Genomic DNA, 64,962 nt, shown 5'->3' with positions numbered 1-64,962 from the left:
ATACTTTATTTTAGATTTTAGTAATAATTAGCATAAAATTTACTTTTAAGAGTCAATCGAGTTAGGCTTTTTATCTATTTCGGCTGTTTATGAATTTCATATGTAAATAAATGAAACAATTAAAAATACATAAATAAAACCGGTTCCGTGGAGTTTTATAAATCTCCTTGTGTTTATTCCTTGTGTTTATTATCGTGGTAAAATATTTTTTCTTCATTTGAAAATACTAATCTTTTCATTAAAAAATACTAATCTTATAACTCCGTACGTCACTTTTATAATAGTTGCTTATAAAAATATTCACTTCATTAATTATTCATCTTTATAGTGGATAGCAATCGCATATGCCTTAGAATATTTGCAAAAACAAGTTGATCAGCGACAAACAAAGTAATTTGCTTATCTACTAATCAAAGTGAATTTAATCACTGGCAAATAAACTAATTTGCTTATTTATGAATTAAAGTGAATTTAAATACCCTTATCACTTGTGAACATGCACTCATCTACACGCAAATAAAAGTGCAACAAGGTAGTGTAGTATACGCGTGCATAAAATATGATCGAAAATGTAAGTAGAAAAACTGCACAATATTCATCCAGAAAGGATTAATAAGAATGAACATACACGTGCGATCAGTTAGATAGCTTTAGCAGTTAAAATCAAGAGATGAAGTTTTCTTTGAGCTCATCTATTTGTTGTTTTGGATTTTATAAATGTGCATCCAGTGCGAAAGTCGGTCGAAGTGACTTTAAATTTGATTGTAGTGGTCTTCATGAACATATGCGGTTTTGAGACGCAAGCAGGTTGAAAAACGATGCATCAACAAAATGGGTTCAGACGGTGCAATTGGTACACTCTCCTCACCTGCAAACTTTTCTTTATCTTATTTTGCTCATTGTTTTCTGATTATCCAAATCGTATTTTTAGCTAACATTAATATATTGATATGAAAGCATGCGGAGCCAATTGGATACGGGTGCTGCATACACATTTTGTTACTGTCCAGACATATTTGTTATTTTTATATCAATTCATCCATTCTTGTTTATAACAATGGAAATTATTTTAATTGATTCGATTTCTTCAGTTTACTGTTTAGATCGAACAATATGGCAAACCATTTCGTGTCTTCTGCTTTTAAAACCCATAATTACTTATATCATGCCACCCAATGAATAGGTGCTCTCTGTGTAGAAAGATGGAAATTTTTATTTAGTTTTTTTGACGAGAACGTTATAACTGATGAAGTTATGAGAAAAAAAAATAAGAACCTTATAATCAGACAAGTCAGACGACTTTGGCTGATTTTATTCTTTCTCTAAATACCAACATATAAGACAAAAAACTAAAAATTACGTCTATTTGCCAAGTAAAATATCGAGTACATTTATATATATATACACAAAGCATATATAGATTCGTTATCCAAACGTTGCTTACACCTTGTTGGCGGATAAAGGATAAACACGTCCATATGGATTTAGTCAAAAATTATTTCACCATACTAAAATTTTTTGCATTCGTTTTATAAATAGAAATACTGCCGCGCAATACTTTCTGTTTAGAAATATAAAATATATCAATTATTTTCATATTGAAACTTGGGACTTGCAGTAATTTACAATTACACTTTGCCAGATATTACGCAAGCAGATAAACGGCCAGACTTAAAAGGATTTAGGGAATGTTTCTAAATCGATTGATACTATCACATGAACACTTTCATGCCATCTTACCCATTACAAACACTTGCACCGACCATAGCTGTTGGGTATAAAGAAAGGAATTATTGAAGACGCTTTTCGTTTTCAAACTTGGGACTTACAGAGATTTACAACTACACTGTTTAGTTTAAGTATATACTTTTATTAAATATTGTATCTGTTCAGTTAAAATATATATTTTTATTCAATTTTGTAACATAACGATGTTCGATTGTCCGTGCACTTACATTTGCATAATCATGTGTTTGTCTGTGTTTGTCTGTTTTGATATAACTGACCATATACAACAATACCGCTGATTATATAATCGAGACCTTGAACTGTGTCGCTGTTGTTTATATTAATTTGCTTATGTTGCATTTGTGTGACACACTTCATGCTGTTCATATTTCTGGATAAACAAATGCAAAAATGCAAGTGCATAATTTTATATATTTGTTTATTATAGTATATAGGAGAATAATTCTGTGTTAGTTTATAACAATTGTAATTTATATTCCATGTTTGTACCAATAAAACTTTGTCATTGTCATTGCCCACATTGATCGCTTGTTATCTTTCTTGTCCCTTCCAGTTCAAGTGCTGGAAGAAACAACTCAAATCAGTTGGTACGACCTGACGAAACGTTTGGTCGAATCATGCCAACCAATTAGGTATTGTCATCGTTGGTCAAGACTCCAAAACGCCATTGACCATGTGGTGACCCCGTCAAGTCAATTGGACACATGCACGCAATCATTTATCCGTTTGCGTTGTGTCACAACATACAGTTTGACAGTTATTACGCAAGTAGTTGTACGGAGAGTCTTAAAACGATTTGGAAAATGTTTCTAAATCGATTGATACTATCAAATGAAGACTTCCATGCCATCCTACCCATTACAAACATTTGCACCGATAATCGCAATTGGGTATAAGAGAAAAAAAGTTATTGAAGTACGCTTCTGGCCGCGATTTTAGTTTGTGTAGAAATATCTGCCACTGCTTTGTATTATTGTTTATATAACGTCTCCTTATAGAATAAAACGTATAGCAGGTATCATAAACAATGATAGACGGATAGACAGATTTAAATAATACAAAGGTGTGGCCACAAATTTAACGCTTATATATACCATACTCCGCTCACCTTTACATTTCTATGCCTAATTACAAAATGACAGATGAAGCAACACATTCTCGAATATCTAAATTCATAAGGCTTAGAAACTGCCTCATAACATACAAAATGAAATTATAGAATTGCTTTACGCGTTTTTCCGAGAAAAATTGTTAATTAAATTGTAAATAAACTATATTCAGTCAATTGAAATTACATGGTGTGTTTATACATGAGCTCACCTTCACGCTTAGCAGGTAGTGTGGTCTTTTGTTCACTACTGTTTTTTAAAATTTGCATAAAAAAAGAAGAATATTCGGAACCGCTCCATCACAAATGCATTGCTAGGAGTAAATCATTTGTCCAAATTTGTCAATTGTCCAAGTATGACATAATCAACAATGTTAAATATATTTGCAAATGGTACAATAGCAATTTTTGAAATAAAAGTGGGTAAAATTACTGCTGCTGGCAAGCAATATAAAAAGAATTATAGATGCATGCGATACTCATTAAATACTGACAGTTCTACGATTAAACCTAAAATTTTAACGTATACTGCTACATAGCGATCTATTTCGCTCACGATACGTATATTCACCCCAGATAAAGTTGAAAATGATAAAGGAGCAAACAGTTGCTGAAACTCTAATTTTCTATTGTTATTCTTTCTCTCGACATCGTTTAAATCGAAAAATTTGACAAAAGATTGCAGCAAGCGATCTAATACCACTAGCGATGCTTTTTCTATTCATTCTATTACTCTTCCCAATTGACCGTTAAAGTTTAAGATATATTGGTGGCGACAGGTTCATTGTAATTAACGTCCAAAAGACAAAGTTTTCCAGCGTACACCTAAGCAACTTATGGAGCCAATAATTATAAAACAACAACTTAGACTTATAAGTATCCGGAATTAACTTCTTAAAGAGCATTTGCAAATGAGAAGGACTATTCCAAATATTATGGTAGTCGGAGATAAAAAAATTTATAGCCATTTAATCAGAATAGATTTGCAATTAGAAAGGGCTCACTCGGTGTTATTTCTTAAAACGCATGCACTTAATAAATCTTTTCTTTCCTAATTTCTCAGGCTCTCTCACACTTGCAAGCTCAATTAATAAACATGACTTTATTTAGAAAATATTTCGAGAAGTCGAGTAAAAGTAAACAGTTACAGCGGAACCTTAATTTAACAGAATTAAAATTCCTATTAAAAAAGTCCGATCACCTTAACTTCATATTTTTTATTCATTTTACGTTTTTTCAATTGTCCAATTGATATTTCGGGCACTTTAAAATGACTGACTTTTCTTGCATTTTTACGCGTACCTTCATTTACGATGAAAATGAAAAAGAAAATTTTCGCTTGTATTGAAATTGGCGACTGCCACAATGAAAATCTGATCGGAACTTGTTGATTGATATTTCGAGCACTTCTAACGCTAGGTCATGTTGGCATGTATGTGCCTTTGTTTAGCGATGATAACGAAGCAAAATAGTGGAGTCAAATTTGCTGAGTATTCATAATAGCGGCCGCTACATGGTGGCGAATCTTTTTCTTTTCCTTTAGTCTAAGTATTAAATCAACGTGTTTTTCAACAATGCCGCCGAAATGGGTGTCAAATTAGAGGGCTTGGGGAGCAGAGTATAATCATATTAGCATGTTAATTCTAAATAACTTGTGGCGGACTTCACAAGTTGATGAATTAATTTTTTCTTAACAATCCCGTCGATATCAAATAAGCGAGCTTGGGGAGTAGAATCCAATAAGCTAAATGCTAAATTCTAAATTAATTCTAAATTAAATAAGCCGGTCGTCGAGGCATTATGAATTTGTTTTTTCATAATCCCGTCGATACGGGTATCAAAGAATAAAAAGAGAGGAGAGTAGCAAATATCCTTTTTTACTTTCCAGACGGCGCAATATTTCAGTGCATTTGTTGGAAAACTGATTGAAATTGGTTATTAAAGAAACACGCTGGTGCAAGTTTTTTTATTTCTGTAAGTTTTCTTGACCCTGGAATTTCTGGAAAGTCCTGGGTTATGCCTCGGAAAAAAGAAAAAATGTTGTTCAATTTCTTTAGACCAAAGGGGAGGCATGCAACCCTGCGTAAAAGAAGTATTCTTTTGTATTTGACCTCTCTACCGTACCACACCAGGTTACAAAGTTCTACTTAGAGCGAGAAATCACTAATTTTCTGAAAATGCGAGAAGGGCGTTTGAATTTTCAAGTCCGAATTTCGATTCAAAAAAAAGTTTTTATTTTATATCTAATATGTGATGTTTGCAACATACAGTTAGTTTCGTGACTTTAGAGTTCTCTGAAAGAAGTGGGATTGTGCGTAACATCTTTTACCTACAAAGCAATTTTTGTGAAGTTGTTTAACGGGCACAAAATATTTACGTTCCCGCTTACCTTGCAAAATTGACGTTTCGTCTTCCTAATCTCCCTACCCCTTTTTGTAAAGTTTTTGATATTTTCGCAAATGTTTAAGGAGGTTTGGAAGTATACAAGTTAAATTAAAATAAGTTTCTTGACACGTATACATAGGTGCCGGTGGTCTCTCCATGTAAATCAGACGTCCAAGTTATGTTCCTTGTGAAATAAAAACTTTATTAGGTCATACGACACAAAATATAGCGAAAATCTTCTAAGGACCCACTAGATGTTATTTGGTTAGTAATAATCTATTTTATTATATTTCTTTAACAGCTTATCAGTTTGTTGGATGTTTTTCTTCATGCCTTTATACTTTATCCATGGACGACAATAAATTGTAACCTTTGGTAAACTTGTGTTGTGTTTTATTCGATTCCTCAGAGGTCGTAGATCTGTTATGGTAAACTGGAAATTAGTTAATGAAGGAATTTATCAAAGAAACATGCGTTGTGAGTAAAGGTTTCCAAGTGCTTAACATAGCTAAATAAATGAAATACCAGAGTAAAATAGGGTTAAATCTATGCATTATGTAATGAAATAAAATTACCTTAGGAGAATCGTGCAAAATCGATCGAAAAAACAATGGGTGTTGTCTGTATTCAAGCAGTCTGCGTTTGAAGACCTTATCAGCGTAGAGTTCTTCACGCCAATACACTAAGTACCACATTAAATGTTTGAATACGCATTGTGAGGAGCCAAAGTCATACCTCGTTTTGACCTCACGGATTCTCCGTCTCTGGTGAGGGGAAGGGAGTGTTAGAATAAGGTAGCTTAAGAATAGCATAAAAATAGAATAGGAATAGCTTAAGAATAGCATAAGAATAGAATAGGAATAGATTAAGAATAGAGTGCAAGAATAGAATAAGAATGGGACAGGAATAGAATTAGAATGGGTTAAGACTACGGTAGAGTAGAATAAGTTAGAATAATTTAGAGTTAGTCTGGGTTCAGAGCCTTTGAGAGTCAGTCTTAGTTTGACGGTCGTTGAGAGTTAGTCTTCGAATAAATATAAAATTTAAGAGTGAATAATAAAAGTCCCTGTAAATATAAATTTTTCTTATGTTTTCCTGGGCCGTTGAGCTGCCTCAACGCCAGAGAATGGGCCGAAAGGCCCTCCCAGCATATATCCATGAGAAGCCTTTCCATTACTTCGATTGTTATGTTTTTATCTTGCATTTAAAATTTAGGACCACCAACGTTACGGCCGCTAAAAATGTAAACAAACAAGTTACCCTTTCTTAGCAGAAGCATAAAAACCCTGACTGTGGGAACGTCTTTCCCGACGGTTTGAATAAAATGTATGTCGATCGGAAGGTAACCAAGAAGCAATGTAATCAGCACGTCTTGAAGCTAATCACTCACTATTCCTCTTTACGGCATTGTGATGTTTCCTAGGACGTGGATGGCGAAATTATTAAAGTTCGTAAGATAGCGCTTACTATTTGTTCGCCATACTTTACAACGATTATTGAGCCCAACTAGTTTAAGCAATAGTGAGCAATAGTAAGCCAAACAACACTTCAGTAAAGTTCGTTGTCTATACATATTTCAGAAACTAAATTTTGTCAATTCGAACAGGAAATTAGCTGACTTCCCAAACGTCTTGTTACCCCACAATATCGAATGGGGAGCAGTGTGATCTCTGCTATGTTTACACAATTCTTCCAACAAAACACATATGCACGTGTCCAAAGTATTGTTATGTTGCGGAAAACATTGTTCAGGAGTCTAGGCTAAGCTTGCTTCAACCGCTTGGTCGCTTAATTATAAAAAGCATCTAGACTTAATTTTGTCAGTTTAAAAACAATCCTTACTAATCGCGCTACCTAAGCTGGGCTGGGCTCCACGGGTTCCCTACCACATTATATACACTCAGACTCAGTTATTTACTCTCAGTAGAGAAGGGTAGATTTGTTTTAGGTTCTATATTTTTGTGTGATCTGCTGAACAAAAAGTAAACTTTTCGGCCTTATGAAGTAAAACTGACATCAATATACCCTGCTGCATAACCCGGCAATTTCATTACATTACAACCTTATCAACCTTACAACAACAACATCATTTGGATTTAATGTCCGAACCGAAGAATAGAATCAAAGATTGCCTGCTTACACGTTTCATGCTTATGCACAACAAGCACAGTTAAATGCTAAATTAGAGGAAGTAGACATAATCATGGTATAGGCACTGTTTGAATACGCCTATAGTAGGGTTGCGCAAGGTAATGTTAAAATATTGCTATCCACCTCAGATCGATTTCAGATCGATAGGATGAAGGAATTTCTCAAAAGAACCCTTTAATTCAGCAAATTCAGCAAATTGTTTTCGAATACACAAATTTGCTAGTAAGATGCGATTTCTTTAATCGGTGCTTTCGCTTTGATCCGAGAGAGGGACATTATTATACTTTTAAGGATTTGCGAGAAACATCTTCAGGACATGAACTCGTCTCATATAGGTTTATATCGCAAAGGAACGCTGCAAGCGCCTCAATGCACGACCGATCACATTTCCATGTGGTCAGAACGCTATGGTTTTTCGGCGGTGACAGTTACAGATAATATTTATACTTTGGGCCATGGAGTGCTGCTGAATGAGTAGGCAGTAGTTAATTGACTACGAATTGGACACTATGATATGAACTAAAAATTATAAACAATTCATATTAACTAAGTAATGCTTCTGCAATAGTTTAAATATCTGAAATCTTGTGAGGAAAGATTAAAATATTAATGTCTAAGTAAATGCCTAACTTAAATGCTTGATGTAAAAAATCCAAAGAGTAGTTAGTAGGAAACTTTTATTCGTGACACTAAATACCCACCAAAGAGCGTTGAACAAAATTTTTATTTATATTACATGACGGCAAACAGGGTCAATTACTTTCCAAATCAATAACAAGACTCTATCTGGTGAAGCCATGCTATACAATACTTAATCTATGATCGATACAAAATATTGAAATGTTCACTAATGATATACTTCTGGAATAATTCTTTATATTATCAGCGCTAATTAATTTTTAAACTGCGAAACTAGAATTCGAACAAATGGAAGGAGAGAAAATACGATGAATAGACCCCCAACCACGTGTAATTGCAGATAACAGTGCAGATACGCTTGCTAAATACAAAATATAAATGTATTATCAACTTTATACGAATCGACATCGCGCTATATGTGCACCAGACCAGAAAAATCCAACCTTTTCCATCGATAAAAACATAAATTCAACTACAATTCTTAGAATTCTATACAAAAAGTAAATGAAGCATGAATTCTATACAAAAGTAAAAAAATTTACACTGCATTCATTAAAAGCGTGTTTCAAGGCTCTGTAAAAGTTAATAAGTAGAAGTCGGAGCTGTAAGGAATCAAAATCATTCCTTATTTTGTAGGCAGAGAGCTGTCAGCCGTAAAAATATATTTTCAGTTGAAAGCATGCACATACAAAACTTAAAAGAAGTCAGAAGGCCGCCTTCTTTTTTATTGTGCCGTGTTACTGTGCTAAACATTCAGCACCATCTTTTTTTCTCTCTCTTGGCAAAGCGGCCGGCACAATCAGACATGTCATGTGTTTTCTTCTTGTTGTGCGCGTAGAAAACTGTGATTTACCGCGATAATAACGCTAAGTTCTAAGAAGAATTTCTTCAAAAATTAAGTAAAATTTCGATAGATCTTACTATTTTTTTAAAGTTTATAAATTGTTGGTATTTGTGTTAAATATCTGTTTTGTTTTATTACGTGCTTGTGTAAAAGCTTCCCGAGGATGCTTCACTCAGTTCAGTGGTTTGTGCAGTAGATTTACTACTGTTATTATTATTATTATTATTATAATTTTAGACTAATGAAATAAATTCTTAGACTGAAAAGAAGACATTGAGCACCAGCAACACAGGCTAATTTATAAAAGTAGATAATGAGCTTAGTAGTTTTGATAAAGTAATATATTGTATTGATATTCTGTTCTGTAGCTGATTGCAGAATGTCCATTAGTTTAATCGTTTCAAATGCAATACTTCTACCCAAGGAAAAGTTAAAGCAGTCGCAGAGAATGTGCTTTACAGTGAGAATTTGTCCACAATTGCCGATTGGGGAGGAAGACTTCTTCAAGATCCATTGGTAAGTTGCAATTGAATGACGAAGGCGAATTCTCGAAAATGTTTGGATCTTGATTTTCTCAACGCTTGTTGGATATAAAGGCGGAGTTAATTGAGGGTTAATGGAAGAGTAGTGTTGATGATGGTATTGTAAATTTCCTTCTGCAATTTTCACTTTAACTTTTCTCCCAATGTAGCTTTGAAGATCCAACTTTTCGATGACATTATCCATGATTAGAGGTGCAGAAGCAGCATACTTCGCCTCTCGATCGGCCTGCTCATTTCCCAATAAACCGATATGACTTGGTATCCAAAGCATTTTAATTTTCTCGCCGGGTGTTGTAATGATATTCCTTAATTTGTTGATGATGCTTCACCTCGAAGTCGAAAGATTCCGTATAGCTTTTAATACAGACAAACTGTCAGTAACAATGACGGTTTTGAGTTTACTTTTATGGGAAAGGTTCGCAGCGTGAAGAATAGCTCTCGCTTCTGTTGTGAAATTTGAAGTGCTTTTGTGATATAGGTGATTGAGAAGAACCAGTCCTGAAACATCTACCACAGCACAAGCAGACCAGAAGATTTTGAGACGTCTGTGTATAAAAGGTTCCAGCCGTTATTCTCCAGTACTTGAGTTTTGTCAGCTATTAGATTCCTGAAGAGGTGATTTGGTGTATCTTCTATCTTGTGCGTAGACAGCGAAATGTCAAAAGAGCACTCTTTCAAAATCCATGAAAGTTTAACACCAAAATAGCGGAAAATTTTTAAGGGAATGTTTAATCCCTTTGCGAAGAAGAATAGTCAATTGTAGATGGTGACTTTCGCATTTTCTTGGCAATAATAATCTTTCTCACGTCTTCACCGAAAATAGATTTGCTTGAATTAAGAAGCTTGGGCAATATTGTAACTTTTAATTCATAAAGTCTATTTTCCAAAACTGGGAGACCAGTTTCAATTATAATATTATTTATAGGCTTCGTCCGAAAACCATAACAACTTGCTTTGAGGGCTTGGCGATAAACCGGTTTAAGAATGTTGACATTAGATTTGCAGCTATTGCCACAAATTATCAAAGCGTAGTCAACCTTGCTTAAAACAAGCATTTTGGTAAGTTAAGCAATAGTGTTAATGTGCGCATGGCTTCTCCAAGCAACGTACTGTATGAAATTCGCCCTTGATAGAATTGTTACATGATTTCGTTCGCAAATTGTTTTGCTTTTAAAATAATCAATATGGAACAGCGCGTCGATGCACCCTCTACACCGCTTGAAACCAACTTGTTGCTTTGTTATCAGGTTCTTGGACTCAAGAAACCAAGATAATCTAAATGCCATAATCTTTTCTAATACATTTGAGAGGCAAGATAAAATAGAGATTGGGTGATAACACGATGCGATGAAGACATTTTTTGACTTTGGAATTGGAACAACTGCTGCCAGTTTCCACATGTAGGGCATATTGCCAGTCAAACATACCGTGTTATGTAGGTCCAGTACAGAGAATAAATTGGATAGTTCTTGTTGAGAAAACGATTGCGAAGGTGGGATATAGAGCGAAAGCACTGTAAATTTTATGTTTAAGATTATTTGTATCGCTACGGCTTGTATGTTTGAGCTTAAATTTACGCTTTTGTGAAGTATACTTGATTTTATAAAAACACCAACTCCTTGGTTGGAATATGAATTTTGAACAGCATTCGTGAAGTATCCAGTATGTGATTTGGGTGGGAAAAGCTTTTATAAAGGTTGGATTAAAATCACTTATGAATGCACGGATTTCATCAAAACTATTAATAAGTCTTTTAATGTTCCATAATAGAATTTTAAAATTTTATTTAATTGTTGTGACACAGAAGCGGTATGGTAGGTGGATTAAGTTGATATGTAAGAGTCTCCGTCGAAAAGGTCGCTATAGGAATTTTTCGTAAATAATTTGTTCTTAGCAGCAGAATAAATGGTTGCGTACATTTGAAGTGCAAGGAGTGGATGCACATGAGTAATTTGACATTGAAGGTTGATTAAGAGATGAAAGGTTGCATTCATTACAACTTGTAATTTGTTGACTAGAGCTAAGAGCTGTTGATTCCGGCGAATTTAGTTAATTAGATTTTAGGAAACGTGTTGTGGTTTCAATTTTTTCAATATTCGATGTTGTTTTGATTTTTTCAATGTTATCTTTGGCGGGTAATGGAACTGGTCCGGCAATGTAATTTTTGGTTAATGGTGGAACAGGTTTCTCATTGGAAAGAGTTAAAGGTTTATTAGGCCCGATTTGCGAGGCGACAGCAGCGTAGGTATTGCTTATGTTAATTCTTTGGGTACCAGATGAATTTATTTCCGAGTACTTGCTTCGCGCCTCGCCTATGCTACAGTAATTTTCTGTTTTGATTTTTAGAGTTTCACGGATTTGTCTAAAACGTGGGCATTGTTTGTCTAACGCCGAGCGTTGGTGATTGCAATTTATGCAGAACCTACGCGTACAGCTTTCAGCATGTGGATGAAGACCACAATTAGCGCAAGATAGAGCACTGGTGCACCTTCTTGCCGTATGACCCAGGCGTTGGCAGTTTTTGCACCCCATAGGATTTGGACTGTAGAGTTCCACTTTACATTTAAACCAAGATACACCAACAGTTTCCTTCCTGTAAGAGAGCGAGTTTTTTTTCCGTCATTTAATTTGGTGAATTTATAGACTTCAGTGACTCCATGATTGCCCAGTTCGCGAAATATTTCATTTTCCGACACAAGCTTTAAGCACGGAGCATAATTTACGCCTCTAACTAAGTTCAGTTTGTCATGTAATTTAGCGTAAATAGCACATAAATTAGCTAATGATTTCGACTTTATGAGATTTTCGGTTGCGCGCGGGTTCCCAGCGAGGACAAGTAAATTCCCATCGCGTATAATCGAGTCTGTATATGTTGTAATGAGATCTAGTGCTTTTTTTATAGCAAAAGGATTGATTTGTGATATTGTTACGTTGTTGTAGAAATAACAACATATTTTTTGTCAATAGGAGTAATGTTACTGATTGGCAACACCGGAAACTCGAGGTGTTTGATATATTTTCTTTGGGGGATATGTTCGCTAAAAGATAAAATCTATTTGAGTTTTTAGTGACGGCCCCGGGGCCATTATGCCTTATGATTGTCTATTATTTAGTAATTTGGGGGAAAACAACTCACTGGAAAAAGATTGGGAACTACTAAAGGAAAATGTCAATTGTTTTCAATTTTGTTATTTTTATTTTCTTGTTTTGTTTTTTGTTTATTTTATTTTTTATAATATATATAGAAGAACCAAAATCACATACCGTATCCACGATATCCGCGATAACCATTTTTAGTAAAAACACTGAAAAAACACGAGCGAAATACACAAAAACACCGAAACAATTAAAAAATCGCAGACGAAAAGAAAACACGCCCTAATTAGCACACGAGTCGCTTACGAATATGAGTAGTAAATATAAAGAGAATTGAAGATATACAATATAAAAACAATGTTTCATATTTTTTCGAAAAAAAAACAAATATTTCGACATAAATACAATCTAATATTGAAAAACCATTGCTTTTTGAAAGCGAATATTATAAGTTAAGAAATGAATAAAAATGTACTTTACTGATTTTGTAGACATTTTGCTATCGTCCAAGCGCCGATAGACAATTTTACGCTTGAAAAAGAATATTGATATAAATAAACAGATTTTAATTCATTGTGAGGAACCAAAGTCGTCCCTCGTTTTGGCCTCACAGATTCTCCTATCTTTAGGGGGGATGCTAGAATATGTTAGACTAAGAGTAAGTTAGAGTTAAGCAAAAAGAACTTATAGGAGAGAGAGAGGATAGTTAGTTACGAAGAATTAGTTTTTAAGCTGAGGTTTAGACAAGTTAGGTTGGTAAGTTAGAGAAGTTGGTCGAGAGGTGCGTTAACGAGAGGACGTCTCGGTTCGGTTGGTGCGGTTAAAATGATGGTAGTGCTAGGTCTTAAATTAAGAAAATGAATTGATGTTTGAAACATTAGAACAGAGAAAACTCATCGTGAGAAATAAATTATAAGGTAGAAAGAAACTCCTTTCAATAAATTTCTTGTGAAATTTAGCTCTAACATCATATGAAAATCTCGGCTAAATATTAAAAAAATTCTGAATGTCATATGGAGTCAACAATAACAAGCTATTCTAAATGAAACAATTTTTAACAAATCGACCTATATATTTGTGTGCGAATGCGTATAGGAATCGATCACGACAATAATAAAATATATATTGCTTTCCACAAAGTTAAGTGGCGAATTTACGTCATCAATTTTATCGAATTTATTTTATGTATATACATACAGTAAAAGTTCCTTATTCGCGGGAGATACGTTCCATAAAAATGCCGCGAATAACCGTGAATACGGTATGGTAATTTATATGGGATTATAGGGGATACATTCCTAGATGACAAACTAAAAAAAAATCAAATATGTAAAAAAATCAATTTAATTGAATGCGAATGTGCATTTAGTTTTTCCCTCTTTAGGCAATTTGTTATTTGGAGAAATCACATAGCTGAAATGAACTAGATTTGGGATTTTCGCAACAATACTTGTGATATTGTGCTTTTTGTTGAAAGTGATAAGAAATAAAAGGAAAGGAAATATATATATACACGTATATATATATATATATATATACTTTAGTATATATATGCACGTATATATACTAAAGGTTTTTTTTGCAATGTGAGAGAAAAGCGGATTAGACGATCATCGGCCGAAGGAGACCATGGTAGAGTAGGGTACAGGATGACCCACTCTGTAAGTAGGTGTTGTCCGTCCTTTTGTTCTTAAAACACATGTATTTCTTTTAGCTTTAACCGTCTGTGGAGTGTCCGTGGGATGAAAATTTAAAACCCACTCATATCTCCCGAATTAGCTGGGTCAGCAATGATACGTACTTCCGTCTTTACAGACTCCGATCCTCTCCAAGTCGCACTTAACTCCGTTTCAAAAATAATACAGTCCGAAGTTCTATGTTCAGACAGACAGTGAGAAAGAATATCAAGGCATATTTTTGAACAATTCGCTTATAACATTTATTCAGTAGAAGCTAGGATTACTGTGGATAACTTTAAGATTCCATGATCCTGTTAATTATTTAACGAATTGGGTTACAACTATCTATTGAATCTACATTACTTGAATCAAACCTCAATCATTTATAAAATGCGGAATTATGTCAATGAAAGAAATGTACATTATAATGCCATCCATAAACTTATTATTTGGCATATAGTGAAATGACACGCACAGTAAATATATAGGGATACATTACACATTGAAAATTTGTGAAGAAAACTCCAATTTTAATTTTTTGTTTAGACAAACATTTCAATGTTATAATTTACAAAAAATCAAAAACTAACTACTCAAAAAATTATTTTCAACAACAAAATTATAAAACTGAGTACGGTACACTAATCTCATCTCAACGCATTTGAAATATACTTAAATGCCGGGAATCCTTAGATTCGGCACGAATTCAACATAAAGGTAAAGTCGATTTTCTTTGGCTGTGAATTACAACATAGCGTAACCTATCAGTTAGAGAGAGGTTACTTTGGATTACAAGGGAGAGTGTTCAATCAATCAGTGAGTGACAAAACAGTGCAAATAAAAATCGTAGTCATGTCGAAATCCATAACGGTCACTTCAAAATTGTAGAAGTCGAGGCTCTCCTATTCAGTGATTTTTTTCGTTCATTTCTATGCATCCATTCAAGTCGTTTTTATGTGTGCTGATATCTGAGACTCGGTAACGATCAGCGTATTCAAAATTTTTCGGACTACCAACTACGCAGTTCTCGATTTTTTTTATTATGTAAAGCGCGAACTTTAGATTGAAAGTGAAGGTATTCTGTATTCAGATTTCCTAGTATGTATTCTGAAGAAAAATCGTAAATCCAAAACTACTTGCGGTCAGTAGTTAAAGGAAGTTTCAATTTTAATTGAACGAAAACTACAAATTATGAAGAAGTATTTTTTAAATTGATAGCTGAAATTATTAAATTAAATTATTTTTTATTAAATTGTTAAGTTAATATAGAAAAGAAAATATTCTAGTGTTTGACAGTTTGAACATAACATGTGCATAACATGAATTTACTTCAATCATTTAACTATCATTTCACCTCTAAGAGCGAGCATTTTATTCCACATCCAGAGAGAACAGCCACTCAACTTTATCTAAAATGTTTGATCGAAATGTTTCACTGACTCATGAAAATCCGTAAATACCCCGAAAAAACCAAGCTCTCAACAACAAAAGACTGCAACTTACAATCTGATGTACATATTGATCTACAGGAAATATTTAGCCTTTAAAAGAGAAGCTTTAAGAAAAACACTCGCAATTACTAAGAACTACCCCCCCCCCCCTCCCACACGCTTCTTCTACTGCGCTCCCCCGCGGGACCACCGTTAGGTATTCCTTCGCGGAGGCTATTTGAAATTATTGCGCATCGTATGGCGAAACCTTAGGAGAATCCTTCATGGGACTGCACTGCCTCTTCTCTCCGCCCGTTGTCCCTCCAGTCGTCGTAACTTCATGAGGGTATTGCTAGCGAACGCGTCTAGGGTGTTCCAAGCTACTGCACAGCCGCTCATTACGTTCGTAATCTCGTTCGGTGGCATTTGAGGTCGCCCGTTCTCAAATCTGCAGCAGTAGAACATTACGTGGTCTGCGTCTTCTTCCATATCCACGCAAACCGGGCAGTTAGGCGAGCTGTTGAGGTAATAATTTACATCACCGAGGCGTCTTTCAACCCATCCTCTTACGGTAGGGAGAAAAGCGAACGTCCATCTTCCTGTGGATTCTTTCCCACCTGGACTGCCATATTCAAATCGAGGTCATCCGTTCCTCGCTTCTTATAACACGTGAGGACAGCTCGCTGCCGCGACGTCGTTCATAGATGCGGCATATCTCGTCGCCCAGAATGTCAACTGGCCTGCTAGCACCAGCGCTGCCTCTTCCGATAGGGTACGGAATGCGCAAATATGTCTCATGGCGCTAAGGCGAGATGTCGCCGCCGTGTGTGTGTGTGTTTATGCCATTGTATGTATATGTACGGAATAATACCAAACAGCAGGATACTGATTACATATGATGTTAACTAGGCTTTATTTTCGACATTGGACTTTCTTAGCTATATGTATGCGCACGAATAAATCTATCGCTATTTATCGAGGCTACTTTTACACAAGTACAACGAAAAAAACCCAGAACATAGGGACATGTAAATGAAGATAATAACGCGATATGTATGTTACTGCCTTAAGTAATGCGAAGCAGAATGTTACTCATATGAAATATGGAAACGACGTAAAATATATGGTTTTTTTCTAATATATAAATAAATAAACTATAAATGATGTAACCTGCAGAATTCGCCAAAAGTACTTACGGAAAAAGGAAAATAAAAGTGTCCTTAAAAATGCGCCTGCAGTGCATCAAAGAAATAAAAAACAAGAGATTAACAGGAAAAATATTTTGTTTAGTGTTTCCAACTACAAATAAAGAAAAAAAAGGTCAGTTGTATTTGAATATAATCACGAAAAAATAATAAGAAGAACTTATGGATGTTGTTATCAAAAATTCCTACAATTCAATGTCAATGCTGTGAAATCTTATTAATACATATTGTAAAATATGCAATGACATTAATGACACCAGAAAAATTGTAGTTTCACCGAAGTTTATTTTGTTAACTAATATTATTCAAAACATACTTTATAACATTCATCATCATATCATCAAAAATATATATGTAGAACATCACCAAACAGTGAAACCAACCAACAATGTGGATACAGCTTCAAAACCAAATATAACCAACATCAGTATTAACAAGTTAAACATTCGGTTGTATTATAAATATAATAAAGAACTTCTCAAAATTGTTTCGATTATTAGTACATAATTTAGTATATAATATTTCGATTATAAGTATATTTATTTATTTATTTATTTATTCCACTTATACGAGACACTCAACTAAAACAAATTGGCAGTCGAGTTCAATTGACTCTTAAAGTAAATCCTAAATTAATTAATATTAAAACTTAGTATAAGTACAATAAAACAAATAAGAAGGAAAAAAAAGAAACAAAGCATGTACACAACTAGCATAGAGCCACACCCACAACCGGTACAGGACCAAATTACAAGTGAACCCCTAAGCCATCATAAACATGCATAAGCTTGGCAACCGATAATAGTTAACAACAATTAATTTTCGACTCATAAAGACTTTTTAAGGTTAAAAGTTAGTTCAAGTACGACATAGGTAAATCGCACGTATTAAACAATGTTATTTTAATGGACTTTAAAAAGTTCGTTAATGAGAATAAGTGATAGACGTCATTTAGGTTTTTGCAAACAACTCTGAGTGGGTTAAACAGTTCGTAATTATATTTGCATTGACTAAGCTTTATCAAGATAAAGTGCCTAGAGAAGCGGTTAATTACATTAAAGCCTATCTCACGAAGTAATGCGGGCGAGTTAATTGTACCATTTATTAATTTGATTACGAAGGAAACCCCAAGAACAAATTTACGTTTCTCCAGTGACGGTAAGGGTAACAGAAGCAACCTATTTTCATAGGGTGGAAGAGGGGCAATCGGGTCCAAACCCAAATTCCTAATGATTCCTTTTGAAATTCCTTTTGAACAGATTCAATTGAATCTACGTAGCACCTATGTGAAAGAGGCCACACAACAGAGGCATACTCAAGTATAGGTCTAACCAAACACATCATCAAGCTCTTTCGACCACCTCTTTATAAAACCACGCGCGGACTTAGCTTTGCTTAACGAGAGCTCAATAGGCAAATTGAAACGTAACCTATAATCAAATAGAACGCCTAAATCTGTAAACGAATCGACGTCTTCCAACGTATGCGAATCGATGAAATACTTAGTAATGAACGACTTCCTTCTTGAGGGAGAAAACTTTTTATATTTATTTAGATTTAGTTTCAGAAGATTCAAAGAGCACCATGCAACCAAATTATTCAAATCACTTTGTAGATGATGTGGATCAATTGTACGGAAAAGGAAGAAAACAGTTTCACATCATCAGCATACATTAGGATCTCGCTGAATTTAATCACGAAGGGCAAATCATTGATGTATAAATTAAATAAAATGGGTCCCAAGCTGCTACCTTGAGGTACACCAGACGTCACAGCGAATTCGTCCGAGGTAATGAGGTTAAACGAAACCCTGAATGATCTATCATGCAGATAAGAGCGTAACCATTCCACTAAGAAGAAAGGTAAGCCAGAGGCTAGGAGTTTAAAGATAAGTAGTCTATGGACATCAGTGCGAGAGCCAGTAGAAAAGGCCTTGAAAACATGAGAAGTAAACTCTAACAGATTGGTGACCGTAGATCTTCCCTTTCGAAAACCATGTTGGAGAGGAGAAATATACGATTTCATGGAAAAGGCTATAGGCGGAGCCACAATTCGCTCGAATAGTTTAGGCAGGACACTCAACTTGCCAATGCCTCTGTAGTTCTCTACACGTTGCCTACTACCACTTTTGTGAATAGGAATAAGGAAACAAGTCTTCCAACACAAAGGGAAAACACCTAAATTCAAGGACTTGTTAAAAATCTTTAGGATAACACCACATAGCTCGCCAGCACAAGATATAAGTACACATGAGGGGATTCCATCAGGTCCAAGCGAACAATTATATTTTAGAGAGCTCAATCCTTCAAAAACGTAATTTTCTGATATAACAAAGTTAGAAATTGAAATCAAATTAGAAATCGGATATGGATATTTTGCTGATAAATTAAAATCGGCTGTTGAAAAGTTCTGTCGGAAGTATTCCGTAAAGAAATTTGAGGTTTCAAAATCATCCGAGAACTCGGAGCCATTAAAAGACACATGCGAGGGATTTATGGAGAATTTTCTTAACGAACTTAAAAAAGTTTTTAGGATTAGCAAACAAGGAGGATTTAACAAACTGAAGGTATCTGCAATAGTATTGGCGGTTGAGGAAATTAAATTTATGCCTTGCCACTGAGTAAGGGAAATAGTCGAAAAAAGAACCACTTTTCAAAAGTTTTTTGAAAAGCTTGTTGAAAAGTTGTTCCTATTCTTGTAATATTTAATTGTTTTATTAAACCACGGGGGACACTTGCTTCGAGGACGGGACTGCTTGATCGGAGCGGATGCAGAAATAGCTTGATTTAATATATGGTAGAACGACGATAGTTAGCTATCAATACTTCCCACTAAGAAATCAAGCACAATATGAGAAAGATGTGATTTTAGCATGGAAACATTGATTTTATGGAAATCATAAAATTTATATGAAACATTTGAATTTGGAACATTATAGAAGTTCAACGAACCAACATGCTTGTAACGAAAGGAAATACCCAATGCTGGATGATATGGATCCTCAGGTAAACTAAACGGAAGACAACGATTAACGCAAATCTCAAGAAAATTGGTAAAGCGAAGATCAGGCAATCTACCATTGCAATTAGGGGTAACATTGTATTGAAATATATTATGATGAAATAATTCATTAAAGAACACAACAGCTCTACCAGATGTTGAGGTAGTAATCAAACAGCCAGAACTATCACTGTAATACCCAGTGACTTGAGGCAAATTGAAGTCACTCAACGCAATGACCATATCGGTAGGTTTAGATTGCTTGGCCACTTCACAATTGAGGGCGCCCTGTTTCTTATATACAGAGATATCCGAGTTTTAGGGAATATAGGAGCAGGTCGGAAGTAGTTGGAAATTCAAATGAATAGGGGTGGACTGCCGAAGAAATAGCAATTAAAGCACTACCACCATTGCGATATAATCGATCGTTTCTGAAGACTTGAAACGAATTATGGAAAAGTTCCGACGAATGTAGATCCAGCTTTAACCAAAATTCAGTGCAGACGAAACAGCAAAACTTCGTGCTCACTGAATTTAGGAAGGTAGAACGAATTTTTGAATTTAGGCCCCTAACATTTTGATAAATTAGAGAAAATGAGCTTGAAGAAAAATTTAGTTTCTTGAAGGGGAAAGAGCTACTGCATTAGCATTACGGGGTCGATCTCGAGGCATAAATTCCTTAAGTAAATGGTTTATTTAACATCAAATCCATATTTTCAGACGGAACTAGAATTTTAAAAGATGAGATAGCTCTAGATTGAGAAGGGGCCAATTTGAAAGTACTAATGCGCTTTAAATTGGCAGAAGAGGCTTTCGCTGCCAGATAACTTTTTATGTTATCAACAGATGTATCTGGTGCCAGTCTTGACACAAATATTGCCTTTCTGGGAGTAACTGCCTTCAAGCATATGTTATCTGTACTAGGAGCAGCAGGGTTCACGGATGGGGAGTTATGAGTTTGAGAAAATATAGAAGGTGTAACCATACTTGCACGAGCAGCTTGTGCCCGGTTTGGCGACCGGCGTTCACACTCGAACAGCCGGGAGGAGAGGACGATTTACCACTATCATTATTAGTTTTAGGCGATGACGCCTGAGAAGATTGAGTGACATCAATGGGAGGAGATACCCTTGCCACTTCAGCATAGCTCAAGCCAGAAGAATTTTGCGACTTTTTTTTAACTTTTATGTTATCGACCGACTCAGCAGTAGAAACGCTAACATTCTTTGTAGACTTTAAGGAATCGCTAACCTGCACCTACGAAACAGACGTAGAAGAACTCAGAGGTGACGAACCACACCCTACCCTACGAGTTGAAACTTTATTAGTCGGAAAGGAAGATGACTGCGCAATATAACGAGACTCATCAAACCTAGTCTTGATTATTTCAAATTTCTCCCACAAGGAGCGGAGATTTTTGCTCAAATCTGAGAAACAATTTCTCGTCTCCGTGAAAAATTTGTAGAAATCAATGTTCCGCTTTCTGCAATCAGGACATGACCATCGTAAACCTTTAGAAGGGCCAAGGACTGCATTCAGCAGCACGGCACACTTTGCATGTCCAAACCGATCACACAGCCAACAAGAAATGAATCGTTCAGATTCAGGGCCTGTTTTCACACGACATGATGTAAATAAGTAATCCATGTCCATTGAAAACCACAAAAGTAGCTTATGAAGGAAAAGAAGAAAAACTAAAAAACTCCACGGCACAAATTTTCAGCAAATTAAAGCAAATTTCTCACTTCCCTGCCCACTGTAAACATAGAGCGAAAGCTAAAAAAACTGCAAACGAAGATTAACAGGCAAAAAGAGAGACTTTTACTAAGAGCTCAATTGTTGATTACACTAAACCAAAATGATTTTTTCACATAAATGATTAATAAATTCATATACGTTAAATTCACACTTTATTCTTTTAAAGAATTTTTAAAATTAAATACGAATAAAGCAAAAAGGCTAAGAAATACACTACAAAAATTAATATATTTTTTGCACAGAATAAAAACGCATGATGATTACTACTTCTTTTGTTATTATAAAGTAAAAAAAAAGAAAACAAAAATAAACAAACATCTCTAATTAATAAAGTAATTAAGGCGAATGAGTGAAATATTAAAAAAAAATGTGGTCAATTCTGTTTAATCATGAGAGAAAAGTAGGCTTTAAGCTGTCTTCGAACTTAAACTTCGCGGTCTCCCCAATACAAATTCTTGGAGCCGAAGAGGGAGCAACAGTGTCAGTGTTTCGTTCGTCTGCTAAAGAGGAAATTAGGTGCAACTTCTTTGCTTTAACCGTCCTACCGCTCCCACAATAATATTTCACTTCAGTTTATTATATCAAAAATTGTACATAGTTTTTTTACACCCATCACTGAAGGACGAGGGGTGTATTCATTTTGTCAAACCGTTTGCAACGCCCACAAGGATGTTTGAAAAAAAATTTTGTATATTCTTGACCAGCACCAATTTTAATCGATATAAGCATATCCGTCTGTCCGTCTATCTAATGTGTGTTGTAAACATTGTATCTGTCGACTTCAAATTCGGCAGCAACATACGAAGTTCTTCCACATAGTTTGGTGGTAAAAATAGGCCAAATCGGTGGCAGGGCACGCCTATAGTAACATGTAAACTGAGAACACATCTATTTTTCAAGGAGAATGAAAAAATGGTTTTTTGATCCTTACTTATGAAAAAACCGCTTACTCAACATTATCAAGTGTATCAAAATTTAATTTTTTTTAACACCGTTATAACGCACAGAAGCTGTAACAAGTGGTTGCATAAAATGATTTATTAGAAATACATTTCTGCGTGGGAGGGACTGTTTATTTCACGAACGACCAAAAGAAGCGAGTTTTCTCTGGAGAAATAGGACGAAAGAAAAAGCAGAAAGGGATTCGAATTTCTAGCATGAAGAGGAAAAGTTACGAAAATTTACAATGAATTAAGAACAATATTCTTAAAATGGAAATTTTGTGTTAAATAAGTAAGAAATAAGTAAAGTTTAAATATTACTAAGAGAAAGAAAAAAGAAAAATTTAAAATAACAAGCCGAAAGAAAAGAAAATTTTGATTCTTGAAAAAGTTATTATAGAGGTGAAATGAACGAAAAAGAAAAGGAATATGGCGGACATTTTTAATGTGCCTAAAAACAATAAAAGCTCGTGATTTATTATTATTATTATTATTTTAATTTTAGACTAATGAATTGAATTCTTAGACTAAAAAAAGAGACATTGAGCACTAGCAACACAGGCTATCGGCAGTGTTGTTGCACCTTAGTGAATAGATTTAAATGTTTTAGGAAATAGTGTAAATATATAACGTCTTTATTAGAGTGCATTGTAAACTCATTCAACTAGACCATAGATTATGTATTTCAGGTATTTTGAACTTAAGAAATATTGCTCGTGATTTAAAATAAAATGGTTGCATTACTTAAGAGCATTTAATACATGTTTTGCGTTAAGTTTTTGTTAAAAATAAATTTTAGAAAAATCAAAAACATTTAGCAAATATTTTTTTGAAGAAGCGCCCATTTTGTTAACTACATAATGATGGTATGCGTGAATAACGGAAAAATTAAGACGCCTGAAATATTATCTAAAGAAAAAGCACGTAGTAATTAATTTGTAAAATAAGACAGAAACGAGAAAACTTGATAAATTATCAATAGGAAAAGTTATCAGTATTTTTAACAAAAGCAAGCTTAGAATTTTTGCTTGCAACGAAAAATAATCTGAAACTTTCATCCAATTTTATCCGAAAGGTGTTATATTTTAAGAAGCAAACAACAGCGATGTTCTCTCTTGCCTGGTCTTATTAAACCAGAAAGTGAACACATGATTAATCGACAGATGAAATGAAATAGAAATATGAAAAAAGGTCTTTTACCTAAATTTTGTCTCATAAGAGAAAGGTAGGCTTAAAAGAGTCTTTAGACCCAGCTCCAGGGTCTCCCATAGACATTATAGGCTAAAGGAGACCATTAGTTAGGCCGGATAGTGAAAGTGCTTAGTGTATGCCCGTTCGGTAAGTTATGCTTTGTCCATTCCTATGTTCGTGAGAGGGTGTGTATGTGCAATTTTTTAACGAGTAATAGTCTGAGAAATGTCCGAAAGACAGGATTTACAACCAATGCCCCTCTCCCGAACCAGTTAGCTCAGAAAAGGCACGTACATCGGTCTCATCAGCCTCCAAATCTCCAATACCGGTATAATTTTTTTCTTTTAATTACATTGATAGAAAATATATGCATAATAGAAATGAGGAAGAATAATTATAACGAAAATTTTTTGACAATAAATAGACAGATATGTAGAAAAATAGTGATAATCATTCAAAAAACGGCAAATTTACTTATAAAAAAAATGTTGGCATGAAAAAAAAGAAAACCGGCCAAGCACAGAAAAATTAAAAGTTGATAGTTGAATACGCCTTATACGCCTACATATAACTGCTCAAGCAAATGCATCCATAACCGCTCACGAATATTTCTACCATAGTGCGAATATACTCACACACAGGTCTATTCAAAACGTCGTAGCATATAGCATGCACATATTCATAGTCTAGTCTTACGCATACTCGTCGTACAAATTTCAGTAATTGCTCTAATTTCAGTTTATTATTTTACTCTCTCTCTCTCTCTCTCTCTCTCTCTCTCTAGCGATCTTTGATATCATTTAGTATCTAAAAATGTTGCTACGCAAATGTTACTAGCGAAATGCTCCATCTTATATATATAATGTTTTTGACGTTACTTACGCCACTTATAAACAAAGCTGTTGCAGGACATACGAACTTAACCTCCGCGTTCTTTAAGTTGTTATTCAAATTTCGTGCAAAATTTTTTTGATTCGCTGCAAAAATTGTTCCGATTCAAAGATAACTTTTGAAAATGTATGTTCTTTATATATTATATCATTTTCATATGAGAAGCGATTTCAGAAAAATAAAATCAGCATTGTAATTATCTAACATACTCGAAAATCTCTTATATCTCATAAAACACTTCAATAGAGAGGAGCAATGGCGATGGCATAAAGTAAATGTTTTCTATAGAAAGGTCTGTGGTGGTCGACCAATTAAGTTCAGTCCATATATAAATTTTTATATTACGTTGCTAGTCCCAAACGACTTTACCATGGTGCTACGTTTGTCACGTTTGTTGGCAAGCAATACTAGAAAAGTTCATTCAATTTTTATTTTATCTGATTTGTAGCTTTTCAAATATTTTCGTTTACAAAGAAAAATATTTGTTTTTTCATTTATTCAACTATTTCCATTTCTCGTACATCCGCTCGATCATTATGCATTACAATCAGTTCATTTATTCGCGCGAAAGGCGTCGATTTGGACGGCAATGTTTATTCAGCGATCGCACGCAACTAATGTTTAGCATTAATCCCAATATGAAACTGCGTCGTAATTACATATTACGTAATCCCGTCAACACAGGCACACAACTAAGCGATCAGAAAGCGTTCAGCATGATAGAAACTGAAAATGTTACATATGCAGAGCACGGCATGTATCATTATGAGGGCGGCTGGCCGAAAGAAGTTAATATTAACGACGAGGAGTCAACATTGAGATATCGGAAGAAGATTGAACGTGAAGATGCTTGGGGACAACAGGTGATAACTATGATCGCTGATACTACGGCAGTCATAGAGCAAAACAATGCCGTAAACATCTATCAAGAATTTTTTATAGACCTACCGGCTGAAATATGCGAACAGATCCGGTTTGACTTTGAGTCTAGACAAAAAAATATTTTCCATGATCCTTACACACCACATCGTCCGATTTCAGTGATCGATTGGGCCCCAAACGACGTGAAGCGGTTTTTGGTCCTGCATACCAACATACCTTTGAACAGATTAGAAGCAATTGAACGCCTTAAAACTCCCAAAGCTAGGACTGTAAAATTTGAAGGTCGTTTGGAATCTACAGAAGGCAATAATTTTTACATATGGGATTTGGAAAATCCTTTAAAACCTATGGTGGACTTTACGAGCACCGAAATTGTACGTAAGACGTTCTACTGCCCTAAAGATGAAAACTGGATAGCTGGAGGATTACATTCAGGCAAAGTTTGCCTATGGGATGCGCGTACTGGAGGAGCTCGTGTTTGTGCTTGTCCGCTGGAGGCAGCTCATCGCGAGGCAACGTCGGCTGTATGTTGGGTTCATTCCAAGACTAACACCGAGTTTTATACGGGTTCTTTAGATGGCTCTGTAAAATATTGGGATGGTCGCGATATGGAAACCCCTATACAGGAGATATTGCTAGATCCTGTTTTAACCGATTCCCAGTCGCGATCTAGATCCCACGGTGTGACCGTGTTGGAATTTGAGTACACAATTCCAGTACGCTTTATCATTGGCAGTGACATGGGCAGTATATTTGTGGGCAACCGTAAGGGTATGACGCCTTCGGAAACCCTAGCTGCGGGCAATTATCGAATATTTAGTGGTCCCATACGCACAATCGAGCGTAACCCTTTCTTTGTGAAGAATTTTCTAATAACGGGTGATTGGTGTGCTAAAGTTTGGGCCGAGGAATGTAAAGGCTCGCCCACTACTTTACTTATAAAAAAGAAACATGAAATATTTTGCGGAACGTGGAGTACTATGCGCTGCTCACTCTTTGTAACAGGTGATGCCAAGGGCGAATTGGATTTTTGGGATCTTTTGCTGCACCAGCGCAAACCCATTTTCACCTTCAAATTTTCGCACGCCATCCTTTGTGCCAAATTTCGTCCAGATGGCGAATACTTGGCGGTGGCTCTAAGCAATGGTGACATACAAATTTTGGAAATGGATCCTGCTTTAAAACACAGTACTAGCAAAGACAAAGCTTTAATTGCAGCAGTAATATTTACAATAATAATAATAACCTTTAGTTAGACTTTACACTTTGTTTTCTTACAGATGTTCGAACGTGAGCAATTGCGCTGTAAGCTGCTGGACGGACGTGTGGAAGAAATAAAACTGAGGCGAAAAACCGAAGCAGTTGACGGAAAAAAATCAGCTTTCGCTAAAAGAGAGGAGGATATTATGAATCCCGATGATCCGGAGGAATTTCTACGAATTATAACAAGAGATACTGAATTCAAAGAAGTACTCAACACATTCCAAGATCAAGTGTATAAAGTCGATAAAAAACGTCAGGAACGTGAATATGTCATGGAGCGGACTGATTTCGAAGCAGACTTCGACCCTTCTGAGACAGAACCCAAATCGTAGAATGGCAAATGAAATCCTAACTGAAAATAGAAATAGTTTATCCGTTTTCTTTTGTATATTATTAATGACGCTTTATTTTTTTTTTTTTTTTTTCAATATACCGTAATAATTTTTGATAACTCATCTAACTCAATAGTTCTCATACCTAACACAAGAATCATCAACTTTTTTCGAAAGATACTTGGTTTTCTTATAACAACTTTAACTTCAAAATAATCCATAAGAAATGACCATTTCAGTTTGTCCAATTGATCATCCTTTAGTTGCAGAAATTCAGAAGTGTTGAGCCCCAGAAGTTGAGAAGCGATGGTATCACTTAAGGCAGCCTCTATTAAAGTCCCGGTGTGATCGCTCAAACGCAGATTGATATTAAAAAATGTTTCATAGTTATCCCCAGAATAATCAAAGGAAAATCCTAGAAGACACTTCTCTGAGTCGCACGCGGTTTTTTCCTTTGGCATAAAGCGGCGACACGCTTTGCTACAGGAAAAAGTTTCATTTTTATGCTTTGAGCGAAACTGTTGACAAGCTAACTTTACCATCTTTTGCTTATTACAAAGTTCGGAAGATCCAAATTAAATTTAGTTATCATGGCGTAAAGCACGGCGGTAAACTGTTGCTTATCATCAAGTAAAGATCCTTGAATTCGATCATATATTTGCCTTACGGTCATTATGGTACAAACGTCTTCAGCTTATAGACGCACGGATGTAATGTACAAAATAGCATAAATAAGCCAAGTAATTAATTATGTGCTAAAATCTACTTACGTTTGGGCAAAGTCTCAACTTTTATTTGATTAAACGTCTCAAAGTCCGTTTTTGATATTGTGCTCACAAATTGTGTCAACGCTTGAGTTTCTTGTCCATAGGGATTTTCATAAATTAAACTACGACTTGCTAAGCTCAATGTGCAACTTTTATAAAAGTCGGAATAAGAAACTTTGAAATCGATTAAGTGTAAAATTGTGTTCAAAGGTTTCCAAAACTCTAAAGCTCTTTCTATCCAGTCTTGTTGCCAAATGGTCAATAACATACCGCCCGGAGAACTTTTATCAAATACTACTATCTCCAGGCAACGTTTAAGCTTATTGTCCCGTGGCGTTTTAAATTCACGTAATGGCTTCAACGAACCTACTATTACTAAGAAATCGAAAAAATAAGATTGGGTCTTTATATTGTTATTACTGGTGTTTATATCAGCCAGATTTAATACACCATGTAATGGCTTATGGGGAAGACGCCATAATTGTCGCATTTTAGAGTATCTATTTATATCATGGTAGCTATGTTTTTCGAGAAATCCTTCACTTTCAGTTAATATTAAAGTAATAGGCAAGGTCGCTATCGGTTGATACGATGCTTGCTTGACATCATTTTTTTCTTGATATAGAGTAATCTTTGGACATATTACATCCACAATATCACCTAGTTTAACATTTTCATAATAATGTAAGATTTTTTCCTGCCGATCCCAAACTTTGCAGTTAATAATGTGTTGTTGGCTGTCGCAAATAGTAAAGTTCATAACACCACGGTATTGTGTGTCATTTTTAGCCGGGAAGATATTTGGCTCGGTTTTATTAAGAACTAAGGCTACGACCAAAGCGTTGCTGATGTCCGGATGAAGTTCGGAGAGCTTTTTAGGAAGTAATTCTACTTTAGATTGAGTTTGATTAGATAATTCAGACATTTTGCGGGAAGAAATTAAAACACTTTCGCATGAAAACGGCAATTAAACAATATTGCCAGAATTAAGAAACTTGCTTGTTGAAATGTACTTCATAGCATTGGTCGTTGCTAATGGTTATCGATTTAACGTATAAATTAAATTGATACAGTATTTATAGTTCCTTTCTCTCTACTTGCGTGCTATGGAAGTGACTTATAAAAAGGAACGACGTTATTTTGGTCGCCCAACTGCTTTCGAAAGCAAGGATGAGGTTTTATTCAATGAAAATTCAAATCGTGAGCTATCGAAAAATTATGTATTGAGAAATCCTGTAGATGATGGTACTCAGTATGGTACCCGGTGGTCCTTAAGTCAAGCTAACACTGAAAGAGCGACTTATAAGCATATTGGTATTACACACAACGAGGGCGGTTGGCCCAAAGATATTAACATGCATGATCCGGAACAGACAGTGCGTTATAAACGCAAAATTGAAAAAGATGAGAATTACATAAATGAAGTTATGAATTTAACTAAACCCATGGAACAATATATTTTGCAAAACAATGCTGTTAATATATATGAGAACTATTTTGAAAATTCAGAACCAGCGCCCTTACCGGAACCGTGTCATTCGCGCACTATTAACGTTTACCGCGACCCCAACCCAATAAAAGTACCGGTCACTCATTTGAGTTGGTCACCAGATGGTGGATTAAGAATGGCCATAAGCCATTGTGACATGAAATTTCAGGGTGACAAAACGGGACAGAAATGCAATTCATATATATGGGAAATTGAAAATCCCAATGAGCCGTACATAACTCTCGAACCGAAAGTGCCTTGCGTTTGTTTGGAATATAATCAAAAAGATCCCACTAGTTTGGTAAGCGGTATGTACAATGGCCAGGTAGCAGCCTGGGATACTAGGCATGGGAGGTTTCCTGTAATGATTAGTGAACGGGAGATTTGTCATCGTGATCCTGTCAATTCGGTACTATGGAACAATTCAAAAAGTGGTTCGGAGTTTTTCTCGGGAGCTTCAGATGGCCAGGTGCTTTGGTGGGATACCCGTAAACTCAATGAACCGTTAGATAGATTATTAATGGATCCGGTGCGTTCGGATGAGCAAGATTTGGGACGCTCTTTTGGGGTTTCAGTGTTGGAATATGAAACGACTATACCGACTAGATTCATGGTCGGTACTGAGATGGGCATGTTATTCTGCTGCAATCGAAAAGGTAAAACACCGGTGGAAAAAATCCAAATAAGGGTAAGCTTAATGAATTTATGAAATATAACTATAATGCAAAAAAACTACAAAGCATTTCTACTTCTTTTCTTTCTATAAATTAGATGATGTGCCATTTGGGTCCTATTTATGCAATAATGCGGAATCCAGCTTTTGTGAAAAACTTTCTAACCGTTGGAGACTGGTGTGCTCGCATATGGTCGGAAGATTGTCGGGAAAGTTCCATTATTTGGACGAATAATAGTCCGGCCATGTTAACCGACGCGGCCTGGAGTTACACCAAGTAAGAGCATTTGGTTCAAACAAATTTTGCTTATAACCTTTTGGTAGAGTTTCTCAATTTTTCATAACACGAATGGACGGTGTACTGGATACTTGGGATTTATTGCAACAACAGAATGAACCCGTTTTAACCGTCAAAGTTTGTGACGAACCATTGTATTGTTTACGTACGAGCGAAAGTGGTAAATTCGTTACATGCGGCAGTAAACTTGGGACCACATTTCTCATTGAAGTCTCAGAAAATATGGTGACGTCTAATAAAAACGATAAGCCATTGTTAACCGCGGTAAGACTTATTCGCAGGCATATTGATAGGCTAATTTCAACTAAATCCGCCGCTCTCTAGATGTTTGAACGAGAAAACCGACGTGAAAAGATTCTAGAGGCAAAATCCCGTGAAATTAAATTAAAAGTCAAAGTTAACCAGGCGGCAGATCAGAATGATGTAACAATGGTTGATGGTAAATTTAATTTAGATGCGTTTAAAGGTATAATGGAACAAGTTGAAGCGGAGTATTTTGCAGCCGTAGAACAAGAACGGCTTCGTAGAGTACCAGGCAACAAGCGTAGGTGGATTCAATAATATTTGTTACATATTCACCTCACCTCATTATCATTACTATTACTATTTTTTCTTTTGGTCTACAGAAGATGCGGAAGAATCTGAATTATCCGAGGCCGGTAGTATTAAAACCAGAGATTAAAACCGTGCTTGAAGATTTTTCAACAAATATCTTTGTGAAATTTCTTAGTCAATTAAGTTATTGAGGTTTGCATAAGTTAATTTAGTTATTAATGAAATAAATATTGTTTTTGAAAACGAAAGGTGTTTGTTGTATGTAACCAATCAAATCGCTTGGTTGGATAAGATGTTCAGCGGGTGATGAAAAGTAGAGTCTTTGCTTCCCAAATCTATTATTAAAGGAATATACTCAAAATCTATAAGCGTAGGTATAATTTAGATTTTAATCTTTTTCTTTTTCACACTTAAAATCACAACGACTCATAACGAAATCATAAAATTGAATGTAGAGATTATGTCCGCAAATCTGTTCACTGAAAAATTCCAACAGAAATTACATCCCAATGGGCTGCGCAATAATTAAAGCAAACTTTCAGATATCGTCCATAACCCAACTACGCAAAATTAATTAAAAATTCCAAAACGTAATTTAACTCTTCAAAAATGTTATTTTATTATAAAATAATTTATTACTTTCTAATTTTTAACGGAAACTCTGATTCGCTGCCAAAGTATTTTTCAATTCCTATTTTTGTGAACGATGTTTAATATAAGCTGGCAGTTCTTCTGTACTCCCGACATCCCTGTTTTTGCTTATATCATTACGTGCCCAGGTTTATTATCAATTTATAAAAAACAATTTTGCCCAGGATTATTATCAATTTGTAAAGAACAATTTCGTCGTGCCCAGGTTCGTTAATTTGTCGTGCAATTCCATGATCAACTGTTTTCCCAAGAAAAAATATTAAATTATTTAGGAAAAGATGTAACAAATTTAGTACAACTTCTGATTACGAATGACAAAGAAACACAAATAAATGTAACATTCGCAAACCAAAAATATTCAATGTGTCATAGAAGAGATCCAGAATGTGACTATAAAACATCTTATTGAGCTACAAAAATGAAATCAATAAAATTAATTTATGCTTGGGGTAAATTACGTGTTTAGTTTTTTACATAAAAATAATCGTCTAAATTTCATATATACACAAGAGAAGAGTGACGTAAGCGAGAATGAGCACTTATTGATGGTGGCAAAGCTTAATACATGAAAGAAATCCAAGGTTTTAAAAAAAAACCATAAAAACACGTAGCCATTAACTTGCACACAGATGTTATGGAAGATTGGTAAAAGTTGGTTTTCATATAAAATACCGTCTAGCACAATGTGATTTATAGAAACCACAAAAAAGATACAATAGCGTAAAAATATATGTATGGAATTAGCGTTAGAACGCGGCTATTTGTGTGTGCGATATACACGAAAATATTTGAATAGTTTAAAATTATGATGTAGTTTCGACAATTTCTCTTCACAATTAAAAATTTTTTTATTCAAAACTGTCACTATGTACGCACGCTATAGAATTGCAAGAACAAATTAAGGAATTAGTGTTGCGACCTTGATTTAATTTGAAATATGCGTGTGAAGAATCTAAGTGACGACAAAGTGAATATATTTTATTGTCACTATTGTCACTATAATAGTGGAAAAAACTTTCAATCAAATTTACAAATCTTTACTTCGAAATATATTTTTCTATCAATAAATTAGTATAATTTTGAGCAGAAGGATAACACTTTCACTTACAGTTTATGTCGTGACAAAGCCTCGATGTTGTCTAGATCTCTAAAAAATTTTCCTTTCTGTACCAGCAAATAATTTAAGGTTTTATTTTTAATTTTTCGAAAATTTACATTTTCTAATTAGAAGAATTTTCACTCAAACGGGAAATCTTGCTATTGCTGATAGATACGTAAAATGAGTGGAGTATGTATGGGTCCGTTAGCAGTTTGTTATAAATCCTTTCAAGAAGAAATAATCTTTTAAATGAAGTTCGACTGCTACTTTGCCTTTATTCCTAAACAGCATGAATCGTCTAAGAAATAAATGCAGTTGAATTAATTACCCTTCAAGGGAATAATAGGGAAATAATATTAATTTAAAAGCATTTGTTACGTCTTAGCATTGGATATTAAAGAAAGGCGTACACAGAAAAAATTTAAAATTTATTTCACTTCATCCCTTGTGTCTTACTGATAATACTATAAGAAAATTGCATTTTATAAAACTCCGAAAGGTTTCTTTATTCGAATTGAACAGATGGTGTTATTTCTCCCATATAGCGTTATTATAAATTAATTTTTAGAAACGTTCGGTGTAAATTGGCACGAACAGATAATTTTTTGTTATAAGTTTTATGTAGTAGTGCATTTCGAAGATTGTCCCATTTCACTAAAATCAACTAGAAAATATTTCTTGTAAGAACTTTTCCATATGAGTCGGATACGTATATAGGCGGCGGAGCAAAAATTTATGCGTTCTAATTAATTTTTAATATGTCAAGTCATGTTCATGAACTCCGACTGTTTCTTTGCTTAAGAATGTAGCAACTCTATTTTTGCTTTAGAGCATCGGAAATGTGGACTTCCATCTTCTTAAAACACATGGTAATGTTATTATTAATTCATTTATTTAATTAATTCAACTATTACGTCGCTATCACTGCTATTAGTATTAGTATCACTTTGTTGGAAATTATTTGCAACTGCATTGTCTTCCAAAAATTTGTTATCAATTTCACTTGGACTTCACTGATCTCAAAACTTTCCCTAAAATAAGTATGATGGACCCACCGACTTGGTGGATAAATTTATTCTTAAATATACCGTCTATACGGGTATCAAATAAAAGGACTTAGACAGTTTAAGGCACAAACTTGGTTATGTCACAACGTGATAGATAACGTTTTCTTAAGAATACCTTTTGGCGAAGTAAAAAGTGAATGATAAATTTTATCCCGTTCACTTTTTTATCGCAATAAATAAAAGCGCCAAAAGTAGGTCGCCAAGGATTTCGATGCTGGTGGGCATGCAAGATTTGGCCACAGCCGAATATAACCTTTTTACTTGGAATATTCTACAGAACTTGTAGCACAGGGTAACACGCAGAAGGGCTTTACATAGACGCGTTTTTTATTATACCGGTCGATACAGAAAGTTATTCTGAGTCTATCTGTCCGTCTAATGTCTGCCCATAAAAATTTTCGTTTAAGAAACATATTGCAATTTTTGAGACATTTTGATGAAATTTAGTGCACTGACGTGTTTTGAGCCAAGGATGGATATTATTGAATCCTTTTTACGCTTCTTGTCGAACTGCGCTAAATTCTTCCCGTTATTGGACGCTCTTATTAAACCGACCACATAAATTGCAACTATTACTATGCCATTATCATTGTTTTTCATATGGATAGGGGGGATTTAAGCCTATTGTCAAGCCTATTGTCAAGCCTATTTCCCTTAGGTGGTCATGCAGCCATTTATACCTCTGCCTTCCGGGCTGTTTCGTATTTGTTTGCTTCATTCTCTTCTAATATTTCTTCCAGCTTTTCTGACACTTCCACGTAAATTTCTTCTTCTATGCCATTTAGATAAGCACTGATGAACGATTCAATCAAGTCCAATTAATAGGCGAATTGATGACATTCTCTCTACTGGTGCAGAAGTTCCGATATAATCAATTCCTACTGTTTACGTAAAATGCTCGGCTACTAGTGTAACGTTTCGCTTTTTCATACTTTCGTCTGGGTTGTATTTAGTTTTTAATACCCATTTACATTTTAGTAATTATTTTTCTTCAAGATTTTTGATAACTGTCCGTGTTTTATTCCTTTTAACTTCTCCACACTCCGTTCTTATACCGTTCACACTTTCGTCTGATTTCTAACTACTTGGAGGTTCAAATGATGTTTTTGAATCTATGCGAGTAATTTCAATTACTTCGGAAATTTCTTTATTTTCTGATTTCGGATTCACTTAGTTGATGTATATTGTACACCTTTTACGACGATATAGTTCGTTTAGCAGCGATCCAGTCATCGGCACATTTTTGTACTTGTTCAGCACGGAACAAGTGTAATCAGAAGGCGCTATGCCTGGTGAATACGTTGGGTGCGACAGAATATTCTATTTGAGCTGCAATGGTGTATTCTTGACAACTCTTGCAAAGTGAGGCCGAGCGTTATTATAAAGAAGAACGATTTTGCGTCTGTTAACCACGATTGCTGGCGGCTTTTGCAACAATACATCGTTCAATTGGTTCAATTGACGTCGGTAGACATATGCAGTAACAGTTTTATTTCGTTTTAGCAGCTCGTAGCAAACCACACATTACTGATCCCGCCATATGCACAGGAAAACTTATGGCTTTAGTGTTGACGTGGATGGCTCTTCTGGATTAATCAATTTCTTCTTGCGTTTGGGAATGTCAGTTTTCCACTTTCGCCTCCAGTCACAATACGCTGCAGAAAACTTTTCTTTTTCTACCCGCCAAGCAATGAAATTGCGATGTTGAAACGGTTCGGAAAGGCATTTTCAATCAATTCGTGTGGCAGCAATTTTTTCTCTTTTTGGATCTTTCTTATTACTTGTAAACATCCAGAAGCAACTGATTCATCAACTGGTAAGCTGCTAGAAAGCTCTTTGAGAATTTCAGCTGGATTTTCGTCGAATAAATCTTGTAATTTATTGATTTCGACCTCTTTTGATCCTCCAGCCTGTTCTTTGTAATTGGCATCAAAAGCACCATTTTTTTTTTTTGGAACCAAGATCGGCAATTGCGATATGATGGAGCAATATCACTATAAGTTTTTGAAAGTGTTTGATAGGCTTTGCCAGCAAATTTCTTCAAATCAAACAACAAAAGTAGTGATTGCCGAAAATGATATTTTGAGCGCTCCATAGTTAGTGTCTGTCTACAGGAAATAACTTAACAATACTAAATGAAAAATCTTTATTTTATCTAGAGAAAGGTGATGATCATCGAATTTAACCCTTGTGTACGTTGATACTTCGCATTGCCAGTAGATGTTGCTGATCAAAAGGTATACAAGCACTTGTCATTGTCAACAACGAGGAATCGGCGGACGTACATTTTTCAATCGAATTCGGATCTCAAGATAACTCAGAATATATAGAATTCGTGGAGTCTTTGATCTGTACTTGAAGTTTGTGCTCAACACATGTAACCATTGTGATGACCTTATTATTTTCCAATGGTCAGCATAAAAAAACGTTAACGTTAATTTTGAATGCTCTTAGCATTACTAACTAATTTGTTCTACTGTAATGTGAGGTGGCCGTTTGCTGTTTTCTTTTCATTCACCGTTTCCTTTAATTCAGCAGTGCTTCTTTCAAATGGTAAATTTCATTTTGATGTGCATGTGACTGAACTTATGTCATCCTGTATAAAATCCACGGTAGTTTTATATTATATTACGTTTGTCACATATACCATCAGACCATATATGTAATTAGTGTGCACATTGAAATCGATTTGTTTTAATTACGATAACGAAATTATGTTTAAATGTGAAGAAAAGGCTTCAAAATTTTTGCAAGATCGGATGTTTCCTCTATACTAACTATCCACTAAATATTGCTTACTTCGAATGTTACTTCTGGTTTCCTTTTTCCATGTGCTAAAAATTTTTTAAAGGTTTATTATCAATACGTAGATTGCAGGCTCGGATGTGAAACAAAAGAACAACAGATGGTCCTCCCAATGAAAATGGTAGAAGAATAATGTTTGCTCTTGAGCTTCACTTAAAAGCATCTATCGAACGATGTGAAATATTCAGTTAAAAGTGAATTGTTGATAAAGCTAAATAATAAAAATTGTTGACATCAATCGTTAAGAAGATTTCGTGAAAATGTTTAAAAAAGCGTATGTTTTCATGTGTAGTATCATCTTAATTTTGATTTTAGCTGCTGATGGTGACAACGATATTAATAAAAAAGGTAAGAGGAAGTAAAAGTGACAAACTTATGTGGAGTTACAGCGACATGTCAAGAATAAGCTTCTTTCTTCTGTGAATTATTTGTTAATAATAAATTTCCAATATTTTTCGTTTGGTGCTATTCAAGCAAGCTGTTTCGCTAACAATGGCGTATGTCTTGAGTTTTGCGAGGAAAATAAAAGCATGACGCAATACGATGTCCCATGTACGCCTTACGTTTGCTGCCAATTGTGAATTAAAATTTCTCTACACCATACTAATTCAATATTTTCGACAAACGTATGATTTGATTTAATTTCATTGTATATTAATAAAATTTCAAATTAAAGCAACGGGGGTGATCTAAACCCTAAGGGATCAAAATCAATTTCTATTTCAATCCACATTACAGCATCTTCACTCCGGTTCGTATAATACAAGTGGCAAAGATGGTACACTAACCTTATTAAATCTCGTAAACAAAGGGGATACGCGCACGTTGCAAATCCTATTAGGTAAACATATTTTCGTACATCTGAGCAAATTATCTTATATTTGTAGGTGCATGGTATGTCTTTGCAAACTATCTTTTTATTATTACTCAACATCAGGTGATGTATAAAAATACTTTCCATTAACTCCTTAAATAGTTTGTACAATTAAAATTATGGAATCAACCGAACGGTACGCACGTCTTTTGTGTGATATGGTCAATGTGTGATATCGTCGATGTGTGATATCGTCGATGTGTGATATGGTCGATGTGTGATATGTCGGATTTGTAATTATAAACCTACAAAATTAGTTTTTGCGTTCATTCTTTATCACACCATAAGCCTATAGTATTTTGCTTTTTTCCTAATTGCATTTAGGCATTGGACATGGCATAAGCACATCTTTAAAAAAAACCTAATACAAAGCAAGATACTCCGCCGTACTTTTCAACAGTTGCATTGAACTAAAGCAAAAGACACTTCGGTTGAACGGAGTGATATATGAACTTTAATGCAAGCCTACAAACTCTGAGATTAGAAATGAGACACCATATTTGCCATGCCTTTACCCCGGCCCTGCTTCCTTACAATCATTCGTTTGAAGAAATTCGTTGGCGACTTTCTCCCGTAATAACGCCTGTAATTCATAAATAGAAGTTGTACTATATTCTTCGAGGGGTTGAAACGTCGTTATGTCGATTATAACGATAACTTCACTGGTTGCTTTTCCGAAGGCGTATGCATTCGTAAGTTGGATGATATTTCAAATGCAAAAAAATTGCAATTTTATTGATTTAGGTGTAAAAGTATGAACAGTTTGATTATTTTGATATTAACACTACTTTTCGACTTACTACGGTTTTCTTTACAAGAACCATCACAAAACATATGAAATTGTTTGCAAATCAAAGGTCGGCACAATGACAGCGGTAATTTTCCTCATCCATGAGGCATTTTGTGTCATTTTAGTAACCGTTCTTTTGGGAAGTACGTAACCCCTTCAATTTTTTCTCTTTGTTGAACAAACATCAGATCAAAGTGCGCCGTTCTAAATATCTTTGATTACAACTGCATTTGCTGCAGATTTTTGATGAAGCTTGCTTGACCAAGCATAACGAAGGTCATATGGTAAATTCGCGAACTTCGATAAGAATTATTAATTATGTACAAATATTGTGGAAGCCTACACTATTTCATAATCAAGCGGTAGCCTTTGAGAAGTTGAAACCAATATCGCGAAGGGACGAAAATAAGATTTCTTCGAAATCTTTAGGAAAACGACATTAACTTATTAGGCAGCGTAACCATTTCAAGACAATAGACTACGGAGGCAGCTGAATATTGTGCATCAGATCATAAAATTGTATTGTGTGCACTGCATGGAAAAGCCTCAAAAATTGTTGTTAAATATACATTTACACTAAAAAAAACAATAAGAATGTTATATTCTTTGACGCCCCATCCACTTATTTATTGTCATAAAAAAGCGAATGGGATTAAATTTATCTTCCACCTTTCACTAAAACGTATTGCTAAAAAAAATTAATCTACCACGTCGTGTAGTGTGTCTACAATACTTATGTTAGACTTAGCGCATTTTTAGGCGGATAATATATCTTCATTTGAAGAATGCATGAAATAGATGTAAACATTGTGTTTGTTGCCTTATGATTAATAAACATAGAGCCGCAAAAAGTGAAAAAAAAGAAGACTTAATCAGTTGTAACTATACGAAGGAATGACCGATATCTTCCATTTTTGCAGATATTGCATAATTTAACCCAATTTCAATACCAACTTGCGCACAAAAACTTCCAATGTTTTTACCAAATTTGAAGGCGATATTTTCATTTTTGCGACCAGGAGTGTGTCGACAACATTTACGACACAGATTGAGAGATGCATAGACGGACCTTGTGTATCATTAATGTGCGCAATTATCCTCTTAGTGCCACCAAAAATTCTTTTAACTTATAGAAGAGCAATTCGTCCCATGTCTGCTAAATAACCTTCGATGCATTTATTTGGTTGCCATATGTGGTCTCGTTTAACTCTAATCATACCTTACAATAACACTGAAGATATTGTAACGAAACAATTTACACCATATGAGAGTAAGTCAACCTCGGATGAAATGTTGGAAAAGAACACCCGAATCCAATTGGTATAACAGCATACTCGGAAGTGGAAAATAGGTCTTCCATTTCATTCACTCAAAACACTACGCAGACTTTGTCAAGCAAACCACCGTTCTTACCGCATGAAGACAATGACACAATAAATAGTTCGTCAATTAAGATGCCAACAAGTAATGCGAAAAGCCAAAGAAAGAATGTAAAAACTTTTCTTCTAGGGCGTCTAGGAAGACGTAGTATAAATAAAGTATATATAAGTAATCATATAACATAGGCTTATGTTTGCCTTTAATGTTGTAATGCCTATAAATGTTGTATACTGTTTACTAGCTTTTCTGATTGATATTCTTTGATATATAATATAATGTGATACTTTTAACACTTCGACTTCGTTCACTTTGCCTAACAATATTCTAAGCAAAAATTTTTCTGCTTTGAAACTGGAAACTTTTGACTTTACTGTGCGTTGATGATCCTTTCCATAATAATTTAATTTAAACCCTTTAGTTTCAGGAGGGTTGTTTAATACAGCTGAGTCTGTAGTTGTAGAGGAATAAATAAATAAATAACTGAAAGAATAAAAAGAACTGTCCAAGCATTGCACCAAACAAAAAAGCACCTCGTTATAAACCATAGATTAGCTCGGTCATATTAATTGAGTGTGACATAACACCAAGTAATGTTGAGAAATAGGTATAAATACATCAGACGGAATATGTTTCCTTTGCTCAAGTTACGTTATTTGACACGAGAGGAACATCGAGATTATCGTAAAAAGAACATTGTAAAAAAGGCTCTAAGGCGCCTTTCAAACCTTTGATATTGGCGTCTGGAGGCTCCCAACGGTCGTTGTTGCGTAGGGCACATTTTCTATTGTTGTATAAAAATGATATGAAAATAAAACGAAAAATTTCGCGCGAAATAAATCCGCAATCCGGATTTATATCCTTCATCTCCCGTAACTTTTTTTGATAACGGTGCCGACGTTGCGTTAAAGGCCTCCCAATTGAGACGGATAAGTGAGGAAATAAGAAGTGGTATATCTTGTACACTTTCAAATTGAATTGTATTGAAATAAAGGTTTTAAGAAAAAAATTCGCTTTAAGATATATGGACTTGGATTTTATAGTGATTTTTAGAAACTAATCAAAAAAAAAAAAAGAAGCAATTTCATGTTAATTAAAATGCATTATTTATTGGTAAATTTGGTCGTTCGACAGTTCTCTCTTCGCCCACAGTCAGCGCCACATGCCCGTTTCGCCCTCCTCTGGGCTTTTGTGTGGACAACTAACCAAATGCAAATAAGGTGTTAACATATTATTATTATTATTATTATTTTAATTTTAGACTAATCAAATGAATTCTTAGACTAAAAAAAGACATTGAGCACTAGCAACACACTATCGGCTCTAATTATAAAAAAGAGTAATAAAATGTACATTAGATAATGAGCTTAGTAGTATTAATAAAGTAATGTATAGAATTGATATTCTGTTCTGAAGCTGATTGTAGAATGTACAAAGGGTTAATCGTTCCAAATGCAATACTTCTAGCCAAGGAAAAGTTGATGCAGTCGCAGAGAATGTGCTTTATAGTAAGAGTTTGTCCACAACTGCAGATTGGGGAAGAAGACTTCTTCAGGATCCATTGGTTAGTTGCAATTGTATGACCAAGGCGAATTCTCGAAAATGTTTGGATCTTGGTTTTCTCAACATTTGTTGGATATAGAGGTGGAGTTAATTGAGGGTTAATGCAAGAGCAGTGTTGATGATGGTATTGTAAATTTCCTTCTGCAATTTTCTCTTTAACTTTTCTTCCAATGTATCTTTGAAGATCCAACTTTTCCATGACATCATCCATAATTAGAGGAGCAGAAGCAGCATACTTTGCCGTTCGATCAGCCTGCTCATTTCCCAGTAAACCGATGTGACTTGGTACCCATAACATTTTAATTTTTCCATCGGGTGTAGTAATTATATTCCTTAATTTGTTGATGGTGCTCCATCTCGAAGTCGAAGGATTCCGAACAGCTTGTAATACAGACAAAGGTGTTAACATAATTTTTATAAACTTACATGGTTTTACTTATAATTCCTTAAAAATTTTGGCGATTGCATGGTGCATAACGTGTATAAGTATTTTGTGGCGCTTTTTTTTTTTTTGTTTTGTTAAATATGATTATTATTCACTTCATTTCATGTTATTAAGTATTTTATATAATTTTGTTTTTATTTAAATCTTCTATGATTTTTTCATTGATTATTGCATTGTGTTGTTTGTGTGTAAACAAACGTCGAAGTGAATGCTTGTTAACTATGCTAAGAGCAACATCTTAAGCTAAGGCTATTACAATCTTGGCCGCATTTAAAGGAAACGGATAGCAAATTTTAATTCTTATGTGTGGTTGAACTCAGACTGTGTCTCAGCATTTCTATTGCTATCAATTTGGGAATTGTAATTACGGACAGATATAATAAAGGATGGACAAATGAATATGTGCAAGTCAAAATCTTACGGTAAATTGCATTTTACGGTAATTGTGAAAGTGTTACCTTGACAAACAAGTGGTTTTTTGCCCTTTTTTATGTAGGAAATATTTCTAATCAATTTCAAGATTTTGTCTTTTTAAAATGTCTTAAGTAAGAGAGAATATTTTGTTTGTACTTCTTGTTTGCTTGTTGAACATGATGTTTCTCTTCTTTCTATTAAATAGTTTTCAAACAAAGTAAGTGTTTATGTAAGCAACAAGGTTAAGTACTATCAAGATGCAAATGTATGTTATACTACTCGAAGAACTCGAACATATGTCGCTCATTTAGTTGCTCCCTCAAATTACCAAATTCGAAGTTCAAATACATTCAAACTGACTTTCTTATTTCAAGAGAAACCGATCGTCTCCGCATCGGCGTGAATCGCGAGGGGATGGTGACAGAGAGCGATTACGATGTGTGGGCGCAGGTGATGGAGATAGGCTAATACTTAGCCGACGATTGCGACAAGCTTGAATAGATATAGATCGAGAGCGTGAACGTGACCGTGATCGAGAGCGTCCTCGAGAATATGACAGCCTGTTGGGCAAGGCTCTTTGTCCTCTACTAACTGACCGCCTATTCCTTCTAGGTCGAGAAGTATCGCGACCGTAACGGTCTTTAATCGCTCTGTGTGAATGTTGACCAACTACATTACGCATGTCATAGCGTCGTTTATATCGTTGTTGACCTCTAGAAAAACGACCTCCTCCACCACCGTCTCTGTGATTCCCTCCACAACGGTTTTGATTCTCTTTATTGTTGGGCCTACTTCGTGATCTACCCCTACCCCGATTACGTATTGAACGTGGTCTTGATCGAGATCTACCTCTAGACCGATTTGATCTATATGAAAGCGAACGTGATCTTACAGGTGACTTCGTTCTGCGTCTTTTATCCGATCGCTTACAGTACTGTTGTTTGTCACCACGATAGTTACGTTCTTTCTGTTTACCGCTCACTTTTTTAAACGCCTCAACATTATCTTTGCTGCGTTTATCGCCCCCTTACCGTTTGTTTTTATTCGGTTGTTTGCTGCGATCTTGATCATTTTCATCTTCGTCGTCAAATATCATTTCAGTATCCATGTTATCGATAGGTTCCTCGTTTTACTTTTTCATTTAGTTTAATTATTTCGGCATATTTATTGCCACCTCAGATGGAAGTTGTTCGGGAAAGGGTGCACCGCCGCCTTGATCGGACTCTTCAGTTTCATTCTTCTCATCCAAACAAGGTGTATACGAACGATCTTGTTCAGGGTTTTTCTTGTTCTCGTCGCTGTCAGTGTGTGCTAAAACGTTTGCTGCAGTGTTATTATTAGGTGATATAATTTTATCATAACCTTTTGGTCGTTCTATATCTAATTCTTCCCAATCACTATCATCATATAAATCAAGTACCCCCTTTCGACTTGAGGCAACTACTTCCGTATCGAGTGCACGCGTATCTGAAGTTGCAGAGCTTAGCGATGAACCCCGTACTGCCGACTGATCGATGTCTTTATCTGAACGCGTTTGCTTAGACTCGTTCGATTTAAATATAGTCTCATTTTCTATTATGATGACGTTATCACTATCTAATGATGAACTGTCATTTAATATTCCTCGCTCGACAAATGCCTTGACAAGATAAATTAATATGTGGAAATATTGGATGAAATACAATCGTTTTCCGAATGCCTTTGTAGTAGGAAGTAATGTGCAATTTTCAATATTTTACCTACTACTTAGCTTGGATCACATAGGGCCGTTCTTCGGATTCTTTCCCATGTAAGTTCTCTCAGACAACAATGTATAATTTTTGATATTTTATGACGAGGATGCGTAGTACGGTGTCGGTTATTTAGTAGTTAGGCTTTTGCTCTTAAGCGGGGAGCAATTATTTATGTTGGCATTGATGCTACTTGTCTATCTTTAGTCGCTTTGGCTATTAATTTGAACATTATGACAATATTTTTCATATGACATGATTAGATATACAATCCCGACAACCTTGGACCTTGACTGTCTTTGAGTTATTTATTTGGTTCTTATTACAAAACTGCACTGGTTCGCTTGACTTTTCGATTTTGACTTTACTTTGGTTCTTTATTCGACCTACTTCAACAGAGTGCCTCCAAATGAAATCTTTTAAAGCTCATGTACGAATATGAGCAAGGAACCTAAACGCATCAATTAAAGTATTAACAAACTCATATACAAACGCAAATGGAGTGAACATGAACGAGGAGTCTAAGCTTATCAAAGTATTAACAAACGAATATATTCTGGACTCATGAATGTGTCGCCATTCCGAATAGATACTTAAATAGTAAAAAGAAAGTAATAAACATTATACATCATACCTTAGCCTGAGTGGCTGCTTCGTTCACTGAATTGTTTTCAGATGGTTTCGCTACTTCTTGCGACTCTTGAAAAGTTTGGACAATTGGATGCAGTGCAATAGCTGCGGCTGGCGGTAAACCTGGTGGTGGACCGCACACTGGCGGCGGTAGGCCGGCAAACAAACTGTTATCATTGGATGCGTTTATATTTTGTTGAAGTCCTAATTGTTGTATAGGCGGTAATGGTAAATTTGACGTTATATTAACAACAAAACGATTATTTTGTTGGTGTTGTGTGGAGTCATTGCGCTCAGTGTTGCGATTGTTTATGAATGGTAAAGAATTACGTTGTTGGTTATTATTACGTTGATTATATTGCTGATTGCGTTGTTGGAAGCGCAATATTTATACAAATACTTGAACAATTATTAAAAATTGTAAACAAATGGAAATGGAAAACGGTCTTCTACAAATGTCAAAAACTCAAATTTAATATCTGCACATTTGGAAAGCCTCTAGCAATACTTATCTTTTCATTAAAGTCAATTTTTGTTGCAATAAATTTCACAATTAAAGTTAGATTTAATTTTTCATTAGAATGGTCATGAGTGAGTGGTTAGGTGCCGATAATTCTAAACCATATATTTTTCGAGTCGAGCTTTTTTTTACTTGAACTCTTTTAGAATGACAACTTTGTTAACGTTGCCATTATCTCAACTCACATGATTGGCATATAATTTACGAAGAGCTCACATGAATTCTAAGCGTAGAGGGAAGTCCAATAAGCTGCTCCAAACCGGAAAACCTATTGTTGAGGAATGCAACTTCACTGATTATTCCAGAAAAAACGACAGTAGTATTCGTAAAATTGATTTTTCAACATAACATCGCACGCTCTACGTCTACTACACGTTAGCTGTGCTCAGTCAGTACTTTTTACAATTGCCGTTGTATTCCGCATTCTCTTTGTGCTTACCCCTTTTATCCTTCGATGGCTTATTGTTAGTCTGAGCAGCAATTCCATACTTATCGGGGCAAACAAAAGTGTCTACAATGTGAAAATACTAAAGGTCCTTTCAGCACTTAGCTTGAACGATCGAAGCAAAATATAGTTAGCGATAAATAATACTTAAAGTGAAAAATATTTCAGTGTTCTGTTAAAATGAGGCCCGTGTTTTATAAAAAATACGCGGCGCTGGCAAGATCTCAAATTCTGTTCGCTCTGAATTGTTGTCCTTTGCAAACTTCATTTTTAATCCTGCACAATTGCTACTTATTCTCCCTTTTTTCAAAATTAAACTTCATTAGCCACTAAACTGCAAAATTCGGTAAAATTTGAAAGCTTGAACATGACAACTTTATGAATTCCGTTCTTGCAGTGGAATAGACGGTTGGAAAACATATAGACGGGCAAGAAAACTAAATGAAAATATATTTTCATGCGCTCAAATTAGTTTAGGAAAGATAAGTAAGAAAGTTATATTTGGCAGGGGCCGAGTCTCGCATACCTACCACTATGTTTTTCGCATTCTAATCTCGAAGTTCATTTATTTGAAATTAATCTCGGTGTCTACCATATTCATTTTAAAATGAACCAATTTTTATGCAGATAATAAAATTTAGTTACCGACTTTTCCGAATAGAATGCTATATTGAATAATCAAAAAGTGGACCGATCGGAACCATTTTCAATAGCGCTTGTCCTTGAGTCAAAACACGTCACTGTATCAAATTTCATCAAAATATCGAAAATTGCGACTTGTACCTTGAACGCAAATTTACATGGACAAATACCAGACAGGCAGACGAACAGACAGGCTGAGATCATTTCAGATTATGATTCTGAATTGATCGGCTTAGTAAAAGGAGGATCCATCTTAATCTCTTCTGCGATAAATAAAGAATAACTGATAGGTAATACTAAAAGTAAAAAAAAAACAATAAAGTTCGTTTAACAAAACATTTCAAGAACAAGAACTGTTATATTGAACATATACATATATATATATATACATTTATATATATACTTAATATACTAAGTATTAGGTTGGGGGAAAAAGAAATCCATTATTTTTTCGGTAGATGGCTGCACTGATAGATTTCTCGTAAAGTATCGATCAAACAATTTCAGATTTATGCTCGTTGGAAAGGTGACATTTCGCAGTAAAAAAAATTCTTTTGCTGTTTTTTCTTTGGTGCATTCAGTTGTGAGTTACAGCGTGTTAAAAATGGAAGTGAACAAAGAGAAAATTCGGTACATTTTACAGTTTTTCTTTGACAGAGGCTGGACAACTGGACCGTTTGAAGATAGCGATTGACTAGAAACGGCCAGAATTGGCCAACAGGAGAGGTGTCGTGTTCCACCAGGACAACGCTAGGCCACACACATCTACAGTGACTCGCCAGAAACTTCGGGAGCTTGGTTGGGAAGTTTTAATGCATCCGCCATACAGTCCGGACTTGGCACCAAGCGATTATCATCTTTTTCTTGCATTGCAAAATTTCTTTAATGATAAAAAATTGGAATCTAGGGAGGATTGTGAAAATCGACTACTAGAGTTTTTTGCAAATAGAGACCAGGTCTTCTATGAGAGAGGCCTTTTGAAGTTACCTTTAAAATGGCAACAAATCATACAACAAAATGGTGCATATTTGACCCAAATCGGACAATCCGAAGCATGTTAAATAAAGTCCTGAAGTTCAAATAATGGATTTCTTTTTCCCCGAACTAATACTTATGTATATATAAAAACAAAAGAAAGTGTACATGATACAAGAAAACAAAAATTCAAAAAAAAAAACAAAAAGGATATAGGATTTTATTCTTTTAGTTCTTTTGTCTTCTTTAATACAACGGAGATGGGTATAAAGGATTCGGTCCGGACCGAATTTAATTTTTTCCTAGTTTTATTTTTAATTTTCTTTGATTTTAAAATTTCTTATTTTAAATTTTATATTTTTAATGTTACTGCTTTTTGACAACAGGCCAAGGGGTCGGAAAAGAAAAGATAAGAAGGTAAAATTTCCTAACAGAAAAGTGTCGACGCTGAACATGTTTACTCCGATAGTCTATGTGGAAAGTGGGAGTGATCCAAAATAAATCCCTTTAATGGATAAAAATTGCAATAAATACAATCTTTACAACGAAAAGAACAAGGATCAACGGAAACTGAACATCTTTGTTAGCGACGCTCTGGATCTCTCTATATGGTTTCAGGCATTAAAAAGATAAAAACTTTTTTAAAGATGGCGATATTTGCATAAAGACAGCATATAGTTTCAAAGAAAAACTCAGAGCATATGATGAACCAAATGATTGACTCTGTTGGCTGTGATTGCAATCGGCTTAAATGAAAAACAAACATTTCAGTTTTAAAGCTAAACGTCTGCTACTAATGATAACAACTAGTTGCCAATACGTTACGCTTTTTCTATAATTGGAATTTCGATCCATACTCTACGCGGGGTGTAAATCTGATTTCATTACTTTAGCTATTGCTAGAATTTTTACAGTCATAAACACCCCATTCAAAACCGATTTAATTTCAAAGACTAAATTTCAGACTGGAATTGATTATCTGATTTCACAGATGTGACGTTGCTTCAACGAGTGAATACGTACAAAGAAAGTTCGTCAGATAATTAAAGTTTTAAGTATTTAAAATTCGTTTCATTATATATTTTATGCATCTTTAAATACCAAACTTTCTAAGCATTATATTTCAGTCCCTCGATCTGTTACATTGAAAGAGCATTCAGTAAAAAAATTGAAACAGAAAGATTACAAGTTCCCGTAATTATGAAATGGGTCTAAGCCAAATACAATAGAGCTCGGCACACTCCTGGTTGAAAATATTTAAGTCCTGATTTAATATTCGTAAAAGTTATGGCCTGTATATAGAAATATGCGAGAAAAATAACCAGCTTAAGAAGCGGATCTACAGAAAAGTATTTAATACTGCATTTTATTTAAATTGTCATACTCTTTAAAAAGAAACATGCTAAAAATGCGATTGATTGAAGGGAGAAATCGAAGCATGCAGCAATGAGGAAGATATATTACATCTTAGATAAAGTCATGATTTACATTAGCAAGATGCCGAATGAACTGGGAATTGTCTTGCAGAGGGCCAGGAAAAAGCAAAGGAAAATCGAGGGGACTATTACAGATTCTCATCTAATTTGCAAAAAGCACTCCCGTATCGAAAACTTTCTGTTTTTTATTAGCGAAATATATAAGTATACACCTTGCGTTTTCATAATTTTCATTATGACAATGTCAAGATGTACGTATGTATGTAGGTGAACAGGAAGAAGAATCATGCATTTTCATGCATATGGAGGATACAACACGCAATAGCTTACAATGATGCTTGTTCAGGCCAATGTCGTTGACATGGATAAAAATTGCTCAAACATCAAATATTAATATTGAAACGATAGACTACTAATTTTTGGTATCTGGTTATCTCTCTTCCTACCATATCACTGTGGTTTTAAGTTGATAGAAATGGAAATAAATAAGTAAATTACATCACCAACCTCACGAGCGTTATTAAGAATTGATAGGAAAATGTAAAAAACAAATGCATTTTCGGTAAAACTAATGTTGCAGCCGGGTTTCATTTCGACAAAATCGCTAGAAGAGTCAACGACAGGAATAGTACAAAATACGGCTGGCGAATCTGTGTCTTGGCTGCAAAGTCAGTGGATGAGATTCTTGAAAATAAACCTTATAAGATGTCCTATAAAACTACTTTAAATGATTGTATATTCCATGACTTGGCGGGAGGAAGACTAAAAACTTCCATTATACACAGACACATACTACTAGACTAGTAACTGAAGAGAAACATAAAGATATTATTTGTTTACTACCATAAGTCATTTCATTTTTCCAGGAACACTTTAAGAATCTTAAGAACTCCTAATGATAAAAGCCTAAAATGATAAAATGGACTACGTTTCAAAAAAAAAAAATAAATGTTCATGAATTATTTCATTAAAATTATTGTTTCTAATAAAACTCATCGTTTTTTTACTGCTTTGAATCAGTTAAAGGACATTAAGTTCGGTTTGAAAATAGTCGAAGTCAATTGAACGAAATTCATACAAAATTTCATGTTAAAACAGCATAGGACTTGGATAGGACTTCGATATCTTGTTATTCAACACCAGAGTTATTTGGATCGATATTAACAGGATATAGCTTGTGATAATATAATGAAAAATATTTAATTTGTTGTCGTTTATTGTGACATGTTGTAGGCATTGCAAGCACTATAACGCTTTGACTGCGAATGGATAAGTATAGGCAGCGGTCGTGGTCCTGCCTCCTTATTGCAATTGGCTTCATCTACGGTCTTTGGTGGTTTATTTCAATTATGCCAAATGCATTAATCATAGCAGCGGGCATCTGAGTTGAAGTCATCTGGTTTCATTTGAGATCCCGCAACCTTTTGTTATTTTGATCGTAAGGAGAGCAGACAGTTTCCGTTCAGAGGGAGACTCGAGCGGTTCGAGACAGGAGAGAGATGTGCGAGAGTTAAAAGACCGCGTCATGATTCCGAAGCCAGAAAACGTAAGTTCACCGTACAGACAGCTATACTAATGCGACAACGCACTGAGCACACAGTTATATTCAGATCACGTTGCAAAAGTGGTGCAAAAATTTCAAACAGAGTTTGGAAGACTATAAAAAAAGTAGGAGGGTACATTCTTCGAAAATGCGAATCAATAGATAATTTACTTGATAAAATAATTTTATTTAAGATTTTCTTTTGTTTTTATATAGTCAGCAGCGGTAGAGATCTCTTGATAACTAACTCGCTAACAAAACTACATCTGGGCTGTCAAAGCTTTTAACAAGGAATAAAAAAATTAGTGTAGTACTTAATTATGACTTAAATTTCGCATGAAGTAATACGTTTGAATTTTTGTATATTAATTACCTTTTCTTAGCTTTTTAGCTTTTATTCTTAAGGCTTTGTTGGTTTTCTTCTCACTTTTAATTAAAGTATATTTTTGTCCAAACAGAAGAAAATCGCTTATTGAGCTAATCACATTTTTGACAAAAGAAATTTTCTTTACTCATCAATAACATGCGAAGACCTAATCAAAATACCCCAGGAAGTTTTAAGAAAGAAGATTGTAGCGAAAAAGAGGAAGCTTTACACAGAGATCATAACATAAAAACCAAATTTGTATATATTGAAAATTAAAAATCCGGTCCTGACACGACGCGGATATGAAGGACTGATCAAGATTTAATTTGGCTTGATACTTCTCAAATGAGTTTGCTTAGCAGTTAGCTTTCATACTATTCGTATGTTCAGTGACGAACAGAGCATAACCCACAGATAACTTTATTGAATATAATTTCATAGCTGATATTAAATTTTTCGTAATAACAACGCGCGAAAACTCTTAGCATCACAAAACAGAGCAAATTGTTGTTTATTTAAGAACTTAAAGTAAATCGATAACATTTACAAACAGGTAAGAAAATTAAATTCGGTCAAGACTGAATCTTTTATACCCATCATCGTTTACCCAAATAAAACAAAGGAAGTAAAAGAACAAAATTCTCATCTTTATAACAGGGAATGGACGCCGTTGGTTTCTTCTATTTTCAAAACAAAAATTTTTGCTCGAGAGGCATGTGAGAGTTGTAGGCGTGTCCTTTGAAAAGTTTAGGTCAATTCCAAAGTCTTTTGTACTTCATATCTTCATTTTCGCTAGCGGGAGAATGTTAACCACAAATACTACAAAGTTGCACAAACAGACAGATGGACAGACGAGCAGGCGGACATGTTTAGGTGCATTCAACACTTGAAACTGGACAAGAATTTATATACTTAATAGACTTTTTGAAGCTTGTTTCTGCGCTTTATAAAATTGAAAAAACAATTAAGTATTGATATACTATAATATTGGGTAGGCATGGTCAATTTTTTTGCATTTTTATACACAAATGTTAGAGCTTGGCAACCGATAATAATAAAAAACTTCAGATAATTTTTGGACTCATACGAAGATATTCACATTAGAAATTACTCAATGATTGTGGGTTCGAATCTCAAGTGCGATAGAGTTTTTAATAAAGGCCGATAGCCTTAGATGCTAGTGCTTTTAAGACTCTAATCTTAGAGTTTATTCTCTGTCTAAATTTATAACGCAGAGTTTAGCGTGCGAAGATCAAAATTATTTCTCATTTTGTCATTTTTGTATGCATTTTATTGCTTAAGTTAAGGTTTAAATAACAATTGAATATCATCGTGGAGACCGGGCAAGTCAATCATCTTCCAAAACAGGTAACATTTCACAGCGAATAAGATCTTCTTTGTTACCTAGGATAACTAGATAATAATGTGAAGCCCAATATATTAACTGGTGATAATTATAGTGGAAAGTGATTAGACTTTTCATAGTTGGAATGAATGATCGGTATAAATATTTGCATAAATATGAAGCGAATTGCAGGAGATACCAGAATACGTCACGAAATCCAGTGAATCGCGAATTTTTCTCAGATCAATTAGCAAACAAAACAGAATAGTTCTTGTTAAGGATGGATTTGTAGAACTCTTTGCTTGAGGTTTTACTAGATCTAGATAATGAATAATACTGTTCAATCAGTGAATGTAGAAATTTCTTTTTTGAATTAAAATATCTTTACTTTGTAAAGTATGATGGTAGAAATAAAAAAATTAATTAAAAGCTGAGAATTAAATTCAATTTCGCTACTTTAATTTACACTGTTGGTTTCAAGAATTCTCATTGTCTATAGTAGTTTTGTAGACCAGAAATTTGTACATGGCTAAATGGTACCAAATATAAGTTTCTATTTATTAATCAAAAATTATTTCTAATGAAGATAAAATAGGAGAGATTTGGCGCGATGGTGAAAATGCTAATGAAAATTTGGTATGAAGAAAATTTACATCGTAATTAAATATAAGTTTTTATAATTATTTGTTTATTAATGATAAGTGAATTTACACGCAAGCTTATACGAAGCAAAAGATTTTATGTTTTATTATTTTTATTTTCTTTGTTTGTCAGAAAACTAGTTAATTGGCCTGCATGAACCAGCATATCGATCCGAAGTCTGTTTGGATTCCTAAAGTGTTCTTGCTTTTTCAAATATAATTTATAGCCAGTTGCAATCCCGCATAAAGAAGGAAATTTTCGTTTTCTTAAGAACAATTTTATCGCCGAGAACATACTGTGTGCAATCTATTACTTCGTCCTTTCCGATGTCATTTTGTTTCCAGCAAACCGTAGGGCTGACGACAACACGCGGAAAATTATTTTGGAGCTTGTTAAATTCAACTATGCGCATTTGTTTCTCCTCAGCTAAAAGATGGTGAGTTTTTCGTTTCAACAAACCAATACAGAATGCTGTAATTATGTGTTACAAGTTGGTCGATCCTTCTATTTTTGCATGTGGGTCCTTAATGCCAACCACTTTGCAAATGGTTCGAAGAGCCCGATGACAAACTAAACCATGACCTTTTGGAGATAAAAATCTTAGTTTTACCAAAAGCGCAAAAAAGTCATGAAACACCGTGCGATTTTCACGCAACTCGAAGAACATCAATTTCTGACTGGTACGATTTTTTGATTTTCGTCCTGTTGAACGCACATCAGGGGCTTTTGATGTAGTAAACCCTGCTGAACCGCATCCGTTACCAGTGGCACTCATAACAAAAAATCTGCGCCTCCTCCCCATATTTCCTTTCATTATAAACACTATTTTGTTTTCCAAAACTCATGTATCAAATCCGTCAAAAGTTTCCTCGCCTCATGGATCCGGTGTTCCTTTACTTCTGCCTGCCATTTTTGTTCCTGACCAGCCACGATCAATTGGATTAATTTTCATAACCTTGAATCCTCCAATGCAGTCTCGCAGTTTTAAGATACTTTTTTCGCTTTGAATGGAAGTGGAGTCTTCAGGCAAAGCTTTTTGCTGTTATAATTCTTTTCCGCGAATTGTAGGCGTGTTAAAGCCGGCACACAACATATTTCTTCTTGCAAACCCAATTACCTGTTCTTTGCTATCTTCTTGCCAGATCCTTCGCCTCTGCCACGTTTTTTTCCTGCATTACTAACTGCTGTAAGCGCTGCGTTCAACGATTTTGGAAAAAAACAAAAGCATAGTCACGATCGGCAGGTCCTGATCTTCTCCGGTCTAGCATTTTACGAATATTTCATTCAGAATTGTAATTTAAGTCGTCTAAAAGTCATGAAAACAATCAGCAATGGTAAGTTTAAGCTCGTTTTTAATTCGGCATCCAATGCAAACAATTTTACTCTAAATGACGACTTTGCACAGAACAGTTTGGAGGCATACATTGCCAGTTCTTTTACTGAAAAATTTGGCATTGTGTGCAATATCCCCACCGACTATTATCCTGATTTCATTAAGAAAAATGCTTCCTCACCGATACGTTCGGTAGCAAGCCTATATCGCAAATCGACATGACAACAATACTACTTAGGTACCAACCACGAGTGTCACAATCGGTTTTAAAGGCAAATTAATTCGAAAAACCATCACTTCCAACTACTGCATTCTACAAGTCAGCTTTTTTATACCGACGTTGAGACCTTGTTTAAATGTGATCGCTTTGGCCACATAACAAAGTTCTGCAAAACTAAAAACTCATGTTGTCTTAAATGTGGCAGCTCCCCGGCATCCACGAAAGGAAACAACACCGATACGTGCATCCTGTGTGACTCTTTCACTTACATTCTCAGCAAAACGTTGCTGGCAACGAAGAAACAAGAAGAAGCTAATAAGATAGATATAATTGAAAACATTTCTTTTAAAGACTTCCGAGAAAGATACTCCGGTTCTGATGAATCGGTATCAAACTTAAAATTGTCCAATTATGCAGCTGCCGCAGCGGCCTGCACGTGCTTGCCGATACCCCGTTCCACCATGTGTTGTCACATCGCTGCATAGAATATATCGCAGGCGTGGGGAACGTTTGCGCCATCTTTGAACTCCATTCAGGTGCCACTGTTGGTGTAGCTCCGATGACTCACGTTCGCGAACTTGGTAACGTTGGTGATAAAGTCGCATTTTCTGATTGCAGCTATTCCTGTCGAATACGACAGCTCTGAGGTCGTGGCCAAACTCGTCAGCGAGTTGTCTTTTCTCCGTACGATATTCAGTGAAGGTGCTGCAGGGGTACTAGTTGAGAATAACGGCGAACCCCGTCAGCAGACTCCGCGCTACAAACACGAGGACAGTTAAGTGCTCCCCGATAGTTTTGTTCATATACCTGCATCCATGTAGTACGTCCTCCGCCCACGAATACCTTGTTCTTCTGTGCGTGAGCACATCGTCGAAGTGTATTTGTGTTTTAATTTGTTGTTAGCAAACCATTGCTTTTTTTTGCCGAAGATGGATGAAAATTCATACAAAATTCATTGTTTCTAAAGTTACCCACGTACTGCTTTAGCTATAGGTAAGTGATATTATCTTTAGCTGCACATTTGCATCCGGCAAGGTGTGGATCACAGAACCGTTTAACATAAAGATGCCTTAAGGAAGTGACAAAGTGATGTCATTTCCCTCCAATCCCGTCTTTGCAGTAATGCTTCCACCATTTTTCTTTCCTTTCGTCCCAAAAAACTTTTCAAAAATACATTTTTAGGACATTAAGGTGGTGTTATGCTTTAAGGATTAGCCGATGTTTTTGAAAATTTTATTTATTAAGAAATTAGCTTTCAACATGTGTTTGATGCTGCTTTTGTTGTTACAACATATATTCAAAATTGATAGAAGTGGACATAAAAGCATTGAGTATTTTTTCAACGTCTGCTTGCGTGAGTAACTTAAAGAAAAGAAATCGTTCCATCAGATAGCTGTTGGAGTAAATGAGCAAAAAATAAACAAGTCTGAGAATATTTATTTAAGGAATATAAACGGAATTATAAAAATTATGAGTTTACCGGCCGCTTCGTTCATGTGGTTTAGCTTCAAAGCAATAATATCAAATTTAAATTGTAAACCTCTAGGATCGCAACTTGGGAAGAAGAAATCATTGCTAAAAATTATGAGCAAATGGCGGCTGAAACCCTAATCAAAAATACATATGCGAGAGGTTTCCGTATCCTGTACAATACGATTTGGGTCACGGGTAAGTGCGAAGCCGCTCATAAGGCAATTCATAATTGGTTGACACAGATGAAGACACGTATCGGAGAAGCATGTTCGTCGTTGGGCTACAAAGCTTGGCTTGATAAGTACAATATCTGATACAAATATACACTATATTGCGTAAATCGGCAGGCAGAAGGTGTTCTTAACCCCAGTGTTATAACGGTTGCTACGCAAATATCCCTTGCCACATAGTTGGGTACAAAAGTATAATCTTGGTTGTGGTCGCTATTTTCTCGCTTACGAAGCTGATAACCCGTTGTCTTGGTTATCACTTACTCATCCCCTGAGCCAGATTACAAAATGCGCGGCAACTTTAAGAAGACAAAGGGGGAATCTACGCAAAAGGAAGAGATTGATGTTGAGGAGCAGTACAATCCCTTCGATAAAGAATAACAATGCGAGTCTGCGTAAGCACGACATCATCGCGAAGTGGAAGCTCATGTGGGAACCAAATCATCCCAGAGTTGTTATTCTGGGAATCATGCCATCAGAGAGATCATTTGGCCAATAAACGGCTGGATATAGCAATACGACTCCAACAAACCTGAAATACCTTTAACTTTATAATTGTTCGTACATATACATACAAACATGCGTAGAGAAGTTTAACAACGTACATACCTAAAGGACGCTAATTCCATTGGATTTACACCTTAACCCCGTAACCATTAACCACTAACTATCACAGAGCACAATGAGAAGAATAAGGATGATGAAGTTGCCAATATTATACCTAAATATGGGCAATTCATTCGCGATTTCCAACGTGTTTGATATAAATTGATATAATTCTGAATTTTTTGGCATATTTACACCTACAACATTTTGTAGACGCTCCTAAAAATATGAAATTAAATTATTATTGTTACAAAAAATTAAATATTGATATACCTTTGACCTTTGAAAAATCGATTGTTTTTCCTTTGCTGTTGCCTTTAATTAATCTTGGCTGTCATTTTTTCTTCTCAGGGAGAATTTTAACAGATGCATACGTTCTCGTCATTGATGTAGTCGCTACAAGGCGATCATAAGCCATGCAAAATTGATTCCCTGCAGAATATATAGAACATTAAAAACAAGTTTCCATTTCACACCAACCTTTGTCAGATTTATCGAGGCGATCCAGGAAAGCATTACAAAATACTCATAATTCTGTTGACTAAATATGACCCCACACTTTTTCTCTGGAGAAGTAATTTCATGCACAGTTTGGTGATTAAACTCAAGCTGCTTCAGCCATTTTCTCCATACAACGTGTTTTTGGTTTAAGACTCAGTGATTACCTCCAGCAACAATAAGAGTTTTGTAATTTAGTCCATCCGTTCTCGGACACGGTGGGATAAACAATCATCATACGTGTTGACCATGTAGAGCGTCTATCTAACCATGCTTTTAGAGTGAAAAACGCAACTCTTTACGCGAGTACTACCCTCTTCTGGGTCATTCGGTATCAGCATGCCTCGGATATGAATACATTTATTTCTATGCTGTAATCGATATCAAGGACACAATTGTCTAAAAATATTGAAATATTGATTTTCGCGGATATGGCTAGGAAACTTATTTTACTCTGTAAGGCGCTACTTCCATAGTTAGTGGAAAATAAATTCGATAGCGCGAGGATACTGAGCGAAAACATTTATACTCAAGAATTACTTGTTTATCTGGAGTAAAGAGAGATGACTTTAAAGATATAGGCAAAATTGACTCCTCATTATAGTGCGTGCGGAGGGAGCAATGAATAATTTCTTTCAAACCTTCCTGCTTCGTAACTAATAAAGTTGGTTTGGTATTATCTTTATTTTATTTTCTGCTATTTACTTTCTTTTCTATTCCTTTCTTAATCTCAATGATTTTGTTGCTTGAAACAACTGCGATTGTATTGTATTTTACATTAAGCAGGAAAACTTAATAATACTTTTGCTGACATCTAAGGTAAAATCGTTACCTTTTAAAACAGTAATAACAATTTGCATACTCTACTGTTATTTGATTTTGTTACAAAAAATTTATAAAAATGTGAACAAGAACTTAACATTGTATAAACATAGCGGTTTGCGGGGACAAAAGAACACGAAATTAATCATATGTTCATAACTTCAATTGTTTTAAATAGTTGTCTGTCAAAGCTTGAAAATCCAATAAAATCGAACCCAAATTTCATACTAACAAATTCGAACTCAAATTTCATTTTAACAAAATCGAATCCAAATTTCTCAAACTAACAAACTCGAACCCACAATTCTCATATCCAATAGAATCTTTGGGACGTAAAGCACTTTTTGACAAAGGTAAATTAAAAGAACTAAAGACCATAGTTAACGATTTACGCCAAGCTAAGGGAAGCTGCGATAAACGTTCAAATCGATTTTAAAGTTTTACTTTAATTTACCGGTTTTGGATCGTTATTCAATAGTAATACAGATATTTGACGATATATATGTGCATTTATATTTTTCAAACTGTTTGTTCTGCGCCTTATTGTTTTGTGGGAAATGGCTCTTTTAAATTGCTCATTTGAAATGAATATAATACCGCCCGCTCCGAAATATACTCGGGGATCCTCGATAATCTCGCCTCAATAACTCTAACTCCGACGCTCTAGAATTTTCTTCTGCTAAATTTCGAAGATTTAAAGTTAAGTAGACAAGTTTCGTTAGAGGCATTACACAAAGTATACGAGCTTTGTGCACGGATCATGTTTAAAAGTTTTCTGGTAACGCGAAAGAACTATCTACGTGATGGTCGTTAACATATGCATTGAATAGCTCGTTCATTTTAAAAATTGCACTCTTTTTCTATATAAAGAGCTTTCAAAATAAGGTGTGACGTGGAGAGCGCTTGAGAATGTGTGCGTCAAAGCACGTCATTTTATCAAATTTCATCAAACTATCTCAAAAACTGCGCGCTCAAATGAACAGGCATCAGATGGACAGACGAAGAGACTGGCTTAGGTCGATTCAGAAAATTATTCTAAAAAAACTATTTTCTTTGACAGGTTGCGAAAAATCAGCTCTTTATGAAACTTCTGAATAATTTTTTTTGCCGTTTTTTTCTGAGGTCCATATGTACTGCACAACAACATTTTCCAATTCTTAATGATCTAGTAATGTTTCAACTCTCTTTTACATTCTAAATAAAATATTGAATGCATAATCTAAACTTGGAGCAGACAAAGCAATTTGCCTAACAGTTGACTTGCTTGTCGTTCTTCTTATCAATCGATCTGGTTTTTCTTTGTGGCGAAAGTTAAACTAGGTAAAAAAAAGGCCAAAGGAGAAATAAAGCGATCATGGACAAATCGATTTCGTTATTTACGTCAGTCTTGAGTACATATTACGTACTTTAACCCTTTGTGCTGCGCCTTACATTATTAAAACATTGAAACGTTTTACACGCGTATCGTAAAGAACATTTCATAACAATTCTAGTTTTGCTTAAATATCTAATCGACATTTTTCTAGTATAAATTCCGAAATAGATGTATGCATACTTGTAAATACAAAGTATTGCTTGTATTAATTCTAATGTTTGACTTGCGACGAATCTAGAATACACATCGACTAAGATAAAAAGTAAATGAGTGAGTAAGAAGTTTCTTATTGGATTTTAGAATGTTACAAATTTTGAAACTGGCGGCAAATATACCCCAAAGCTTGCTAGAAACATTCGCATGCCAAATGTCGGATCTACTTGTTTCGTTGGTTAAACGAAAGTGAGAAACGTTTTTAACTGCTGTTTTTAAATTGTACCGCTTTTCGTACATTTACAATGTCCCCTTCTTTTAATTGAACCTGTGATGTTGAATTTGAAAACTTGCAACAGAAGGAATCCACTGGCAAGTCTAGACTCTCACGGTGATTAGTGAAATAGAGAAACTTGCATAAGTTATCTGATGACTAAAAAGCAGTACTGCAGCAAGAAATTTATTATTATGTTAATGTTTTGACTAAAAAATAGTTATAAAAAAAAAAAGATATGATTAATAAGGAATGAGTAATATGTGTAAAGAGACGACGAGAAGGAAGCAACAAAACCACATTTATTTGTTTACGTTTTTGTATCAATTGTAAAAACACAAATTAAAATGATTTGGTACAGTTCGACTTTCAAAAACCTTCAAATTCCAAATGTAAAATACGTTATAGAGGCCGGATCCCGGGTCCCGGGTTCCGGGTGCATCGGAATTATATGAAAATAATAGGTGCTTGCAAGTATTTTGATCAGCGACAGCTGCTGGTGAAAATGATAAAATAAAATGTAGATAACGATTAAATTCGACCTCTATCTACATAAAATAACAGTTTTCCATTTAGCATTATTGAGTTATTCAGCGTACGCCGACTCTAATCATGGAGCGATGAAAACTGAATTTTCGAGTTGATTACTTTTGTTATTTGATTTAAAGAAATCTTCTGCCAAAGTTTATCAAACATTTTTGGAAGCTTATGGTCTTCCCTTTTTATCATATTCCAAACACCGATTTTAGCTTTAACGCTTAAAAAGCGGTTATTTTGATGTCAGCGATGAGGAACGGCCTGGAGGACCACAAAATTTCGAAGACAATAAATTGTAAGACTTTTTGAACGAAAACACCAGCTCCTAAATAAGTTTCGAACAACTTAGCAATTGATGAATCAACTGAATCTAGACGTTTACATGCGATGCGAAAAATTCAAAAGGAGAGAAAATGGTTAACATATGAATTGGCTGAAAATGCCAGTTCATAAATTTTTGCTGATAAAACCGAACGAAACTCTTACGAAGTGCTGTTGCAAAAAAGACCAGCAAAGGCGGGTATCAGGCACAAAGCCATTATCTTGCATGACAACACCTGGCCACAGATTGCAAGAGTTGTCAAGGATATATACAGTTACAGTGTGAATGGTAAGTTCTGCGGGACCCAGCGCGCTCACCAGACATAGCGCTCGAAGGAACTGTGTAGCGTATTCTTTGAGGAGGTAACTTTCACTGCCCCGTAAGCTTAAGGATAGTACTTTCTGACGGAGAAATCGCAAGAATTCATTTACGTTGTCAGCATTTATAAATTTTTTCAATAAAATCGTGTTCCTTTTTTTGATAGCGCTTTGTGAGTTTTAGTTCCGTACTTTGCTTGCCTAATTTCTTCTGAGTTTCTTTTAATCCAACGAGAAAAGAAAGTAAGACAAGGGTAAGAATAGAAAATACTTCTGAAAATAGTTATGCCGGTAAGTTTAAGGAAGGAAGGAGGTAGAGATATTAGAATTTCTAGGAAAACTACGTGGAAAATAATTCATGTTTTCTTGCAGTTAGGTGGTTGCAAACACTCCGTAAACTCCGTAGTCAATTCCTACCAACAACAACATATGAGTTTTGGGTTTAGTGGTGCGATCAATTTTCTTCTAAACGTATTCACAAAACAGTCGATAGGTTTTAGTGGTTTTTTAGTGGTAAGCCATTCTAATATCTAGTAACATGAACAGTAAAAGATCTTTTGGCCGATGAGTTAGACAAATGTAATATTAATATGAAAAGATTTTTATTCGATCTAGAAAACTGTAGTTTTTCCAGCTCGGTTTATTTACCGTATTTGTGGAGCTCGGGCAGTTTATTTACCGTATTTGCTTTATCATGCATGTTCAGTGCTTTATAGTGCCATTTTCTCTCTTTCTTTACTTCCCAAATTATATCTAGAGAAGAAAAAGCAGCCCGATAATTCTGGCAAATTAAAGGAGAAGTCAACAATCTATCTTTGCTCTGGATACCAAAGAAAACTTTAATCGTTGTTGTCTGCATTTATATAAGAAATTAAAGTTATATAGTTATGGTTTATCCAAAAAAATGAACATCTCTCGCGATCACAACATAAAAACAGGAGAGTTACAAAATAGTTGAGTTCAACTACAATTATAAATATTCTAATATTAATTATCCTGAATTTAAGTAAAGCAATAAGAAGTGACCTTTCCTCGAGAAAATACTTTTTCAAAAAGACTTCTCGCCTTTTTCATTCTTATGCACATAAGCAATATTCAATCAGATGATTAATTTTTTAAGTGCCTATTTAACTAGCCGTAACAGTTCAAAAATCACACCCTTTTGCCATAGGTGAAGTTACTTTCTTGAGAATACTGGTATGGTAGATCGCATGAAAAATAGACAAACAAAGATCCTAATTTAACGCAAGAACTTCGTATGTCAAATCAAATTTCTATTGTTAAATACCAATTATCATAAAAACGATTATTTTTTGTAGGAATATTTCAATGGTAGGATCTTCAAAGAGCCATCCCATACCTTTCAAATTTTACGCTTTAACTTAGTACGTCAAAATACTCCTTTCTACAGATTTGGGATGAAAATATTAAAAATAGTAGTTTTTTGTTTGAATAGGTCGTGACCAATGGCCGTAAAAATGGTATACTCCAGAACCAAATTTCATCATAAAATCTTCTAGTTGTAGTTTGAACACAAAAATATCTGAATAGAAATAAACAGACAGATATACTTAAACTGTTTCAGGAAATAATTTTGAATTAAAAGGCAAATAAAAGATAAGTCTATCTTATAGGATTAATATATCCCTACCACAAATACTCTAAAGTAGAAAGACGTGAACGACTTCCAGGAAGTAAAGAATACATGCATAATTTTTGGTAAAAAAAGAAGGAATTTCGGTGCGAGCTTAAAGTACGTCTAACAAATATTTCAGAGGGCTACCGTGAAGCTTGGTTTAAAATTGTCTACCATAGCCAAAAAAGTTTTCGCCAAAACACATTCGAGAAAATACACGTAAGAAAGTTATATTCGGCTGGATCCGAATCTCGCAAACCCACCACTATGCTTTTTGCATTCTATACTCTAAGTTCTTTTATTTAATACCCGTATCGATAATATTGTTAAGAAAAAATTAATCACTGTGCCTACCGTATTCATTTCATAATTAACCCATTTTTACGCAGATAACACATCTTCGCTTCAGGAGCGCGCAAAATAGTTTTAAACATTCTGTCTTGATTGTCTCATGATAAATAATTATTAAAGCTCAAAAAAGTGAAAAAAATCCAAATATAATTGCTCGTAACTTTGTGTGGACCTACATAGTAAAGTGTCTCGTAAAGCAAATGTGGAAGGCCTTCAGCCTTCTAACTTTAATTTCCGAGTAACGAGTAAAAACCCACAAATTTTTGGTCAAAAAAAACGGAGTTACGTTCAATTTACGTTCCACAGCGCGCTTCTGCTCTGACCAATTTGGCCCATTTTCAAGACCAAGCCGCGTAAAAAAACGTTCAATGTTTCTAGCAAATTTAAAGCCGATCTCTTAATTTTTGCGAGCAGGAGAGTGCCAACAACACGTACCACACAGATAGACAAACAGAATTTCACGCTGATCAAGTATATGTATATTGTATGAGGTCTCTGAAGATTTCTTTCATACATACATTATGGAAAAAAGTGAGTATGCCATCATCCTCACCCTGGATCAAGCGGTTTCACTCACAGCCAATATTATATTTATAGAATAATTTTACGAATCCCTAAACCTCTTTCTTGAGGGGGCGTCATATTCTTCTATAACGTTTTTGCAATAATGAAATCAGGAATACTTCTTGGTCTATTATTAAAATTTTCACAGTCACCAATACAGGGGTAGAGATAAATGATTCATTCCAGAAGCTGAATTTGAGATCTGACTAAGACAGCAACGGCATATCCGGAAAAGACTCTATGGACTGTAATTGGAAGAAGCAATTCAAAATTATTATTATAATTTATTTAGGCCAAAAGAATAAATTTTAGGACTAAAATTAGGAAGAGCACTGGCAGCTAAAACTGTTAACTCCACCTTTTTTTCTCTTATTGAGATCTATTAGATGATCAATTTTAAAGTTCTAAAGATATTTTCAAGATATCCATAGCATTAGATGCTCTGAAAGCTAATATTCGCATGTATTAGAAAAGCCCTTACATTCACGCAGCTTGTCGCATATCGGAGAAGTAGAATTCTTAAGGATCCATTCAAAATTGTGAAAGTATTTCATCTCAATCGTTTAACTGAAAATTAAATACATCGTTTTGAGTGAATTTACTTTTCCTGTTAACAGTTGCTAAACGGATTGAGGCAATATTTCCGGCAATCTACCGCCATTTAAATTAAATTTTAAATAAACAACGTTTTTGAAGATTTGCTTCATTATATCCATTAGAGAGGGGGTATTAGGTTATGAATGTTATGGGGGTCCAAAAAAAATATATGCACATGTTCTCAGTATAGATACATGACTGAAATTCCGCATGTTTACTTGTCTATTCGCGGGAACTATGATAATATGAGTTCACCACTTTCAATAAAAGAGCGAATTTGATGTTGCTCTCTTTTTTTTATCTTTCTCTCTCTTAGAGGATTAAATAGTTTTTGAAATTTTAAAAAATTAATTTTGTTTTTAATTTTCTTATCTACTACTACTATTAGTGCTGCTATCACCATTTCGAACCTTGGACGCATCTATCGCATATCGTTATTTAAACGAATGGATGGATCTTTTTGAAATTTTGCTGAGTTCTCCTAAATAGGATTGGCTAATGCTTGAATGATGATTTCCTTCTTTGTTCCCAACTTATCTTACAATACAAAGTGGAAATTTAATTGAAAATAATCTTTCTTTGCGCATAATTTGTGAACACAAAGTAAGACCAATATTCAAGTTAAGAAGATAGACACCCGTATCAAATTTCAAATCAAAAACGTTGTTAGTTTTTCAGCTGCGCTTGTTCTTATAAAAATTTTGTCAGATTTTTAAAATGTTTGTTAAGGAGTCATATTGCATGACTAGCAGGGAATCATAACACACATTAGTAGGGTAGATGGGACTTGAATCTGTGGATATGATCTGAAAAACACAGATCAGTCAAGCAAACAACGTCCAAACAATGAGCCAACACTTCTCGCGATTTTAACAGTTTTCTTCGATTATCGAGGTGTTGTGTGCTCTACGAATTCTTTCTGTCAGGCCAAACTGTTAATAGAGAAAGTTATTGAATGTTATCCACAAAGGTTTTTAAATTTTAAAATTTAAAAATTGAATTGGTCTTGCTTTTTGTTCATAGCAGTATTTCTGGCAAAAACTCAAATGGCGGTCAAATATCTAAATAGTCAAAATTCGTTGAAGCACGAGCAATAACTAACCTATTAAGGGAAATACTTGGTCCTTTGAATTGACATAAGGTTGTCACGAGTGAACACGCCCACCGGGAAAATGAATGGTCTCCGAAAACGATGCCTCAGCGATTAAGTGTTCTGCATTTGTAGGCTTAAATGTTTGAATAAAGTAATTTTTTTATTATTATGAAGTTCCTCTGAAGTTCTCTAGCTTTGAAAGTATTGTATGAGAAAGCCAAGGGGTCAGAAACGATGCCTTTTACTTTTCAAATTTCCAACAAGTACTAGCATGATTCGAGCCCATATAAAAAATGCAGAAGCAATGATGAGTTTTAAGAAATCTCATCCATG

General features: G+C 34.9%; 3 protein-coding genes and 1 pseudogene across 3 annotated transcripts; 2 read left to right on the top strand and 2 right to left on the bottom strand.

Annotated features, from left to right (window-relative positions):
• The first annotated feature begins 25,145 nt into the window (after positions 1-25,145).
• On the top strand, positions 25,146-27,086 carry LOC119639060 (dynein intermediate chain 3, ciliary). The gene is made up of 2 exons (XM_038036227.1): positions 25,146-26,711; positions 26,772-27,086. The coding sequence occupies exons 1-2, from the start codon at positions 25,146-25,148 to the stop codon at positions 27,084-27,086; spliced, it is 1,881 nt and encodes a 626-aa protein (XP_037892155.1).
• Positions 27,087-27,178: 92 nt separating this feature from the next.
• LOC119639058 (protein hold'em) lies at positions 27,179-28,778 on the bottom strand. Its single transcript, XM_038036226.1, has 3 exons — positions 27,857-28,778; positions 27,626-27,779; positions 27,179-27,566 (listed from the first exon to the last, which is right to left on the bottom strand). The coding sequence occupies exons 1-3, from the start codon at positions 28,776-28,778 to the stop codon at positions 27,179-27,181; spliced, it is 1,464 nt and encodes a 487-aa protein (XP_037892154.1).
• Positions 28,779-28,959: 181 nt separating this feature from the next.
• Positions 28,960-30,988, top strand: LOC119639004 (dynein intermediate chain 2, axonemal). Its single transcript, XM_038036182.1, has 5 exons — positions 28,960-30,030; positions 30,114-30,292; positions 30,340-30,577; positions 30,638-30,861; positions 30,940-30,988. The coding sequence occupies exons 1-5, from the start codon at positions 28,960-28,962 to the stop codon at positions 30,956-30,958; spliced, it is 1,731 nt and encodes a 576-aa protein (XP_037892110.1). The 3' UTR covers positions 30,959-30,988.
• A 21,336-nt stretch (positions 30,989-52,324) lies between these two features.
• LOC119639057 lies at positions 52,325-54,386 on the bottom strand (annotated as a pseudogene).
• Positions 54,387-64,962: the final 10,576 nt, after the last annotated feature.

Source organism: Glossina fuscipes, unplaced genomic scaffold, assembly GCF_014805625.2.
Source record: "Glossina fuscipes isolate IAEA_lab_2018 unplaced genomic scaffold, Yale_Gfus_2 111, whole genome shotgun sequence".
NCBI lineage: Eukaryota > Metazoa > Arthropoda > Insecta > Diptera > Glossinidae > Glossina > Glossina fuscipes.
Note: the sequence above shows the minus strand (reverse complement) of the source record. Positions and strands in the feature narration are given on the sequence as shown.

What these genes read in the sequence shown, in the direction of transcription:
- LOC119639060 (XM_038036227.1), top strand. Translation starts at nt 25,146, where the DNA reads ATGCATTACAATCAGTTCATTTATTCGCGCGAAAGGCGTCGATTTGGA. An exon ending in ACAAAGCTTTAATTGCAGCA is followed by an intron (nt 26,712 to 26,771) that starts GTAATATTTACA and finishes GTTTTCTTACAG; the next exon opens with ATGTTCGAACGTGAGCAATT.
- LOC119639058 (XM_038036226.1), bottom strand. Translation starts at nt 28,778, where the DNA reads ATGTCTGAATTATCTAATCAAACTCAATCTAAAGTAGAATTACTTCCT. An exon ending in AGTTGAGACTTTGCCCAAAC is followed by an intron (nt 27,780 to 27,856) that starts GTAAGTAGATTT and finishes TGCGTCTATAAG; the next exon opens with CTGAAGACGTTTGTACCATA. An exon ending in TTTGTAATAAGCAAAAGATG is followed by an intron (nt 27,567 to 27,625) that starts GTAAAGTTAGCT and finishes TTTTTCCTGTAG; the next exon opens with CAAAGCGTGTCGCCGCTTTA.
- LOC119639004 (XM_038036182.1), top strand. Translation starts at nt 28,960, where the DNA reads ATGGAAGTGACTTATAAAAAGGAACGACGTTATTTTGGTCGCCCAACT. An exon ending in TGGAAAAAATCCAAATAAGG is followed by an intron (nt 30,031 to 30,113) that starts GTAAGCTTAATG and finishes TCTATAAATTAG; the next exon opens with ATGATGTGCCATTTGGGTCC. An exon ending in GCGGCCTGGAGTTACACCAA is followed by an intron (nt 30,293 to 30,339) that starts GTAAGAGCATTT and finishes ACCTTTTGGTAG; the next exon opens with AGTTTCTCAATTTTTCATAA.